The sequence below is a fragment of the Bombina bombina genome, chromosome 3 (genome assembly GCF_027579735.1).
Source record: "Bombina bombina isolate aBomBom1 chromosome 3, aBomBom1.pri, whole genome shotgun sequence".
In the NCBI taxonomy this organism is placed as follows: Eukaryota; Metazoa; Chordata; class Amphibia; order Anura; family Bombinatoridae; genus Bombina; species Bombina bombina.
The window spans coordinates 123,686,339-123,758,427 of record NC_069501.1 but is presented as its reverse complement, the minus strand read 5'-3'; positions in this window follow the sequence as shown (position 1 = coordinate 123,758,427).

Genomic DNA, 72,089 nt, shown 5'->3' with positions numbered 1-72,089 from the left:
AATTTAATTTATTTAATTGTTGTGTAATGTTAGGTGTTAGTGTAAGACAGGTTAGGTTTTATTTTACAGGTAAATGTGTAGTTATTTTAACTAGGTAGAAGTAAATAGTTAATAACTATTTAGTAACTATTCTACCTAGTTAAAATAAATACAAACTTTGCCTGTAAAATAAAAATAAACCCTAAGCTAGATACAATGTAAACTATTAGTTATATTGTAGTGCTATCTTAAGGTTTATTTTACAGGTAAGTATTTAGTTTTAATTAGGAATAATTTAGGTAATGAAAGTAATTTTTATTTAAATTTCTTTAATTATATTTAAGTTAGGGTGTGTTAGGGTTAGATTTTAGGTTTAGGGGTTAATAAATTTAGTATAGTGGCGGGCGTTGTTGTGGGGCGGCAGATTAGGGTTTAATAAATGTAGGTAGGTGGCGGTGATGTTAGGGCGGGAGATTAGGGTTAATAATATTTAACTAGTGTTTGTGAGGTGGGAGGTGCAGCGGTTTAGGGGTTAATATGTTTATTATAGTGGCGACGATGTCCGGAGCGGCAGATTAGGGTTAATAAGTGGTAGTTAGGTTGCAGCGACATTGAGGGTGGGAGAATAGGGGTTAATAAGTTAATGTAGGTTGCAGCGACATTGGGGGCGGGAAATTAGGGGTTAATAAGTATAATGTAGGTGTCGGCAATGTTCGGGATGGCAGATTAGGGGTTAATAAGTATAATGTAAGTGTCGGCGATGTCGGGGGCAGCAGATTAGGGGTTAATAATTGTAAGATTAGGGGTGTTTAGACTCGGGGTTATTGTTAGGATGTTAGGTGTAAACATAAATTTAGTTTCCCCATAGGAATCATGGGGCTGCGTTACGAAGCTTTACGCTGCTTTTTTGCAGGAGTTAGGCTTTTTTCAGCCAGCTCTTCCTATTGATGTCTATGGGAAAATCATGCACAAGATCGTAAAACCAGCTCACCGCTGACTTAAGCAGCGCTGGTATTGGAGTGCGGTATGGAGCACAATTTTGCTCTACGCTCACTTCTTGCCTAATAACGCTGGGTTTATGTAAACCTGTAATACCAGTGCTGTAGGTAAGTGAGCGGTGACAATAACGTGCAAGTTAGCACCGCACCCCTCATAACGCAAAACTTGTAATCTAGCCGATTGCTAATAGATACATATTTTCCTTGAACGCACTTAGGGACAGATTACGGGTCAGGGTTGTAAACGTTCTCAGGCAATCTCTAATAAACATTTGAATCAGTCTGTATTTGCATTATTTTTTGAATAACCACTGCTTGTTATTCTACAGCATAACATTTGCTGTATTACAAGATAATAATGCTAGTAAAACACATGCAATATAAAGGTATAAGATTGTAAGCTCTTCAAACGTATTTTGTTTAGTATTTTTTTTTTTTACCATTGTGTGTACCTATATTAATTTACCAGCACTTATAAAAATCTAAATTGATATTATATTAATAACTTCTATAAGGGACAGGCAACCCAAATGTTTTCTTTCATAATTCAGACAGAGCATACATTTTTTAACCCCTTAATGACCGAGGTTGTACAGCGTATGTCCTTGGTCTTGGGAAGCGGTGGAAGCGATCCTGATTGCTTCCAGCCGCTTTCCGGTTATTGCAGTGATGCCTCATATCAATACATTCTGCAATAACATTTTTTACCCCTCCGATGCAGAGAGAGTCACTCTGTGGCCCTCTCTGCACCGGACATCAATGGCTGGTGGGTGGGAGCCGATGTGGGGGACGGGTGGGCGTCCATTGATGGCTTCTTTCAGTAAGAGGGGGGCGGGATCAGAGGCGGGGTTTCCGGGGGTGTGCACGGACACGTGCGCATGTGCACGGGGCGGTGGGCGCGTGCACAGGGAGGGAGCGGGTGGGAACCGCTACACTACAAAAAAAGTTTATGTTAATAAGTGGGAGAAAGGGGGGAGGGAATGTATAAGAAAAGGATCTAAGGGATCTGGGAAAGGATGGGGGGTTGGTCTTTGGTGGGGGGAGCTACACTACAGATAAAAAATAAAGGGAAAAAAAATCTATTTTATTCTAAACTGGGTATGGGGTGGAAGAGAGTTGTTTTGGGAGGGATCAGGGGGTGTGATAAATCAGGTGGGAGGCTGATCTCTACACTAAAGCTAAAATTAACCCTGCAAGCTCCCTACAAGCTCCCCAATTACCCCCTTAACTGCTAGCCATAATACACGTGTGATGCGTAGCGGCATTTAGCGGCCTTCTACTTACCAAAAAGCAATGCCAAATCCAGATATGTCTGCTATTTCTGTACAAAGGGGATCCCAGAGAAGCATTTACAACCATTTGTGCCATAATTGCACAAGCTATTTGTAAATAATTTCAGTGAGAAACCTAAATTGTGAAAAATTTAACTTTTTTTTCATTTGATCGCATTTGGCGGAGAAATGGTGGCATGAAATATACCAAGATGAGCCTAGATCAATACTTGGGGTTGTCTACTACACTACATAAAAGCTAAAATTAACCCTAGAAGCTCCCTACATGCTCCCTAATTAACCCCTTAATGACAACTGACGTACCAGGTACGTCATGCATTAACAAGCAGTTAATGACAATGGACGTACCTGGTACGTCAGTTGTCTAACAGAGTGCTGGAAGTGATCACAATCACTTCCAGCAGCTCTGAGGGTATTGCAGTGATGCCTCGATATGGAGGCATCCTGCAATACCCCTTTACAAGACTCCGATGCAGAGAGAGCCACTCTGTGGCCCTCTCTGCACCGGTAGTGATAGTGCCGATGGTGCCTTTGTCCGGTGGGAGGAGGGAGCGTGTGCGCGCCGTGCACGATGCGCGTGCACGTGCACGGCTGTGCGTGTGCACGTGGGCGCGCATGCACGTGCACGTGCGCGCATTAGCCACACTGACACCAATGAAAAAGGAAGGGGAAAAAAAAATATATATATTTTTTTACATTTAAAAGGATCTGGGAGGGGGTGGGGGTATTGTGGGGGGGGGGGGGCTGCTACACTACAGAAATAAACATACAAATAAAAGATAAAAATAAAATTAAAATAGTTTGGTTTGTGGGGCCAAACTGGGTACTCGGCAGACAGCTGCCAGTACCCAAGATGGCGGTAATTAGGTAGGGGAGAGGGTTAGAGAGCTGGAGGGGGGATCAGGGAGGTTGGTGCTAAGGCAGGGGTCCATTACAACTAAAATATTTTATAATTTTTATTTAAAAAAAAAAAAAAAACTCTTTTATTTAGTACTGGCAGACTTTCTGCCAGTACTTAAGATGGCGGTAACAATTGTGGGGTGGGGGAGGGAAGAGAGCTGTTTGAGAGGGATCAGGGGGTGGGATGTGTCAGGTGGGAGGCTGATCTCTAAAATTAACCCTGCAAGCTCCCTACAAGCTACCTAATTTAACCCCTTCACTGCTGGGCATAATTCACGTGTGGTGCGCAGCAGCATTTAGCGGCCTTCTAATTACCAAAAAGCAACGCCAAAGCCATATAAATCTGCTATTTCTGAACAAAGGGGATCCCAGAGAAGCTTTTACAACAATTTCTGCCATAATAGCACAAGCTGTTTGTAAATAATTTCAGTGAGAAACCTAAAATTGTGAAAAATGTAAAGTTTTTTTTTTTTATTTGCTCGCATTTGGCGGTGAAATGGTGGCATAAAATATACCAAAATGGGCCTAGATCAATACTTGGGGTTGTCTACTACACTACACTAAAGCTAAAATTAACCCTACAAGCTCCCTACAAGCTCCCTAATTAACCCCTTCACTCCTGGGCAGGAAGCATGTGTGGTGCGCAGCGGCATTTAGCGGCCTTCTAATTACCAAAAAGCAACCACAAAGCCATATAAGTCTGTTATTTCTGAAAAAGGGGATCCCAGAGAAGCATTTACAACCATTTGTGCCATAATTGCAGAAGCTGTTTGTAAATAATTTCAGTGGGAAACCTAAAGTTTGTGACAAAATTTGTGAAAAAGTTAACTTTTTTTTTTTTATCGCATTGGCGGTGAAATGGTGGCATGAATATACCAAAATGGGCCTAGATCAATACTTTGGGATGTCTTCTAAAACAAAATATATACATGTCAAGGGATATTCAGGTATTCCTGACAGATATCAGGGTTCCAAAGTAACTAGCGCTAATTTTGAAAAAAAGTGGTTTGGAAATAGCAAAGTGCTACTTGTATTTATTGCCCCATAAATTGCAAAAAAGCAAAGAACATGTAAACATTGGGTATTTCTAAACTCAGGACAAAATTTATAAGCTATTTAGCATGGGTGTTTTTTGGTGATTGTAGATGTGTAACAGATTTTGGGGGTCAAAGTTAGAAAATGTGTGTTTTTTTTCGATTTTTTCCTCATATTTTATCTTTTTTTTTTTTAGTAAATTATAAGATATGATGAAAATAATGGTATCTTTAGAAAGTCCATTTAATGACGAGGAAAAACAGTATATAAATATGTGTGGGTACAGTAAACGAGTAAGAGGAAAATTACAGCTAAACGCAAACACTGCAGAAATGTAAAAATAGCCATTGTCATTAAGGGTAAGAAAATTGAAAAATGGTCCGGTCATTAAGGGTTAACCCCTTCACTGCTGGGCATAATACACGTGTGGTGCGCAGTGGCATTTAACGGCCTTCTAATTACCAAAAAGCAACGCCAAAGCCATATATGTCTACTATTTCTGAACAAAGGGGATCACAGAGAAGCATTTACAACCATTTATGCCATAATTGCACAAGTTGTTTGTAAATAATTTTGTGAAAAAATTTGTGAAAAAGTGAACGATTTTTTTTATTTGATCGCATTTGGCGGTGAAATGGTGGCATGAAATATACCAAAATTGGCCTAGATCAATACTTTGGGATGTCTTCTAAAAATAAATATATACATGTGAAGGGTTATTCAGGGATTCCTGAAAGATTTCAGTGTCCCAATGTAACTAGCGCTAATTTTGATAAAAAAAAAAAAAATGGTTTGGAAATAGCAAAGTGCTACTTGTATTTATTGCCCTATAACTTGCAAAAAAAGCAAAGAACATGTAAACATTGGGTATTTCTAAACTCAGGACAAAATTTAGAAACTATTTAGCATGGGTGTTTTTTGGTGTTTGTAGATGTGTAACAGATTTTGGGGGTTAAAGTCAGAAAAAGTGTGGGTTTTTTTTTTCATTTTTTCCTCATATTTTATAATTATTTTTATAGTAAATTATAAGATATGATGAAAATAATGGTATCTTTAGAAAGTCCATTTAATGGCGACAAAAACAGTATATAATATGTGTGGGTACAGAAAATGAGTAAGAGGAAAATTACAGCTAAACACAAACACCGCAAAAAATGTAAAAATAGCCTTGGTCCTAAACGGACAGAAAATGGAAAAGTGCTGTAGTCATTAAGGGGTTAAAAAGTTTCCACTTTATTTCTATTATCAAATTTAATTTTGTTCTCATGGTATAAAGAGTGAACCTAGGCCTAGTTTCCATTGCTGTGAACTGGTGTTAACAAGTATCTCCATTATAGGGATACTGCACCTAGATTTTTATTTGTATAAATGTTTTGTGTTTGATCCTAGGCAAGAGGAAGCCAGTGAAGGGGTTAGCAGAGAGGTGCAGCAGATGAAGAGCGACCAAGTTACATTTTCAAACAGTAAAATCTAATTATTTCATAGGGGCCGAATTATCAAGGGCCGAATGGCCCTTGATCCCCCTTTTTCCTCGCTAGCCTTGAGGCTTGCCGGAAACAGCAGTTTGCGCTGTGAGCGGCGGACAGCAATCAACCTGATCAGATACGATCGGGTTGACTGACACCCCCTGATAGCGGCTGATTGGCCGTGAATCTGCAGGGGGTGGCATTGCACAAGTAGTTCACCAGAACTGCTTGTACAATATTAAATGCCAACAGCATACGCTGTTGGCATTCAGCGATGTCGGGCGGACATGATTGCTACAACAAAACAAAATTAAAAGTGTCTTGTATTAGAAAATGTGATGTTATGAGAGTTAATTCATTGAACACAAATATTAGCAATCTCTATTTTATTTAGAAAACATAAACTGCAAACACATAATCACTGTTCTTTTATGAATAATTATGAATCATGTCACTTATTTCTTTATTGGATCTTCGTAATGTAAACACATTTTATTTAGGAATTTGTCATCTTTATATGATGGAAACATATAAAAAATAAAGTTGGTAATGCTGCAAATTAGTATGATTCAGAAATAATATTCATTACTGTCCAAAAATTCTATTTTGGTTCCTTGACATTACTTAGTGTTATTACCCTTATAATCATTTGCAAGTGCCACTGTAATTTCCGATGTAAGTCCAATCCTTCAAAATGATTTCCTTGAAACAGGAAGACAATCTTCTGACCTTATGGCTTACAATGTCTTTAGCAAAGTAATTACTTCAGACTTATAGTTTCCATGTTTTAAACAGCACATTATACTCATTTAATTTTCGTTACTGGAATTAGAGGCAGCTATATTAGCAATATTAGAGGCTTGTGTTTTTTTATAGCCCATGGGGGTATTTATTTTAGAGTATGCATATGCCACATTGGCCGAGATTCAATAAAAGCCATTTGTGAAACAAATTTCTCAGTGGAAAAAAAAAAATTGCTGCAACACTTCAACTTGAAGATTGAGATTTATACCAGTTTGCACCAGGGAGAGTGTTAAGGTAACTATTAGTACTGAATAAAGGTAGAACACAGGCAAAAATGAAAAATAGATTATCACCTTGGCAACTTATGCTAAACATAGCAATGATTTTACATTAGGCAATACTTAGCTTAGATAATTAATGACGTGTTAGTTGCTAAACATGGCAGGGAACATAATAACAGTCATCACATACACAGGAGGAACTCAATCTCATCAGGTGACAAACACTTTGTAGAAGATGTTCAGCCAAGTCTCATCTCAACAGTAATAGTCTAGGTTCAACACTGTGATGATACCCAAAAGACACACTGAACCAAACTTTAAAGAGACAGTCGACACCAGAATTTTTATTGTTTTAAAAGATAGATAATCCCTTTATTACCCATTCCCCAGTTTTGCATAGCCAACACAGTTATATTAATATACTTTTAACCTCTGTGATTATCTTGTATCTAAGCCTCTGCAAACTGCCCCTTTATTTCAGTTCTTTTGACAGACTTGCAGTTTAGCCAATCAGTGCCTGCTCCCAGATAACTTCATGTGCATGAGCACAGTGTTATCTATATGAAATACACAAACTAACACCCTCTAGTGGTGAAAAACTGTTAAAATGCATTCTGAAAAGAGGTGGCCTTCAAGGTCTAAGAAATTAGCATATGAACCTCCTAGGTTAAGCTTTCAACTAAGAATACCAAGAGAACAAAGAAAAATTGGTGATAAAAGTAAATTGGAAAATTGTTTAAAATTACATGCTCTATCTGAATCATGAAAGTTTATTTTGGCCTAGACTGTCCCTTTAAGTTTGCATCTATCCCTCTGCCTGCATTGTGTCAGAGAGACAGTTGTTTCAAGCCCACTGCGCTTTCCCCCCTCACACAGAAATAACTTTTTATTACAAGTCTGTGAACAATATATTAACAAGCAGTGGTATAGCTGCTTTCCTGCCAATTGTTTCAAAACATTTAATTATTAGTAAGTTTTTCATAGCACTTTGCAATGCTGAAAGTCTATATTGTTTATGCCGTGAGTGGAACAGGAATGTAAACAAAGTCTTATTTCCAAAGCCTTAGCTGGCCTGCAATTATATGTGTTCTCTAAAAGCAAAGTTTTAATATAACTTGCTAATACTGATTAATGATTTGTGCATGGAAATCATGAAACATTTTCAATCCCTTACAGTTCCTGGCTGCAAATTGCAACATCAGCTCCATTATGAGTAGTGGAGCAGACTCTATTTTGTAACCATTCACTTTTCAACGTATTAAACAGGTGCCATTGTCAAGGATTGCAGCATTATATAAACACCTAACAAAAGTAAAATATCTACAGCAAATATCACTTTATAAGACAGTCCATTCAAATGTATGCACAAAAGAAAATGCAAAAGCAAAATAATAAAGAAAACTAAAAATGACCAAACTAGTCTAATTTGCAACAGTGAGACAAAATACGTTATAGAGACACTAGAGTGTATATGAATTCTGTATGTTTGGATGAGATTTAGGTAAAAAAAATCCTGAACACCCTGAAATACCCACGAGCAGCGCCTCACTGTTAATGTAAGGTATCTTAGCTGTCTTTTCCTTTTCCTTTTCTGTAACAAAACAGACATGAAAATAGTATACACTTAAATAAATTCATATAAACTGTTTAACTTATATTAAATGTGTTTCTAAATTTGTTGTGGTTGTAGTTGTTTTAACCCGTTAGCAATAGGTTCTGGATTCATGTGAAAGATTTCATTTATTGAGCACTTAAAGGGCCAGTAACCCCACCAAATAAGGTTATATAATAATGCACACAGTGCAGAATGATATAGCATTAGCCTAGTGCCACGTTTCTAAAGCAGAGTATAGCTAAGATATTTACCTACGATAATCTATTTTTCAGAACGCCACTTCTGGCTCTACTGAGCGGGTCTGTTTTTTACCTAAGCGCATCGGGCACGCTGTCTAGTCACAGTACGCCCGATCGCGCCATTAAACTGAATGTAGCTCGCTCTCGCTACCATACCCGAGCGGGGAGCAAGCACATTCAGTTTAATGGCGCGATCGGGCGTGCTGTGACTAGACAGCGTGCCCGATGTTCTTAGGTAAAAAACAGACCCGCTCAGTAGAGCCAGGAGCGGCGTTCTGAAAAATAGATTATCGTAGGTAAATATCTTTGCTATACTCTGCTTTAGAAACGTGGCGCTAGGCTAATGTTATATAATTCTGCACTGTGTGCATTATTATATAACCTTATTTGGTGGGGTTACTGGCCCTTTAATAGGACATTCCAATCAAAATGGAAATGCACATAGATGAATTACTTCTTTGAATAGAAACACATATATGCAATATACATCTATTTGCAAAAATTGCTCCTAGTAAAAGTTATCACTGTTTTACTGTAAATAATTTTCTGTGCATGTTAAGCCTAGCTAGATATTCTCTGTGCACCAGCATTTTAAATACTGCAGCTGCTTAAAGCACTAGTAGAGTTTGTATCATGTCAGCAGTTAACAAATTGAGTCATTACGAGATGGTAGAAGTACCTTAGGCTCTCTGAGCAAGAGTCATGTTTAAAATGCTGGTGCACGGTGCATACTTAAATACACTTTTGAAACAGCTATAGCTTTCATTAGAAGCATTTTAGCTAATGCATGTATATTACAAAAAAATATTCTATTCAAAACTAAAATGTAGATTTCAATTTTGGTTGGAAAGTCGCTTTAATGCCACTACAGATGTTAAAGGGATTTGAAACCCAAAATAATTTAGAAAGAGAATACAATATTAATAAAGTTTAAAATTCACTTATATTACCAAATTTGATTAGTTTTCTTGGTAATTTTTGTTGAAGAGTGTATCTTGGTAGGTAGTGTGCATGTGTCTGGAATATTTAATGGCAGCAAATACAACTGCCACTTTGGGGTCTTACACATACCTAACATTGTTAAACATATTCAAGAAAAACTTCTGCCATATATTGACAGTTGCAGTCACCTGAGCCTACCTTCTTTTCAATAAATGATACTGAAAGAATAAAGTACATTTGATAATTGGGTCACACCCAAGGAGAGATCCCCCCAGTTTCCCCAATTCCTGGTCAATAACTGGATGCCTCGGCATCAGTAAGAAAATCCCACAGTATAGCTGTAGGCAGAAGGACCCAGGGGTGAGATGTAGCCACAAAGTACAGGGAAAACAAAACACAATCCAGAGACTGGCCAAAGGGTCAGTAACAGGTATCAGTCTAAACAGCAACAGGGCAAAAGAGAGATCCAAAAAACAAGTCCAGTATACAAGCCAAAGGTCAAATCTGGTATCAGTAGCAAAAGGGATCAGGCAGGTGAATAGTCAAAAGGCAAAATTAAGGAACAGGAAAACACAGACTAATATAGCACACTCAGGAAACAACCAACCTACAAACGTCCCTGAGTACAAGAAGTGCTGGCTATCTAAAGTCTGCAGATGAATGCTGATCTGCACAGCTGGCAGGCATGTGGAGCCAGTAAGTCAGAAAAATAAAATAAGCAGGTAGCTGAAGCCTACCTGTGGCTTAGTGGTAAAGTGTAAGCTCTTCAAAGCTGCAGACACGGGATCAATCAATACCTATGTCGGCCTAGATACGTGACAAGAAGTAAATTGGAAACTTTTTTTTTTAAATTGTATACACTATCTGAATTATGAAATAAAAAAATGTGGGTTTAATGTCTGTTTAGTGACAGAAACAGCTGGTAACAATATGCTGAGAAAGAAAGGTAGATAGAGATTCAATGAATTTTGAAAGTGAGCTTCATGATGAGGCCCTTCAATAACCATACAAGGTTCTATCAATCCAGACCATTATTTTTTCTAGTTTTTGGATCAAAGTTTTTTTGTAGCTATTTTCATGGCTTTTTTTTGTGTTTTCTCCCGGATACATTAATCTATATGAAATGTATTATAAATTGTACTGTTATTTCAGTAACAGAACAGTAGACTATGGTACAAGTACTTGACTCCCACAGTGGATGAGTAATGATGATGTGTCTGGTGTGAGATATTTGAACAGGCAGAAATAATTAATTGGCATATAGAGTACTATATAACTATGATATCATGCAGCAAAAGGATTTAATGCTGAGGATTGTATTTATTTCAGTGTTTCAGCATTAAAGGGACAGTCAAGAACAGAATTTTTGTTGTTTAAAAAGAAAGATAATCCCTTTATTACCCATTCCCCAGTTTTGCATAACCAACACAATTATATTAATTCACGTTTTACCTCTGTAATTACCTTGTATCTAAGCTTCTGCTGACTGCCCCATTATTTTAGTTCTTTTGACAGACTTGCATTTTAGCCAATCGGTGCTCACTCCTAGGTCACTTCAGGTGCATGAGCTCAATGTTATCTATATAAAACACATGAACTAATGCCCTCTAGTGGTCAAAAAGCATTCAGATTAGAGGCAGTCTTCAAGGTCTAAGAAATTAGCATATAAACCTCCTAGGTTTAGCTTTCAACTAAGAATACCAAGAGAACAAAGCAAAACCGGTGATCAAAGTCAATTTGGAAGTTGTTTAAAATGACATAACTTATTTAAATCATGAAAGTTTTTTTTTACTTGACTGCCCCTTTAAGTACTTGTTGGGCTACTGGTTTCTATCTACTGAATGTATTATTTGTCTTCTGAAATTGGGGTGTTATATTTCTACTCAAATCTTAAGGTTTCACATACAGCAAATATTTTCTAGTGACATCATTAATTATATTACCTTTGTCATAAGTAACAATTGTGTAATCTATTACTGATGATATCACTCAGTTTCAGGGTTTCTGAGGGCATAGCCATAACAGAACCTTGTGGCCAAGGAAACTTGTACTCCCAAACATCTCATCTCCAGGCTAGATTTAGGATTATGCCTAGAGCTATGGTTAGTGCTGGTATTAGAGATTACATTATAGGGTTAACTAGTGATATGCACTACTTGAGATTTACAGTATATATAACATTCTTGTCTATAGTACTAAGGAGCCTCTGGCTGATGCAAGGAGCATAACTGTGGCAATGTTGAGGTTTGTGACATCCCTGCTGTGATATTATGTTTGTAAACAATAACAGCATCAACAATGACATTTTTAATTAAACCAATTTATAACTTCATGATATAACCTTTTCAAAATTCTACTAGATATGATTCTAGAGAGGTGTCACACTTCAATGTGTATTATGAGCATTATTATCGTATGCTACCTATATTGACTATATATTAAACATTAAACTATAATTTAAAATAAATAGTAATTGTTAAACATGATAAAATATACTTTAAAGAATAAGAAGAAATTCAGTCAACTGAGAACTTATATCTGTAGCTAGCATATCAATGTTCAGATTAATGTCCCAGCATTTACGGCTTGAAATTATTTAAGGCATACCCAGCTATCAAATATTAATATCAAATATGATTTGATTAATGGAAATGTTTTTTTTATGCTTCATGCTTGAATTAGCCTCAAACCACTAAATTAACAGTGCTTTGGGGCATCAATTATCATTAATAAATCTGCAATATCTTAAATGTGAATTAATAAAATATAAAAAGTGCTACACACACTATTTTACAAAATTGAGTGTGTGTGGTTTTATATGCTGATGGCAGTATAGCTGACGTACTCAAGGCAAGTGTGGCCTTAAGAACCAGGACTCTAAGACTGAACGTCATTATAAACATCAAGTTGTGAGTACTATTTCAGACGCTTATTCCCTGACAAAGAACAGCTCTCAATAATAGTATGCATGTTGCTTGGAGATAACTCTCAGTGCAGATACTAAGACTTGCATGTCACACCTTACTAATGTGCATATCAACTTTATGCTGTACTAACTTGCATGGCTTGTGGGGAATGAAAGCATGGACTCTAGGATAATGGAACTGTTGTTTATCGACCCAACAGTTGAAATATGCATTGCTTTAAATCCGGCTGAGGAGGAGGCTAAAACACTATAAAGTGATCTAGTAGTTTACATATTTAAAAAAATATATATGCAATAGAAATGACATATTCCTGCAAGTGAAGAACATTGGAATATGAAATATGTACATTATATATACAGTAAAACATATAAATACATATATGTACAGACATATATACATATATAAATGCAGAATTACATTTAGACATGTATATGTATGTATAACAATATAGCCCTTTGCACTCTTTTAAAAACGGAAGAAAAAGGTTTGAACTCAGGTACTGTTTTTCTTCCATTTTTAAAATTATGAATTATTGTTAAATGATGTATAAATCATGTGTATTTGTATGGTGTTATGCAGTAAGAAGGAAGAAAATCAAGAAATTTATTTTCATTGGTGTACGTAACCAATTCCTTCTTGCTAAATAGTTCTGTGTATACTATGGTAATCAGCTCTGATGAAACGCCTTGTGGGAGTGAAACGCGTCAGCTGTGGATGCCAGGTATGCTGAGTACTCCCTGTGTGCTGTGCCCCACATAGTCCTACAGTGGATTAAACTTTTGGATTAAACTTTTTATGACAATAAAATATTTTCTTTTTTAATCAATAAGTGATGTCAGCACCTTCTATGACCACCAATGTGCTGCCCGTTTTTGGAGAAATTGTGAATTTGGCAAAGAGGGCTTGAGGGAGAGCCCAGGCAGTGAGAGTGGAGCCACAGCTGGTTGGAGTTAGACCGGCATAGGAGAAAGACGTGCGCTGTGGTATTTACATGCACAAGGTGTGCGTACACTGCAAACAGTGGGGACATTCGTTGTTAGCTGGAGAAATTTGGTCCACAGTCAGGGCCGGATTTCCCATTAGGCACAGTAGGCATGTGCCTACAGGCGCAATGCAGTGAGGGGCGCCTGCCTGTAGAAAGAGTTACTGACGGCATCTGCAAAAAACATTTAAAAAAAAAAAAAATGTTACTGCTGGAAATGCTCCAGTTCTTCAGCCCCCGGCATGTTCCTAAGAAGTCACAGCACCAGGAACATGACAGTGAAGGAAGAGGGAGGATAGCAAGTCATCAGCACTTGGCAGTGAGGGAGGAGCAAGTCAACGGTAGTGAGGGAGGAGCAAGTCATCGGCAGTGAAGGACAGTTAGAGGAAGAGAGCGGGAAGACTGATCAGCCCTGCAATAGTGTAAGGCAATCATTTATTATATGCCCAGTAAATATAACTTGTAAGATTATAGAAACTTGCATTTACAGCTACCAGAATAGTTACAGATGATGAAATGTGAAAAAAATAACTGTCACACCGGCAACAGTTAGTGACTTTCAAGTCCAGTGGGCCACAACAGCAGGGGATCAGACTCGCTACAAGGAGGTGGTAGACAGATGCTTCTAGCTTAAATTTTTGTGCAGCTGCCTATTATCACCTGCCTATTATTTTCCTTAAAGGGATACTAACCCCAAATTTTTCTTTCATGATTCAGATAGAGCATGCAATTTTAAGCAACTTTCTAATTTACTCTTAATATCAAATTTTCTTTGTTCTCTTGCTATCTTGATTTGAAAAAGCAGTAATGAAAGGTTAGGAGCCGGCCCATTTTTAGTTCAGCACCTTGGTAGCGCTTGCTGATTGGTTTGCTACATTTAGCCACAAATCAGCAAGTGCTACCCAGGTGCTGAACAAAATATGGTTCGGCTCTAAAGCTTACAGTACTGCTTTTTCAAATCAAGATAGCATGAGAACAAAGAAAAATTGATAGCAGGAGTGAATTAGAAAGGTGCTTAAAATCTCATGCTCTATCTGAATCATGAAAGAAAAAAAATTGGGTTTAGTGTCCCTTTAAGGCTGCTACATAGACTGGGAGCAAAATAGACAATGCCCTTTAGAACTTCTAATGGGTGCTCTCTAAAACAATTTTAATGCTTTTGAGCCTTTGTGGTTGGGGAAATCGAAGTGCAGCACAGCACAGCACAGATCATCTGCTGCAAAATTTAAAGAAGACAGGAACAGAACTACCACAGTCTGACTGACAGCACCGCTCCTTTAAACGAAATGCCTAACAAAAGACTTCCCCCTCCCCTTCTCTTTTCCCTCACGCGGTGCCATCAGTGAGGCAGCACACTCAGGACAGCTAATTTATAGGCAGGATGACTGACACTAAATGAGGTCCTGAAAGGGTGACAAATGCAGCTGAGATTTGCCAGGTCTGTTTATGTTATCTTAAAACTCTGATCTTCTGTGTGCTGCGTATATGATTGACCACAACAAATCTCCTATCCTTATCCCCAGCCTTAGACTACTCAGAGCAGGCTTGCGTTTTTGTATATGTTGTTCCCTGAGGAGAGACTGATTTTATAAGTGCTACTGTGTATGTTAAATGAGCAGCCAGACAGTTGTTTGTTGTTTTTTTTGGTGACCAAAAAATTATAAATATATGCGAACTCATTTAGGCAGCATTAGTTTGTGTAACCAATGTAGATAATATTAGAGAGCATGTTGAGTTATTAAAATGTGTATTTTTATTTATATTTCTTTTTTCTGTATATATATATACATACACTGTAATAAACGCGCTCAGCCAGTTTATTTGTGAAAGTGTTTGCTGATTGTAAAAATATGTCAAATAATTTACAGAGTTTTTATTTTTTTGCTCAGATTTAAAAGTAATACTGTGCTTTTTTTTGTGAGGGGAGCGCTTCAGGTTTTTGTGCCTACAGGTACCTGAGATGTAAATCCGGCCCTGCCCACAGTGTTTTCTCTAAACAGGAGCGAGTGAGTCCCTATATGGTGTGCAGAAGATACAAGCAGTAAGATGTCTTTACTCTATTACATACATTGTTACAACAATAATTTGTTACCAGTAAAGTGAGGTTCGCTATACAGTGGCTATATACTAGCATGAGAATAGCGTGAGCATACTTCATTACAGACAAATAACTGCAATACCTGAGGACACCAGTTAGCTTATGTAATTTTAAATGTATTTATGTTGTGTTTAGTGCAAAAATAAAATGTAAGCACTTCTTCCTATGTGAGGTTTTCAGTTGCGCTAACCCAACAAGGGTAAAATACGATTGTGTTTACTCGATCACATTTACTTTCAACTTGTAAAATGAACACTATTTCCGATGTGTGCAAAAACCTCAAAAGAAGATGGCGTGCAACAGTTAGAGTGCAACTTGTCATCTAGCCCAAAATGTGTAATTGTATAAGGTAAACTTGTATTATTTTTATTATTTATTTTGTCCTCTCTTCTAGTAATGTAACTCTTAAAAATGTGTGATTTTCAATGCCCCTTGAGTAATAAGAGCTGTAATGTGTGAAGTTTTAAAAAAAGTCACAAACTAGAACATCTAAATATGTTTCGTATTTGCTCAATTGCATATGTGGGGCAAAATATGTAGGACATACATTTAGAGCTATTAGATCTTGGTGGGAGAACACTATTGGAATATGAAAAATTATTTTAAAGCCATCAGTGTTCCCTAACATTGTAATGGAACACATCAGGGAGATCTCAGTATTTTTACCATTACCCTGATTTAAAATATAAGTCCAAATTATGGTCACAATAGGTATCTTAGCCTTGGCCAATGGGTAAGAATGCCTAAGTTGTTTTGGCAGCTTTTAGATGATTAATTTATTTTGGGTTCTTCATTTTTTTAGTTATTTTGCAGTTGTGACATGTTTGTATTACAGTAGGTATGTGGTTCAATTATATTGAGGGACCTAATTATGACACTCTATTTGGAGCACTATTGGACATATTGTATGTGGTTTGTCAATTTATACTTGGTGTAAGTCTTATCATTATTGCTAATAGTTCACTTCATGATACACTACTTGGGATACTGATAGACACATTGGTGTCTATTTAAGAACGTACAAGCGGACATGATACGATATTGCGGATCATGTCAGCTGCACATCGATATATGCCGACAGCATACGCTCTTGGCATTTATCATTGCACCAGCAATTCTGGTGAATTGCTAGTGCAATACCGCCTCCTGCAGATTTGTAGCCAATCCGCTGCTAGCAGAGGGTGTCAATCAACCCAATCGTATTGGATCGGGTTTATTTCCGGTGATGTCTGTCTGCTGCCTCAGAAAGGCTTGCCAGAAACATGGGGCATCAAGCTCCATACGGAGATTGATAAATAGGCCCCATTGCATGCAGTTTGGCCATTACTTTTTCAATATGCATTTGTGGATGATTACTATAATAATAGACTTTTATTTGCTATATGCCAAAATATATTATGATCTGAACATGTGTTATTTTCTTATTAGTAATTATATATTGGGATATATGTCTAACTTTTACACACTGGATATTTTACTGTACCAGTTATTATAATATGTATGATTTATATATTTTCAGAATTGTATTATCCATGAGTTTACATTAGACATTATAATATGATTCAATTGTTGCACATTGAAATGAGAACTATATTTAGAGGATATAAAAAGCCTACAAACCCTTATGAAAATACAGGTTTTTGAAACATAAAGACAGAAATAACAACAATGTAAATGTCAGATTTTTTCCATCTGTAATGTGATCATCCAACAAATAAAAGACCCAGAGGGGAAAAAAAATACTAGGATCATTTTAATTATTATTAATAATAATAATAATGAAAAAAACACACAACTTGATTGCATAAGTATGCACACCCCACTGAACTAATACTTTGATGAAGCACCCTTTCCATTTATTACAGCAGCAAATCTTTTTGAATAAGTCTCTTTTAATTTTGCATATCTACGCTTTGGAATTTTATCCCACTCTTCTTTGCCAAAAAGTTCAAATTTCTTCAAACTTTGAGGGGATTTCTTGTGTACAGCTCTCTTAGGTCATTCAACATATTTTTGATGGGATTGAGGTTAAAGCTCTGACTGGGCCATGCCAAGATTTTGAGTTTCCTGTTATGAACCCATGCCTTGGACAACTTCGGTGTGAGATTTTGGTCATTGTCATGTTGGATGTGAAATTCCTCTTCATCTTCAGCTTTCTTACAAAGGCCAGCAGGTTTTGAGCCAATTTTGATATCTGGATCTATTCAATATCCAATCTTTCTTGACAAGAGCCCCTGCCCTAGCTGAAAAGAAGCAGCCCCAAGCATGATTCTACCACCACCAGTCAGTATGGTGTTCTTTGGATAATGAGCTTTATTGGCTTTGCACTAAACATATATTTTAGAATTTAGGCTGAAAAGTTCAACCTTTGTCTTGTCAGACAATAGCACATTTTCCCACATGGTATTGTGGTGACTGAATGAAACTTATGGCATAATTTAGATGGGCTTGGATGCTCCTTTTTGTAAGAAAAAGTTTACGTCTTGCCACCCTACCACATAACGAAGACATGTGCAAGATATGACAGGTGGAGGTTGCATGCAAGGAATGACCAGTACCTGTCAGAAATTCCAGAGCTTCCCTGATAATCTTTCTCCTCATCCTCTCATCAACTTTGGAGGATCATCCTGATCTTTGCAGTGTCTCTGTGGTATCACATTTTCTCCACTTATTGATGATTGTTTTGACAGTGCTCCATAGTACATTCAGTAACTTTAATAATCCATGGTACACTGCCTTTGAATTCTTTTATATCCCTCTCCTGATTGGTATTTTTTTTAAAAATAGCTCTCTCAATTTCTTTGGCAATTCTTTGGAGACCATGGGGTAGATTTATTATGCAGTGGATGCTGCAATCTATGCCGATAGTTTCAGGTCTGCCTGAAACGTAAGTTAAGAAGCAGCGCTCATAAAACCACTGCTCCTTAACTTCTCTGCCACCATTCAGGTGGTGGACTGAAAATAATCTCAATCTGATCGGGATGATTGACACCCCTTGCTAGCGGGCAATTGGTCGCCAGTGAGTAGGGGGTGGCATTGCACAAGCATTTCACTAGAAATGCTTGTGCAATGATAAATGCCAACAGAGTATACTGTTGGCATTTACCAATGCCGAGCAGACATGATTCTCTATAGCCGCTAATGTTCGCTCGACATCGGTAAATGTTTACACCCATGGCTCTTCCAGTAGGTTCAAATCTAAATTCAAGCTTATCCTACAGCAACAATTGACTTTGATCTGGGTTTAATCAGAATAACTTTATTTGTTGGTAAGTGTATGCTATTTTTCTATAGACATGATTAGAATGTAATTGGTTAACTGTGAACATAGCTAGAGCAGACATATGCAATAAGGGTGTTCCTAATAATTATTAGTTTTTTTCTCTATATTTTGTTTGTTGGAAGATCAGATTACAGACAGAAAGTCTGACATTTATATTATTTTGGTATTTACATTTAAAAAAACAACACTTTCATAAGGGGGAGTAGACTTTTTATATCCACTGTATCATGTTTTATGGTTAATTCTATAGTTTGTTTTCCCCATTAGGTCATGGGGTAAGGGATATGCAGGTGCAAACCCATTGTTACACTATTGTTGCCATAGCCTTATAAACAGTTATCTGAGATACATGTTTTCATTATTTTAATAAATATAAAATTGTATTTTGATCCTGCTGTTTGCCCTTTTAATAAAATAATAACTTACTTAGGCAAAGACAACTTTTGCTTGCACTTGGTGTTTACTGCTGGGTCTTATTACTTTACTAAACAACAATTAGAATCTCACTCTACCAAACGTGTTTTAGTGGAGCCATGTTATATCCATTTGGGCCATATTTTAAATCCTGTCTGGGAGTCGGCAGTGTATATTTGCACTGCAGGATTACTCCTGCAGGTCTAGCAGCCTCACAAATAAATTTCCCCTTATATAGGGGTGAAAATATTGGGGTCGATCCGATAAAAATCGTCGCCCGCAAAAGCTGGCGACGCCAATATTTGCGCGGGTTTGGTATCCTATATACGGCGTAACCTAGAAGTTACGCGCGTATATTTCTGCCGTCGCCCGTAGTTTTTTGGGCCATAGGCAGGTATACCAAACCCGCGCAGTTTGGTATCCAATATACAGCGTAAGGACTTACGTGGCAAAAATGGAGAAATCTTACTCTTTCATCTCGCCACAAAAAGCAGCCGTAAGAAGCCTTATGCTGACTATTGGAGCCCCGTAACTCCCTAAACTGGCTGCTAAAATAAACCTAACACCGAACGCATGCGCAATGTCTATCTCCCTGTCAACCGCAATCCCCCGCCGCAATCCCTAATAAAGTATTTAACCCCTAAACCGCCGCCATCTACATAAACTAACCCCCTACTGTGAGCCCCTAAAACCGCCACCATCTAACTGATCTATCCCCTAATGTGAACCCCTTACACCGCCGCCATCTATATTAAAATTATTAACCCCTAATTTAATCTACCTACCCCGCCGCCAGCTATATTATCGATATTAACCCTAAGTATATTATAGTTAATATAGTTATTATATTATATATATTAACTATATTAACCCTAATTATATTAGGGTTAATATAGTTAATATAGTTACTATAGTATTTATATAAACTATATTAACTCTATCTAACCCTAACACCCCTAACTAAATTCTTATTAAATAAATCTAATTCATATTATAAACTAAAATATTCCTATTTAAATCTAAATACTTACCTATAAAATAAACTCTAAGATAGCTACAATGTAATTAATAATTACATTGTAGCTATGTTAGGGTTTATATTTATTTTACAGGTAAATTGTTAATTATTTTAACTAGGTATAATAGCTATTAAATAGTTATTAACTATTTAATAGCTACCTAGTTAAAATAATTACCCAATTACCTGTAAAATAAATCCTAACCTAAGTTACAAATACACCTACACTATGAATAAATTAAATAAACTACAAATATCTATCTAAAAATACAATTAAATAAACTAAACTAAATTACTAAAAAAAACAAACACTAAATTACAAAAAATAAAAAAAAGATTACAAGATTTTTAAGCTAATTACACCTATTCTAAGCCCCCTAATAAAATAATAAAGCCCCCCAAAATAAAAAAATTCCCTACCCTATTCTAAATTAAAAAAAGTTCAAAGCTCTTTTACCTTACCAGCCCTTAAAAGGGCCTTTTGTGGGGGCATGCCCCAAAGAAAACTGCTCTTTTGCCTGAAAAAAAAAAAACACAATACCACCCCCCAACATTACAACCCACCACCCACATACCCCTAATCTAACCCAAACCCCCCTTAAATAAACCTAACACTACCCCCCTGAAGATCTCCCTACCTTGTATTCACCCAGCCGGGCCGAACTCCTCATCCGATCCGGGCGATGTCTTCCAGCAAGCGGCAGTGAAGTCTTCTTCCATCCGGGCGATATCTTGAAGCAAGCGGCAGAGAGTCTTCTTCCATCGGCGATGTCTTCAAGCAAATCGGCATCTTCAATCTTCTTTCTTCGCTCCTCCGCAGCGGAGCATCCATCCGGCACGACGACTTCCCGACGAATGAGGTTCCTTTAAATGACATCATCCAAGATGGCGTCAGTCGAATTCCGATTGGCTGATAGGATTCTATCAGCCAATCGGAAATTAAGGTAGAAAAATCTGATTGGCTGATTGAATCAGCCAATCAGATGACAGACCTATACAGAAAACCTATAGCAGGTAATGCATTGCTACATGAAAAAAGTAACCATCCAAAGCATGTGATAAAAGGAATAATAAAAGGCCAGATGAGCCGCACAAAAAGAAATTGTTCCCAAAAAGAAGGCTATGAGAGAGCAAAGTCTGAGCTGACAGAAAGAATGATAGCAAGGGGATATAATCGCAATCAAGTCACTAATATGGGAGAGAAAATAAGTCAGATCGACAGAAAAGAGCTTTTACAGGTTAAACATATAAACAAAAGAGAAGATGAGAGACCTATCTTTATCACACAATATTCTAACCAGTACACAAAAATCTGTGATATAATCAAAAAATATCTACCGATAATATATGGTGATAATGCTCTAATATCTGAAATAGATAAAGACTGTAGATATGTATACAGAAAGGGTAAATCACTAGCCAATATGTTGTCTCCAAGTGAGTTAAAAAATGAAGAAAAAAACTTAGGAAGTGCCTGGTTACAAACTAATGGCACATATAAATGTGGAAGCAAAAGACGCAGAGCCTGTGGGTTCATTAAAACAACAAAAACATGTAAATCACATACTACAGGAATATAATATAATACAAAAGGCTGCATCAAATGCTCCACAGATCATGTAATTTATCTAATAGAATGCACAGAGCACAAAAAACAGTACATAGGAATGACCACTAGGGATGTGAGAACTCGAATTCGAGAGCATATTTCTTATATTGAAAATGACATCGCTTGCTCTGCTCTAGCAGTTCATTTTATAAAAGAGCATGATCAAAATCTACAAACATTCAGTTGGTCAACAATAGAACATATACAAAAATCACATAGAGGGGGTGATAGACTAAATGCCCTAAAAAAACAAGACGCATACTGGATCTTTATTTTTAAAACATTAGTTCCAGAAGGATTTAACTTAAAACATGACATCATAAATTGTTGGTTCTGAATATAGCCATAGGTTAAACACACAGCACCTTTTGTGCAGATATCTCACTTTATCTTACATTGTGTGATAAAAGTAATAATGGTAAAACTAAAAAAAATATATGTAAAAATGTAAATATTTTTGAATGTCTCGCAGATATCAATGTAATATAGAAACATAGAAACATAGAAACATAGAATTTGACGGTAGATAAGAACCAAAAAGGCCCATCAAGTCTACCCATATTACATGTTACTTTTTCCTTAGGATAGCCTTATGCATGTCCCAGGCATTTTTAAATTCCTTTACAGTCTTTGTGTTTACCACCTCAAATGGAAGTTTATTCCATGAATCCACCACCCTTTCTGTAAAAAAATGCTTCCTCAAATTTCTCCTGAATCTACTACCCTCTAACTTTAGATTGTGACCCCTTGTTTTGGCATTTATTTTTTTGTGAAAAATGCTTTCAGCTTCTATTTTATTAAGTCCCTTCATATATTTGAAGGTTTCTATCATGTCACCTCTTTCCCTTCTATCCTCTAAACTATACATATTTAGATCATAGAGTCTTTCTTTGTATGTTTTATATTTTAGACCATGTACCATTTTAGTAGCCCTCCTTTGGACAGCTTCTAGTTTATTTATATCTGTCTTAAGATATGGTCTCCAGAACTGTACACAGTATTCCATATTTGGTCTAACTAATGATCTGTAAAGTGGCATAAGAACCTTGCTATTTCTGCTAATAAAACCTCTTCCAATGCAACCAAGCATTTGACTGGCCTTGCTGGCTGCACTGCGGCATTGTGTACCAAATTTTAAATCATCTGAAATAATAATTCCCAAATCCCTTTCTTCTTTAATTACAGTCAGTAATGTACCATTGAGACTATAATTGGCCTTTGGGTTTTTGGATCCTGTATGCATAATTTTGCTCTTGGTAATATTAAATTTCAGATCCCATTTATTTGACCAGTCCTCTAGTTTATTAATATCACAGTTCATTTGATCAACTCCTCCTGGAACATCTACCCTGTTACAAATTTTTGTATCATCAGCAAACAAGCAAACCTTCCCCTTAAGCCCACTTCCAATATCACTTATGAACATGTTAAACAAAACAGGCCCAAGAACTGACCCTTGGGGAACACCACTAGTAACTGATGCCTCATTTGAATGTACTCCATTAATTGAAACTCTCTGTCGTCTATCTTTAAGCCAGCATTCTACCCACTTAACAATCTTAGCATCTATTCCAAGGCAATACATTTTGTGAATAAGTTTGTTGTGTGGGACGGTGTCAAATGCTTTGCTAAAGTCTAGATATGCAACATCTACGGCTCCTCCCTGGTCTATTATTTTAGTTACATGGTCAAAGAAATCAATTAGATTAGTCAGGCATGATCTTCCAGCAGTGAAACCATGCTGTCCTTTGTCTTCTAAGTTGTTTGTCTGAATGAAAGATACAAGTCTTTCCTTTAAAAGAGTTTCCATTAATTTCCCTGCAATTGAGGTCAAACTGACTGGCCTATAGTTAGCAGAATCTTCCCTACTACCCTTTTTATGAAGAGGGACTACATTGGCAATTTTCCAGTCTTTTGGAACAACTCCTGTTAGAAGTGACTGATTAAATAAATCAGCTAATGGAGTAGCTATTACGGATCGAAGTTCTTTTAGAACTCTTGGATGAATATTATCTGGACCCCACAGCCTTATTAACTTTTATTTTTGATAAAGCCCTTGAAACCTCTTCCTCTGTAAAAAGAAAAGTACTACTCACATTATTATTTACAGTAACATCCCTTAATAGAATCTCACTATCTTTACCATCTGTTGTAAAGACTGAACAAAAGTAATCATTTAAACAGTTTGCTATTTGTTTATCTTCTTCCAATACTCTATCCTCATTCTTGAGTCTAACTATCCCTCTGTTAGTTTTTCTCTTTTCACTAATATATCTAAAGAAGGTTTTGTCACCGTTTTTTACAGATTGTGCTATTTTCTCTTCTGCATCAGCTTTAGCCTTTCTGATTAACTGCTTTGTCATCTTTTGATGGGTTCTCCATTTTTCTTTATCCTCTTCTGAGCCAGTGAGTTTGAATTTTTTATAGACTGTCTTTTTTGTCTTAACTGCATGTGCTACTTCTCTTGAAAACCATATTGGTTTTCTTTTTCTTTTACTTTTACAAACAAGCCTAATATAAATATCACTGTTAGCCAGCTAAAAGACATATGTGAAACACTCAGTCTATGTAATTGAATAAAAATGTCACAGCCTAGAACCTCCCATTTAGAAGAAATTGATTGGAGTAGAACTAAATGGGAGTACACCTGTAAGAAGGTTTAAGCTACAGGTAAGAGAGGTTCCGGTATGGTCTATGAATAAGGCAGCTGACCTGCCGAAACGCATAAGACCGAATCTCTCTGCTATTTTCATTTATTTAGTATGTGTCTCTTGGAACCTACAATGGATACTTTGCTTTTATCCTAAATATGCTGTATTTGAATAAAACATTGGTTTCTTTGATGAACTGAGGTCCGCCACTTATTTCTTTGTTGGATACATACTAAAATAGATTTGTCTTCAACAAAAAGCGACTCTAGCATATCTGTACATGATGAAAATGTGCCCTCCCCAAGATCCTCTTTTCATGAAATGGTTCAGGCAGGAACTCTTAAAATCAAAGCCATGAGCCAACTCATGAACAGGCTTGATATTGGGGATGATGTATACACTTATATCAAGGGGTTTAAGGCTAAGGCCAAAGGTTTAGTTAAAGATATGTGGGTTGAAGATGGCAAATTATAACAAGTTTTAATGAAGCTTAGTAAATGCATGGAATTAAGAGGGCGTGATGAGATCATTTTCAAAACTTGGCCGATCCTAATGTATTTGTGCTGTGAGATGTCTAGCCAAATGGCAGGACAAAACATACAATTAGGACAGCTAAGGGGTGAAAATTATTAATTGCAAGAATTTGAAGAAGCCTTTATTAACAGAAAGTTAGATATTCTAGAAGCTAATAAAAAGATTTCTGCCTTAAATGAATATAATCAGAAATTAGTAGCTAAATTAAAAGCTTTAGAGGAAGATTTTGAAAAATGCCAAATGAAAATAAAACTTTAAAAGCTAGATATTGCGGGGCTGAAAAAGAACATGAACAGGAAATAAATGAATTAAAGAGACAAATCAGCAGCAATATGGAGCCTTTGAATAACACTAGTGCTGAAATTATTAACTCAATTAAGGACTGGGTCAGAAGTGAGTTTCAAAATATAAGGCAGGAGGATAAACAAAAATCCCCAAATTATGGCCCTAATTCAGACCCAGAGATAATTTTTTCCCTTAGGCAATTACCTAAATCTAAAGGGCAAGATAATTATTACACCTCAAATGAAGAAGGCAGTTACTATAGCGGGTCAGAAGGGGGGGGGGGGCTAGCTTCTCAGGCAGCCCATATCAAAATGCACGGGTGAAATTTCAGCATAGTAAAGATAGGACAGATAGAGGGCGCTCTAACCCAATTAATAAGATCCCAATGAAATCCGGTAATGTACTTAATAAAATGTATGACACCCCTACGATAATCAAGTTCCTAAGTAAAGCAGTACACCCATTTTCCAAAAGGGGGCCACTTTCACAATTGATCATTTAGAGGCTTATGAAAATGCCTTAGCTGTATTAAATATAAATGATGGGCAATCTAAAATTTAATTTCTGCCATGGGTATTTGAGGCTAAACATCATAAATACTTTGCTTCGCTAAAAGAATTGAATTTCCAATCTTGGAGTGAAATGAAATGTGGCGCCAATCAGAGTCCAATTGAATTCCTTTCTACACGGAAAGGAGCTTACAGTATGGCCAAAAATTATCCCAAATTTGAGAGCTCAGAATTTGTTAACTTATTTTATGAAGCCCTACCCCCTCATATCAAAGTAAATTTGGCTAGAAACTTTTATAAAAAAAACTGTTCATTAGATTGGCAGATTAGGGAAAGTGCAAAATTATATGCCATACAGCAAACCAATGACCATGGGGATAAAAGAGAGAAAAGCCCAACCCTAAATTAGTGGCCAAAACTAGGGTGTCACCTAGCCCCCTCAATTTAGAATCCAAAAAGAAGACTTATGCAGAAGTGGCCAGAGAAAACAGGCCTAGCCCACAAGGTTTTGAATCTGCCCCTTCCCCACCAAGGGTTGAGAAACAGAGGGAATATACACAAGATGGGGGCATGACCAGATAAATTGGTATTCCCAAAGAGAAGAACACCCACAAGGTAATAGATATCCCCGTAGAGGTAGATACAATAAGTGGCCCAGATATTCTCAGGATAACCAGTCGCCCCAGTTAAATAGTGCACCCCAAGAAAGTAACGCAAGACAAGCTGAACCGCAGGGGCAACCACGCCAGGATAGAAACATCGGCCCTGATTCTGAGGGACCCAATGGTCCAGGAATCACTACTATGGGGCATCAAGAGATAGGCCCAGGGGTAGAGGTAACTTGTACAATCAATTCAATCAGCTTAGTAGTAACCAGTTAAATCGGTTGAGCGAACAATTCGCTAATATGAGTCAAGCGTTTACGGCTCAGCAACAGAATAATACCTTTTGAGGGGTACAGCCAGTGGTCAACAGTGGGCCACAGGCACAGTCATAAATACTCAAATATTATCTGAGGGGAGAGAAATACCAAATGAGATAATGAATGTTAGAAGGCCTGAATGTCATGACAGGTGTCCCCAGTCTGGAAGTATTAATGACTTTTCTATTATTCCCACAGATGAACGCGCAGAACAATCCCTACAGGATGGAGTATCCCCTAACTTCAGTGCAGTATGCAGGAAACCCATTATCCCTATTACAGAGGAGGCGGTCTATAATGATTATGCCGTCAGGTGATGTAATAAATCCAAGTAAACCGTGGCGAAGTCCACCAATTTTTAAACATGATAACTTTATGTTTGAAATGGTAGAAACTGCAGGGAGATATTATGTATCATCTGAGATCTAGGATTCTGTTACTAACCCTATCATGGGATTAATTGATACTGGATCTCAGGCAACTATTCTATCCCACAGGTACTACACACAGCTAGATGAGCTAATACCCCACAAACCTAAGCTAAGGGAATTTGATGCTCCACTAATAGGTATTGGGGGTGATTCCCTCAAAAATTGGGGTACGTCATGGTTAAAGCTAAAGCTGGGGAACAGGGTCATAAGACACCCTGTCATTATAGTGGATCTGCCAACTGATCGCTTAATCATTTGTATTGATCTCCTGAAGTGATTAAGCACCGTAATTGATTGCATAAATAATGTAATATAGTCACAAGTAAAAAGATCTGTTAATTATGAGCGGTCCAGCATGTCTCACACCAGACATAACTGTCACGTGGTGGAAGAGAAGCCAAATGCTGTGGAGATTCATTTCAGGAATGACTCTATACCTGAAATCACTATCCTACAAATAGATGATCAGACTCATTTAAGTAGTTCTGATGGTAATACTTTTAAAATATCGCCTGGAAAGATATCAAATATTTCCTTAGATGGCTATGTATTAACAATATCTCTCCACAAAGGGGACACTTAATCCCCTAAAGGGGGAGAACAGTTAAAGAGGATCTATTTATCCCTATGCAAGTGCTAAATTGAGCTTAAAACAGGAAGCTAGCTATATAAGCAAAGGCGTATTAGCACAGATCGCTGAACCTAAGGTGATTAAATATCTTTCTCCCCAAAACCACTGTGTCCATGACCTGGATGACAAGTCTGAAAGCTATAATGTCACAGCTAAGTGTTTATTATCTATCTCTATAGGTAATAAATCAGCAAAGCACCTGTTTTTAGTTTTAAATACTCCCCATAATCAAATATACATTGGCAATGATCTCTTACATAGATATGCCATATAAATAGATTTGATTAACCTTTGCCTCTGGAGCAGGTTGAAGGGGGACCCTGAAGTATTTCAGGATGAAAATGCCGACCTGAAATCAAACCAGCAAATGCCATATGCTGTGAATATGCTGGTGCCTAACGATGTTATAATCCCTGCCGGGGCTGATAAATTCCTCTTATCCTTACAGGTAAAGAGAGGTCAGAAATTAAAAACTTCTGAAACACTAATTTGCCTCTCCAATAGAATGGAAGATCTGGGTATAAAAATGACCCATACTCCTATGGTAAATTTTGGAACTACTCCCAATACATGTTATTGTGCATAACATGACCCCACAGTATATAAGCTTATCCAAGGGAACTACAATAGGATATGCACTGGAATCAAGTTATTACACTTTTGGATTCCCGAATAATGTAATTGGGCTAATACCTGAAGGATACTTAACTGAAGAACAATTAATAGAACAATCCTTTGCATCTATGCCAGAGGGATTGTTTACAATATAAAATTGAAGAGGCCTCCCTAGTATTTGATCAGCCTATCAAAGAGCAATAATACCCCAATACCAAGAATCATGGGGGCAATGTAAAGTATAATCAAGGGGATCTCACCTCTTGGTTGGAAGAAGTCTATGAGATTGGACAACCTGAAATCTTTCCAGGATTTCAGCAAATAGTCAAAGAGCAAATCTCCTTAGCTAATGGCTGTTCCAATGATGGAGAACCCCATCAGCTACGAAAACTCCTGATGGGAAAACCAGGACATTTTTGCTAGGGATTCTTATGACTGTGGGACTACAGACCTGCACATTGCAAAAATCCAAATGGATCCCAATGCACCACCTGTATTTGTTTTGTTGTTGTTCATAAGGAACTTAGAAGAAAGGGGTATCATCAGACAGGTGCATAGCTCTTATAATAATCCTATTCTAGGTATTCTTAAACCCAATGGACAATGCTGTTTGTGTGCTGACTTAAGACATCTGAACAAACAAGTATATATGTCTGGCTGGCCTGTACCATACATTGACCAGTGCTTAGCGCAGCTGCAGGGATCTAAAATATTCACTGCCATTGATTGCGTGCAGGAATACTGGACCATAAAAGGTACATGAGGAAGACCAATATAAGCTCGAATTCTCCTTCCAAAAGGTCCAGTATGCTTTCCAAAGACTTCCGTTTGTATACATAAATTCAGGACATGAATTTAATGTATTCATGCATAAGGCTATGCCTGATGCACTGGAAAGGGGGACCTTATCTTATGTTGATGATCTGTTAATCAAAAGCACAGACTTTGAAAGACACATCACGGAGCTTAATCATGTCCTCAGCCAACTTAATGGGCAGGTATCAAATTATCCCAACAAAAAGCCCAATGGTGGAGTAACTGTGTGAACTTCTTGGGACATGAAATTACTTCTGAAGGGTTAAATCCTCAGAAGAAAACGGTGGAAGCTATAATAAATTCTAAGAACCCAACTAACTTAAAGGAATTAAGATCACACTATTCTCGCAAATTTATTTAAACTATGCAGAATTAGCTAAGCCACTGTGTCAGGTTTCACCATTCTACTCCACCTCTCCAGTACGCCCACTCTCTCCTGATTGGATAAGTCTCCTTTAAGACACCTGTGCACCACTCAACCTGTGCTTAGTATTGTTTGTTTATAGGATACTAGCTTTGAAGTTTCTCTCACGTTCCCAGAGGTTTCCAAAGAAGCTTAATTGTCTGTTTTGAGACTACTTTCTACTCTCACCGGACTCATCTAACAGCCGTGTTCAGGAGAATACCTTGCAACTCTAAAAGCCTCTCTCAGTGCGGTAATGTACTATCAACTACTTCATTGAAGTTCATTCACTTACCGTCTTGTTACAGCACTTCTGCTTCTCTCCCCTAACGCTGCCTGTCAGCACTACACAACTCCGCTGCAGCGTGACGTCACTTCCGGTTTCCCCGGCACCAGCTTCAGATCACTGACAAACAGCTCCGGACCAACTCGCACAAGCCAGCCACTAGGACAACTTTCAGGTACCTTTAACTGCTTTACAGTACCGGACAGTATACATTCTGTTCTCTTGCTTGCTACACTGCCTAAGCTGCTTCTTAATATGAACTGTGCCTGTGTTTAATCCACTTTGTGCGGCTGCTTCCTCCTACTGTGCTTCTATGAACTGTTGCTACTCAGGTTTATATATTTGGCTTGTTTTGCTATTTATCTTGGAACATCTGTGATAACTTCATCTAAAACTCTCCTGCAGATTATTCTGTGAGGTTTGTCATTTCTAACAATCTGAGCATAATCACTTTGACTGAGGAATATCCTTTTCACTCATAGAGGATTTTATCAGTTAAGTGAGACATTCCACATACTTTAGGTACTGCAGTTGCGTTCCAATCTCCATTCTAACAGATTCCTTATATAATACTAAGCCCTGCAAAATGGAACCAGCAGACCTACGCCAGATTGTTTACAACTTAACTCAAAAGTTGATCAATTAGCTCAGGGATTACATGACCTGCCAAATTGAAAATGCATCCTTAAGAAGTATTATAAAAGACTCTTTAGCATTAAATGCTACTCAGACTGAAGGGGATTATTGAACCACAGATTCCTTTCCCTGACTTATTTTCTGGAAACCGTAAAAATTATAGGCAGTTTAAAAATGCTGCTATCTCCTCTTCACTATGAGGCCTAAAACATACCCCACTGAGAGAGTGAAGGTTATGACTACTATCTCCTTCCTCAGGGGGGACCCCAGAACATGGGCTGACAAATTCCTAGAGACCCAAGATCCAATTTTAGGCTCCTTAGAAGATTCATTTCTGCTGATGGACGAGCTATTTCAAGACACTGATAACAGCTACTGCTGAAACAAGCCTGAGAAATCTCAAACAGGGTAAGAGACCGGTTGAAGAGTACATTCTCGGATTTTAAACAGTACTCCACTGATTCTCTATGGAATCCAGTTGCTCTCAGGAACCAATTCCGTTTGGGACTGTCTGAACAATTAAAAGACGAGTTTGCCCGAATTGAATTGCCAAAAACTCTTGATCTCTTCATGAAAACCGCTATAACAAATTGATCGTCGCCTACGCGAACGTAAGGCAGAAAAGTATGCCATGGATTCTAAGGCAAAGGTCTCCTATGTACCCTCAACCCTCTCCACCCACCCTCAAGTGCTAAGGTTCAAGCTGAACCCATGGAGATTGGTTTCTTGAGGGGTCCACTCACACCTGAAGAAAAAACAACGCAGAAGGCTTAAAAAACCTCTGTATGTACTGTGCAAGCTCCTCGCATTCCGTCCAGGAGTGCTCACTTTTGTCCAAAACAAGAATGTAAGTCTGATTCTTTAATGTCTTCCTTACAACAACAAATGAAACCTCCTCATTGCACTATCTCTCTCTCCCTACAGCTGGAGCGAAGCCTGCAGATGATTGATGATGCCATAATAGATTCTGGGGCTTCTGCGAATTATATGGATCAAGTATTCTGTGAAAAGAACAAAATCCCTTGATCCTGAAGAAGACTCCTATACCCATCAAAGTTATTGATGGCTCTTTTATGTTTTCTGGTCCCATAACACATGAGACCGTTCCTTTATTAGTTAATATTACTGTTCATATAGAAAATTTGTCCTTTTGATGTTTTTACCCTCCCCCCATTTTTCTGTTGTTTTGGGATTAAAAATGGTTACAAATCCATAACCCAAGTATTCTTTGGTTTCCTTTTCAAATAAAATTTGATTCTGTTTACTGCAAAGACACGTGTTTCCCTGCTTCTTTTTTGCTGCAATCAACCTCAGTGGTTGACACGTACCAACAGAGTACCATGATTTTACTGATGTTTTCAGTAAAACGGAGGCTGAAAACCTCCATCCACATAGGGCATACGATTGCCCTATCGACCTTCAACCAGGTGCTCGGATCCCTTATGGACACCTTTATCCGTTAAGCAATCCAGAACTCGAACACCTTAAACTCTATTTAGAAGAAAATCTAAAAAAGGGTTTCATTAGACCTTCCTCTTCCCCCGCAGGGGCAGGTTTCTTCTTTGTACGAAATAAAGACTCCACTCTTAGACCAATTATAGACTACCGTGAGCTCAATAAGTGCACTATCAAAAACCGTTATCCTCTGCCTTTGATCCCAGAAATGATTGAAAGACTCTCAGAGGGCTAGGATTTTTACTAAGCTTGATTTAAGAGGGGCGTATAATCTGATCAGAATTAAGCAGGGGCATGAGTGGCTGACGGCATTCAGGACCAGATACGGTCTCTTCGAGTATCTGGTAATGCCGTTCGGTCTCTGCAATGCCCCCTGCCACCTTTCAGTTTTTTATCAATGATGTATTCCGAGATTTATTAGACGTTTTGTCTAGTAATATACCTCGACGACATCCTAATATACTCAAAGACTCAACAAGAACATGTCAGACATGTTCGTCTAGTTCTTTCCAGACTTAGAGCACACAAGCTGTACGCAAAACTTGAAAAATGTAATTTCCATACTGACCAAGTTTCCTTTTCTCGGCTATGATATCTCACCCTCTGGTATAAAAATGCAAAAGGAAAAGGTGGATGCAGTTCTTCACTGGCCACAACCTAACTCTAGAAAGGATTTACAACGCTTTCTAGGATTTTCCAATTACTATAGGAAATTTATTAAAGACTTTTCTAAGATCGTGAGACCTCTAACAGCCCCTCACTGGTTCCACATCTTCATTCTCCTGGGGACCTGATGCCGATAAAGCTTTCCAGTACCTGAAATCCAGATTTACTACAGCTCCGATTTTACAATTTCCTAACCCTCTCTATCAATATACCTAGAAGTAGATTCTTCTGATTTTGCTATTGGCGCTGTGCTCTCACAACAAAAATCCCTCAACAGAACCATTACATCCAATATCTTTTTATTCTAAAGTTATGTCCTCCTGCGGAAAGGAATTATGCTATTGGGGATAAGGAGTTGCTGGCTATTCGTCGCTCTCTAGAACACTGGAGACACCCTCCTTGGAGGGAACCAACATACCCATTAACATATACACTGATCACAAAAACCTCCAATACCTTCAATCTAACAAAACTCTTTCTGCTAGACAGGTCCGTTGGAGCCTCTATTTTGACCGTTTTAAACTTTAACATTATTTACAGACCAGCTCACAAGAATGCTAAAGCGTTGCCTTATCCCGTTTGCCAGAGAGAACCGATTTCCTACCCTCTTAGGAAGGAAATTGTTTCCCCTGACTGTTTTATTGGCCTCACTACTCCCATGCTCACGGACTTACGAAACTACTGTAAACAACAAACAAGACCACCTTTACCTAACCTCATAAAATCTTCTGGAATTTTCTATCATGGCAAGAAGATTTTTCTACCACCTGAGATGAGAGTCCCCTTGATACAGAATTACCATGACTCTCCGTTGGCTGGTCACCCTGGGGTCCGTCGGACCTCTTGATTTGCTTAGCAGGACCTTCTGGTGACCAGGATGAAAACCTCAATATACGATTATATCACCCACTTGTAGAACCTGTGCCACTTGCAAACTGAGCGAAAACCACCTTTTGGCTTATTGATGTCTTTACCAGTACCTACCAAACCCTGGCACCACGTTTCAATGGATTTCATAGTTGACCTACCTCCATCTAATTCTCAAACTACTATTCTTGTTGTCATCGATCTTTTCACAAAAATGGCCCATTTTGTTCCGTTCCACAAATTGCCTACTTCCTCGGAAACAGCTACTCTCTTCATCGATCACATCATTAAGCTACATGGCATACCAACCCATGCTAACAACAGATAGAGGAACACAATTTACCTCTAAGTTTTTGGTCTAAACTCTGTGAACTAACCCAGATTGATCATCGCTTCTCCACTGCTTTTCACCCTCAAACCAATGGGCAAGCAGAAAGGTTGAATCAGTGGCTCGAACACTACTTGAGATGTTATTGCTCCTACCATCAGACTGACTGGGTCAAATACCTCTCCATGGCAGAGTACGCTTACAATAACTCTATCCATTCTTCCCCCAAGATGACACCATTTTTTGCAAACTATGCCTACCACCCAGATTTCATACTATCATCTCTTGGCACTGTGGGACTCCCCTACACTTGATGAGCTACATGATTCACTTCAACACAACTTCGATACAATTCGACAAAACATCCTGGATGCTCAAAAATCTCAGAAACACTACTACGATCTCAGACGAAGGAAAGCTCCTCAATACTCCATTGGTGATCTTGTATGGCTCTCCACTAAGAACTTGAGATTGCAGATTCCATCAAAAAAGATGGCCAGCCTTTTTATTGGACCTTTCCCAGTACAGGAAGGTCATAAATGATAATGCTGTCAGGCTACAACTCCCTCATACTCTCAAAATCCACCCAACGTTTCACGTTTCGTTTTGAAACCTATGTCCGCACGAGGAACGATCAGCTCCTGTTACCACCTCTTCCTGCTACCCTTGCGGACGATGAGTATGAGGTTGATTCAATCTTAGACTCTAGATACTCTAATGGTGTCTTACAGTATCTAGTTCGGTGGAAGAACTACTCCAGTGATGAGGATTCCTGGGAGCCTCTTTCTAATCTCAACTCTCCCCGACTCTTTGTCTTTGTTTCACCGACGCCATCCTGATCGTCCTGGTCCTGTCGCTGTGGGACAGCTCCCTTGTTGAGGGGGTACTGTCAGGTTTCACCATTCTACTCCACCTCTCCAGTACGCCCACTCTCTCCTGATTGGATAAGTCTCCTTTAAGACACCTGTGCACCACTCAACCTGTGCTTAGTATTGTTTGTTTATAGGATACTAGCTTTGAAGTTTCTCTCACGTTCCCCAGAGGGTTTCCAAAGAAGCTTAATTGTCTGTTTTGAGACTACTTTCTACTCTCACCGGACTCATCTAACAGCCGTGTTCAGGAGAATACCTTGCAACTCTAAAAGCCTCTCTCAGTGCGGTAATGTACTATCAACTACTTCATTGAAGTTCATTCACTTACCGTCTTGTTACAGCATTCTGCCTTCTCTCCCCTAACGCTGCCTGTCAGCACTACACAACTCCGCTGCAGCGTGACGTCACTTCCGGTTTCCCCGGCACCAGCTTCAGATCACTGACAAACAGCTCGGACCAACTCGCACAAGCCAGCCACTAGGACAACTTTCAGGTACCTTTAACTGCTTTACAGTACCGGACAGTATACATTCTGTTCTCTTGCTTGCTACACTGGCCTAAGCTGCTTCTTAATATGAACTGTGCCTGTGTTTAATCCACTTTGTGCGGCTGCTTCCTCCTACTGTGCTTCTATGAACTGTTGCTACTCAGGTTTATATATTTGGCTTGTTTTGCTATTTATCTTGGAACATCTGTGATCTCTCCTGCAGATTATTCTGTGAGGTTTGTCATTTCTAACAATCTGAGCATAATCACTTTGACTGAGGAATATCCTTTTCACTCATAGAGGATTTTATCAGTTAAGTGAGACATTCCACATACTTTAGGTACTGCAGTTGCGTTCCAATCTCCATTCTAACAGATTCCTTATACACTGCTACATCTTCCAAAGAAGGATGTATTATGGCACTGGAGTGAGGCTCAAGAGACACCCATAAGAGAGCTGAAGAGAAAAACTCACATCAAGCACCTTGCTTAGCTTACCCTGAAGGTGGTAAAACCTTTCTACTTAGAGACAGGTTACACAGATATAAGCATGAGTGCTGTTTTATACCAAAATCATGATAATTTAAGCAAAGTCATTGCTTATGCGAGCAAAACTTTAACCCCAGTAGAAATAAAATTTAGCGATTGTGAAAAAGCCCTATTATCTACTGTATGGGCTCTACAAAATTTCCGCAGCTATATACAGGGCGAGAAAATTATTGTAGAAACGGCCCACCAGCCTTTGCTTTATCTTGCAAAGTGAGAGAATAAGAGATGGGAACATCTCAAATAGTGCATGACAGCTTGGACCCTTTCCTTACAAGGCTGGCCTTTAGAAATTTGCTACAAGCAAAATAAAAAGAATCCAGTTGCAAAGGGGCTTGCTGAGCTCCATGTCTGTACTGCTAAGGACCATGGGGAAGAATTTTTAGAAGATGATTTCCTGTAGGAACAATTGCTTTCCCCATATAAAATATATAATGAGGACCAGTGTCAAACATTACCTTGGGTATATGTTGATGGTTGTTCTTACCATGCCACTATTGATAATGAGTGTAGATTAGTCACTGGCATTGGTATAATTTGGGCAAATAGATTCCTGTGGGGTTTCAACATTGGACTAAGGTCCAATCAAGTTGCAGAACTCACTGCTGTTCTAAAAAACATTGAAATGGCTATTGAACAAGGTATTCATGAATTTGTGATCAGTACTGACTCAAATTATGTGCATGACAGTTTTGTTGAATACCTGCCAGCTTGGAAAAGAAATGGCATGCAGAAAACTAACAACAAACCAGTCAAACATGGCAAGTTTTTTCTGTGAAATTGATAAGCTAGTGGTGTCCAATGGTTTAACCATACACTGGAAAAAGAACAAGGGTCATTCAAGAATTCAAGGTCCTGATAAGGAAGGCAATGATCTTGCAGATTCATTAGCAAAACAAGGAGCCATAATTGGAGAGCTCCTTAATATTGACCACTTAATGGGCGCAATTCAGGTAGAGGTCATTACCAGAAATCAGGCTAAACAACAGGATGAGCCTAACCTGGTACAATGGAGTCAGGATTTTCCTAGTAATGATCTGATCACTAGTCAAAGAGAAGACCCCATTATAGGTTATTTTCTATAAACATTTAGAAGACCCTGAAAACAACCCCATCTCAAAAGAGATTGTATCGGTAAGGAAGATCTTAGAATCTTAATGAAATCCAAATCACAGTTCAAGTTACAAGATGGTTTGTTAATTAGAACCTCCAAAGCAGGTATCCAACAATGGGTGGTATCTAGTCTGAGATCTCATGCTTCAACATGCCCATTGATGTATATATACATTATCTCCCTCCGTTAAAGCCCATGTACATATATTTTTAATAAGGCAATGCCTAAATGATAAGCCATAAAGACATGAATACTTATTTAAATATATTTGGTAAATTTATGAAGTCTAGCTCACTGATTAGATTTATGAATATGTGTATGTCCTGTGTGTATGTACTGTATGAATGTATATATATATATATATATATATATATGTGTGTGTGTGTGTGTGTGTGTGTATGTGTGATATATGAAAAATAAATTCTAAGGATAAATGTAAGAATTAGTTCACTTTTATAGCACAACTCACCATTTGCCATCTTGTGGCCAAACTAGTAAAAGTACAACAGCTATACTTAACATTGGGTGAATTATTCCCAAAAGTTAATTAGTATTCATCCAATCACAGTGTTGCAGGTCCCCACACATCTGTGAATGGCTGTTAGAGATTAGGGCGGAGTTATAGGTTCAGGATAAATTGGGTTACACAACATTCACAAAGGACTCTGGGTTGGAGAAAAGTGAGTGGATACTCTGTACAAAATTTTTCCCTGAAAAAGAACTTTTGAATCTTGGTGGTACCCATCTCATATTTTTGATACCCTTGGAAATTATTGTCGGTTTTTCCTGTGGACTAAGAGATTTTGTGGGACCGGATGCAGAGGAAACACACAGTTTTGACTAGTGATAACCCAGGGCTTGGGAAAATATAAAAAGTCTTTACTTATATTTAAGCAGGTTATTGCATTTAAGGTCCTAATTAAGATTTGTATTAGATAATAATAGGCCCCGTTTCTATATGTACTTACCCCTATAGTCTGGTTTATGTTGTCTAGGAATCTAATTTATCTAACAATACAAAAAATCTTGTTATAGATAGTGTTCATTTAATTCCGCTTATTGTAAGGAAATCTCTGGGTATTATTTTTAAATATATTTAATTTAGCTATATTATATTCCCTAAAGCTGAGACCTGTTGAGGCATCAGACAGGGTTTTAATTGTTTTACTGGTTAGCCATGCTTTCTGAATCTGATTAATTTCTATAAATTGCTAAATATCCAGATATAATTTTCATGGTAATATTTGGCTAAGATTGTATTAAATAACCGTTGTTAGTAACACATATTGCATAATTCGTTCATGCTGATTTATTTTTACCTTGTTATAGACTTCACTGTTAGATTTGTACCCATAGGATCAAAATGAAGTGTGGTAGCATATTTAATTTCATAGTGTATCAGAGAGTTTGTTTTGTCTATAATTAAATGGTATATCATTATTAGTATCTTGTTTAATGTTTAATAAATCTGTATATATGTTTCAAAACTGAATCCTCTTTACCCCACAATTATAATTTGCCGTGTTTAAAAAGATATCACCGGATTAGAACTACAGAAAAATAATACAAATATATTGGAGGTTACCGCTGAGATAGTCTTAATTATGTCTGTAACCTAATATACAGTATATATATAACACGTTGGAGGTTACTGCTGAGATAGTCATAATTAATATTTTAATCTAAAATATATAACACGTGGTTAATAGTTTTATTTAGGTGGCGCGATGTTAGGACGGCAGATTAAAGGTGAATACATTATGTAGGTGGCGGGGCAATGTCGGGGGCAGCAGATTAGGGGTGTTTTAGACATGGTTTTTATGTTAGGGTGTTAGGTTTAAACATACCTTTTTTTCCCTATAGATATCAATGGGACTGCATTACGGAGCTTTTGTTTCTGCGATCGCAGGTGTTAGGCTTATTTTTGCCGGCTCTCCCCATTGATGTCTATGAGGAAATTGTGCATGAGCACGTCAAGCAGCGCTTGTATTTGGGTGCAGTATGAGCTCAACGCCACCATATCGCCCGCACAAGCCAGCTTTTTGTATATCTGTATAGCTGCGCTATAGGAAGGTGAAATAAGCAGCTTTTGTTGCGGTCGTTAATTTCCCTATAGCGCTGAAAACTCTTAATCTAGCTGGTAGATCTTTAATGATATATCAACTGGGCAATGAACAAAGATGATTTGCAGTAGATGAACTGAAAGAAAAAGGGTTAGCCTTTTTACAAGATTGGTTTAAGTTACACCAATGTCACTCCTTTTTTTTTTTATTTTATATTTCTTTTTATTTGAATAAGCCAACAAACATAAAAAACATAGCTCAATAATATATGCCACGCAGGGCAAAAATGCAATTTTGACCAGAATAGTTTTTTATAGTACATAGATACGATCTGTACTTAACAAACTTAAATCTTATGTGCATAAAAAATTAGTATCTGAAACATATAGTTGACTTAAAAAAAATAAAAAAAAATTTTTTAACTGGTTATTTCACAATAGACATTCCAAAACATCTTCAAAGTACTATATGTTCCATATAACTCTGTAAACCGCACACAATAGGTTCTCCGGAAGACGCAGCTTCCTCATAATAATAATAATAGAATCACAGCTCCCCATATAGACTTTATACTTTAAATTTTAAATCTCAAAACAAATAATACATTTGTGTACACTCTGATTATTTCTTCCTTTTTGGAAGATATATGGAACAACCTAAAGTATCACCACAAATAACTAACAAACCAAGACAAAACTGAACACACACACAAACAACAAAAACAGAAGAAAAAAAAAAAAAAAAGACATAATTCCTCCCCTCCTCTCCTCACCCCTCCAGACATACCCCTCATGACTGTTTTATCAACTATGTGGAAAAACATTCAATAAAGTCAATTCCGCATAGATTACTGATGATAAAAAGGGGCAAGAATCAATTTTTGACTGGGAACTGGGGTAAGTTAAAATGGACTGGGGACCATCTCCATAAGAACTTTTTAATTCTATTCTCCGAGGCATCATATAGATGGAATGACTCAAAAACAATTTGATCTTGAAGTGTTTTAAACAACATAGCTAATCCTGGTGGAGACTTACTTTTCCAATTTCTAAGTATACAGTATCTAACTACTAATATGACTGTATTTATACTATTTATAGTATTACTATTGAAAGCGTCATTACGTGGAGATAACAAAATAATATCCTCCGCGGCTAACGCAATTTTAAACTTTGTATAGTTTGTTAAACCAATAAACAATTTTCAACCATAATTGTCTAACTTTAGGACATGTCAAAACATGTGAAGTGTATCTGCCTTGTAATGTGAGCAACGCGGGCATGGGTTAACCAAAGAAGGATAAAACTTATACACTCCTATATATCCAGACACCCGGAAAGGAGAAATATGATGAGACCCCTTACACAATTTTAACTCCTATGTAGTAATCATTTTCCAATCAAAACATTCTTTATCACTCATATACACTATATTGCAAACCCAAACTCTTGGACATACTCCATACTATATTGATAAATGGGAATTTGAACTGGGCATAGATATCACCCCATAAGACATGAAATGGATGTTTACAAACATTACTAAATCCACTTATATGGCTATTTAATTTGACCCCCCAAAAAACTAACCACTTGTCAAATTAAACTGCTTCATATCTTTATTAATAGCGCAAAAGCGTTTGATAGCCAGAAGTTGGAGAGCAACTACAATTCCCAACCTAGCACAATGGATAGATCAATGTAATACAGTTTTAAATCTAGAAGATTTCTACGATATAAAAACTAAACACAAGGAAATTTATATAGAAATTAAAAATGTGTGGGAAATATATTATCCCAAAAAGTTAAAGACCCGCTATTATTTTATATCTTACTCTACATCTCTAAATGTCCCTATAGGATGTAACAGACAACCTATAGAAACAAGGGTTATTGTAGCCGGTCTCGGTGCCCCAGACTGGGTATACCCGCTAAAGTCAGCTTTCTCCCACCAAACGCCAACCATGAACCTCCACTGGATACCTTCCGCTATTAGAATAATGGCCACTGCAAATTGTTATAGCTACCTCCAGAACATTAGCCAAGACTGAATGCTTGAGGGTCAAAATAGGAACTGCTTTATTGCACAGAAAACACAGCTTTTATACATTTCCAACAAATGGGGGTAGTTACTACATAATCAATAGAAACAAATATTATACAATGAGACAAACATCAGACAATGGTTAGTTAAACAAGATTCTAATCACATCCTGACTTACAAAAGGACAATTGATGACTCATACAATAACAGATAGACCACTTCACACCTAGACTAGATAACAACAGGGGGTCCCAGCATTAGAGCAGGAGGTTACAATTAGCTCAAACATTTCTGAGTCTCTGAGTCTAGGGGGGGGGGGGTTGCAGCAGACAATGCTGGATTGGGCTGTCACCTTATACTCCAACAAAACACAGGAATTTTCAAGGCCCTTCAGTTCTTAGAGTCTCTGGGAATTCATGGAAAACTGCGTAAACCTGAATTCAGGGTAAAAGTACTCCAAATGTACCCTGGGCACCCACCTCCCAAATCATAGAATCCCCTCAAGTTCCTGGGTACATAGTCGGTGGGGAGGAGGCTGGCATGCAGTCCTCTCCAAGTACAAAAGTAACGGAAGCTTCCGTTACAGGTATTAATAAGTATTTGTGATTTATTGACTGATAAAGATGTAATGGTGTCAAACTTCATAGTTTTCTTATATTTGTTGTAATCATTGTATTACAAAGCAGTACGGCAGCCTTTATTTCAATATTGTTATGCATTATACAAACATGTATGTACACTTTATGCATATGTTCAATAAAAACCTTTAAAGGGACAGTAAACTATAAATTATTTTTCCCTTAATGTGTTTCCAATTACTTTTTTTTACCCGCTGCAAAGTATAAAATGTATGAAATTTGCTTTTTTAAGGCTTATTTGTGTATATGACTTAGCTGATTTTGTGTTTTGAAGTCACAACCTAATAAAATGGGTTGAGCTTGTAGGTATAATCAGATCTCATTACTTTATCACATTGTGTAAATATACCTGCTTCTTTATCTTATATCTGTCATAAACCAATCACCAATACTTCTAGAGAACAATGGAATTAACATTTTATTACCTTATCTCTTCTATAACCCCCTGGAAGTGTAATTTCTTCTACTGGCTGTGTTAATACAGCTGGGCCTCGTGGCCAAAAACTTTCAGGATGGGTGTGGACACCACAAGGCTAAATAACTAATTCATATGCCAATATAAGGTTAATGGAAATGCTTGTAAACCAATTAATACACTCCAGCAGGTAAAGTGGAGCATTGGGAACAAATTAAAGGCGATAATTTTTTTGAGTAAACTGTCCCTTTAAAAAAAACTGTTAAAATATAAACTTATGGTAATAATAAAAAATATGTAAACTACATGTGTCATAAAGTACACGTAATTTGCATTGATCTCTTGGTATTCTTTGTTGTAAGACATACCTAGGGAGGCTTAGGAGCAGCTGTGCACTACTGGGAGCTAGCTGGCTATTGGTGACTTCACATAGATATCTCTTGTCATTGGCTCTGCAGGTGTGTCAGCTCCGAGTAGTGCATTGCTGCTCTGGAGCCTACTTTGACATTGAATTTAATCCTTTTGCAAGGTTTAACAATATGATTTTATGCCTTTTAAAGGAGGTCCAATAAAGTTAAAGTATTCTGTGAAGAAATCATATTGATGAATGGCTTCTACTTGTAAGTAGTTTTAGTTTTGTAGGAAACCTCAGTGAAAAATTTGATATAAGCTTTTTTTTTTGTTAGTTTTTTTGTGTATTTACTAAATCCTGTTCTAAGATAACTTTTTATATTTAGAAATGTGGTTGGTCAATTAACTCAAACTGTAGTGGTTCTAATGGATTTTAATGCAGTAGAAAAATAAGTTAAAAAATAGTTGAAAATAAACTTCTCACAGCAAGTTGTAATGGTTTGTAAGTGTTTTATTGATACCTAACCTTCCTTGAGAAAATGACAAAGAATATTTTATGTGAGAATTGAATGTTTCATTTTCCTGCTAAATATTTAGTAGAAATCATCTATAAAATACATTTTTAGCAGAAAGGGCAGGAAATACGAAACCTGTAATATTCAATATTTAACAATAGCTAACTATGAATAGTAGCATTCACGTGATATGTGTTACTAGTTAAAAAATATATATATAAATATAATTCTTAAATAGGATGCATTTGACAAATGAAATATATGGAATTGTAGCAATAGGTTAATGTATTCTATTTGACCTGGTACACTTTAATGCTATAAAAATGCATTTGCAGTGTAATGGAAGTATAATGGCCGGTATTACTTTACTTAAAATGAATACATTATGGGCATCAATTGCATTCTAAATCCATTTCAAGAAATGTTTAAAGGGGCTTTAAGACATTTCATGCATACACAGTGTGCATCATACATTTAGCCATACATTTAGCACTGGATTACAAAGTCTGCACATAAAATAAAAGCTTAAAGACATTGAGATCTTTTATTTTGTTATGATATTTCAGGAACATTAGTCCCTGAAAATCCTCCTATGTATGTTAATTGCTTTGGCTAGTTAAAGGGACACTGTACTTCATGTGTTCCCAATAACTTGTTATACTTAGTGCACATTATTAAATGTATGAGAAGTTGGTCTTTTAGATTAATTTTTGTAAAAGAATTAGCTGTTTTTGGTCATTGACATCTCAACCATATCTCTCCATACACAAGGGCCAATACTAAGGGCCCAATGATCTAAAGCTCTCCACTCTGGTGAGATGATGTAAGAGGTCTCATCAGTACTGTGAGGTCCCTTAAACAATTTTAGAAAGCAAAATTCTACCATTTAAATTGTTTATCTCGCTATATTGGGTTCTGAATGTGAAGGACAAATGCATACATTACAACAATATAATGCTAAAAAATGCCCCTCAAAGATTATGCATGATCGTTCACCATGCAGGCAAGTTGTCATCATCAGACCCTTAGAGAAGGCTATAGAAAGAGAACATTTTATTAACTATTTTCTAACCTCACTCAGGGTTAATTTCTGCTGCTGTCTCTTGTTTACGTAGCTTTTGTATAGAGAATACTGTGGTATTCACTATTTTCAGTATAGGTGGAGGTTTCTATAGGTAAATGCAATTGAGAAAGGATAGGGGCTAGTTGTATTTTGTAACAAGTTAATACACTGTAGCAGGTCAAATAGATCATTGGGAAGACATTAAAGGGGATACATTTTGTAGTATAATGTACCTGTTCATGGTTTGTTTTTCTACACTTTTTTTTTTTCAAATGTTACATTAAAATGAGGGTTAATTAACATTCAAGTGATAGAGCAATAGAGAAAACTCTGATCTACCTTTTTAATATCAAAACAGACATTTGCCCCTTTCATACCTTGAAATTTACGGCTAGATTACGAGTTTTGCGTTAGAAGCTGTGCGGTGCTAACGAGCAGTTTATGCTCACCGCTCACTTACATACAGTGCTGGTATTACGGGATTTTACAACACGGCGTTAACTGCAAAAAAGTGATCGTAGAGCAAAATTTTGCTCCACATCTCACCTCAATACCAGCGCTGCTTACATTAGCGGTGAGCTGGCTGAACGTGCTTGTGCCCGATTTCCCTAGGAAAAAATGCAGCGTTAAAGCTCCAAACGCAGCCCATTGATTCCTATGGGGAAAATACATTTATGTCTACACCTAACACCCTAACATGAACCCTGAGTCTAAACACCCCTAATCTTACACTTATTACCCCCTAATCTGTCCGCCCCAGACATCGCTGACACCTACTATTATATTATTAACCCCTAATCTGCCACTCCGGACACCGCCGCCACCTACTTATACTTATGAACCCCTAATCTGCTGCCCCCAACATCGCTGACACCCTAAATTATATGTATTAACCCCTAATTTGCCGCCCCAACCTACCTACACTTATTAACCACTAATCTGCCGCCCCCAACGTCGCCGCCACTATATTAAAGTTATTAACCTCTAAACCTAAGTCTAACCCTAACAACCCCTAACTTAAATATAATTTAAATAAATCTAAATAAAATTACTATCATTAACTAAATTTTTTCCTATTTAAAACTAAATACTTACCTGTAAAATAAACCCTAAGACAGCTACAATATAACTAATAGTTACATTGTATCTAGCTTAGGGTTTATTTTTATTTTACAGGCAAGTTTGTATTTATTTTAACTAGGTAGAATAGTTATTAAACAGTTATTAACTATTTAATAACTACCTAGCTAAAATAAAGACAAATGTACCTGTAAAATAAAACCTAACCTAAGTTACAATTACACCTAACACTACCTCTATAATTAAATTAATTCCCTAAATTAAATAAAATTATCTAAAATACCAACAAAAAAAAACACTAAATTACAGAAAATAATAAACAAATTACAAGATGTTTAAATTAATTACACCTTATCTAATCCCCCTAACAAAATAAATAAGCCCCCCCCCTTAAAAATCCCTACCCTACACTAATTTACAAATAGCCCTTAAAAGGGCCTTTTGCGGGGCATTGCCCCAAAGTAATCAGCTCTTTTACCTGTAAAAAAAATTACAAATCCCCCCCCAACATTAAAACCCACCACCCACACAACCAACCCTACTCTGAAACCCACCCAATCCCCCCTTAAAAAAAATAACACTAACCCCCTGAAGATCACCCTACCAGGGAGATGTCTTCATCCAACCAGGCAGAAGTGGTCCTCCAGACGAGCAGAAGTCTTCATCCAAGCCGGGCAGAAGTGGTCCCTCCAGACGGGGCAGAAGTCTTCATCCAGATGGCATCTTCTATCTTCATCCATCCGGCGCGGAGCGTGTCATCTTCAAGACAATCCGACATCCGGGGGATTGCGTGGGTTTTTAGAGTAGGGTTGGTTGTGTGGGTGATGGGTTTTAATGTGGGGGCAATTTGTAATTTTTTTTACAGGTAAAGAGCTGATTACTTTGGGCAATGCCCGCAAAAGGCCCTTTTAAGGGTTATTTGTAATTTAGTGTAGGGTAGGGTTTTTTTTATTTTGGGGGGGCTTTTTATTTTGTTAGGGGGATTAGATTAGGTGTAATTAGTTTAAAAATCTTGTAATTTGTCTTATTATTTTCTGTAATTTAGTGTTTGTTTTTGTACTTTAGATAATTTTATTTAATTTAGGGAATTAATTTAATTATAGTGTAGTGTTAGGTGTAATTGTAACTTAGGTTAGGTTTTATTTTACAGGTACTGTTGTATTTATTTGAGCTAGGTGGTTATTAAATAGTTAATAACTATTTAATAAACTATTCTACCTAGTTAAAATAAATACAAACTTGCCTGTAAAATAAAATAAACCCTAAACTAGCTACAATGTAATTATTTGTTATCTTGTAGCTAGCTTAGGGTTTATTTTAAAGGTAAGTATTTAGTTTTAAATAGGAATATATTTAGTTAATGATAGGAATTTTATTTATATTTATTTAAATTATATTTAAGTTAGGGGGGTTAGGGTTAAGGTTAGACTTAGATTTAGGGGTTAATAACTTTAATATAGTGCGGCGACATTGGGGGCAGCAGATTAGGGGTTAATAAATGTAGGTAGGTGTCAGCGATGTTAGGGATGGCAGATTAGAGGTTAATAAATTTAACTAGTGTTTGCGAGGCAGCAGTGCGGCGGGTTTAGGGTTATATATTTATTATAGTGGCGACTATGTCCGGTTTGGCAGATAATGGGTTAATGTTTTTTTAATAGATAGTTTATGGGTGTTAGTGTACTTTTTAACACTTTAGTTAAGAGTTTATATGCTACGGCGTTGTAGTGTAAAACTCTTAACTACTGACTTTTAAATGCGGTACCCAGGCTGACAGGAGAGGGTCTACCCGCTCACTTTTTGGCAGACTTGTAATACTGACACAATGCAAGTCCCATTGAAAAAAGAGAATACGCAATTGACGTAAGTGGATTTGCGATATTTCCGAGTTTTGGCCCAAAAAGTGAGCGGTACACCTGTACCTGCAAAACTTGTAATACCAACGCAAGCTTTTTAAGCCTAATGCAAGGACTCGTAATCTAGCAGTTAGTTTGTATGGCTTGTATCTAAAAAGCTTACCCCTCTTTGAAGTAAATAGAGACATGTAGATTGCAAAATATCAATTTATGCATATGAGAGCCATATTAAAAGTAACTCTTTTTTATCTGGAAATTCTCCCACAGCTTAATTTGTAGGTGCTTAAAAAATGTGGGCCTTAGAGGGAACACCTGAAAGGCAGCATCACTGAGAGGTTTTTTACTATACATCGCAATAGGTGGCGATGCTGGCGAAATATTCTAAGCAGAATTGGCGCTGATATTAGTGATGTAAAGTAAAGGATCCCTTTTTAATATATTGCACAAACTAATAAAACAATAACTATTGAACCACTACACTGCCAATACCCCCACCGCATTATCCCCCTAAACCTACTTAACCCCTAAACTACCAAAACTGAAGTCCCATAAATAAAGCCCAGCCCAAAATAAAAAGTCCTTTACTAACAATAAGGCCTGCCTACTCTAAAAATTGCCCTTTAGAAGGGCATTTTGAGGACACCAGCCCTCATGTGATTTAGTTTTCTTGTTTCAAAAAGAATATCCTATTCTAAAAGCCAAAATAACCCCCACCTATCTAAAAAAAACAAACTTATCCTAAAAAAAACATCCACCCAAAAAATCCTAACACTACAGCCCCATAAACTCCCAAAGATGGTACTTACCCATTTTGAATTCCAGCTCCTAGGTGGGCAGCTACTTTTCCAAAGCAGTGCTTCTATCTTCAGCCTTGGTGGCACTCTGCTGGGGATGCCCCTTGTATTTCTATCGACTGATTTTTGAACTCTTAGTAAAATAGCCAATAGATTATTATATATTTTTTGCAAAAGAGCTTAATCGCTTTATGCCCATGCCCTTCCAAATGCCCTCCTCAGGGGCAACTTTTTGAGGATAGTTTTTTTTTAGAATGGGGCTTTTTTCAGAGCGTAAGAGCTATAATCTCTTTAGGGCAATGCCCTACCAAATAATCCTTCTAAGGGCAATGTCTTACCTAATGCCCCTTCTCAGATGCAATCTTTTTTATGATAGGATTTTACTTTAATAGGGCATTTCTTTTTCTTTCAGGGTAAAACAGTTATAATCACTTAAGGGACACTGCCCTACCAAATGCCATTCTAAGGGTAATGCCATAGCAAATGCTCTTTTTATGGCAATCTTTTTTTTAGGATAGGGATTTTTTTAGGGTAGGTTTTTATAATATGATTTTATTTGTTAAAGTAAAATAGCTATAATCAATTTAGGGTAATACCCTACCAAATGCCCTTAACAGGGCAATTTTTATTTTAGTTTTTAAGATAGGCTTTTTATTTGGGGGCTGGGGGTTACTTTGATTTTAGAAACCTACATTTAGCCACCAATCAGCGAGCGTTACCCAGGTGCTGAACCAAAAGTGTACTGTCTCCTAAGCTTAGACTGCTGCTTTTCAAATAAAGATTCCAAGAGAACAAAGACAAAATGACAATAGAAGTAATTAGAAAGTTGCTTAAAATTGCATGCTCTATCTGAATCATGAAAGACAAAAAAAATGGGTTTTATATCCCTTTAACCCCTTAATGACCAACGACGTGCAGAGTACGTCCTCCAAAAAAATGTCCTTAACGACCAAGGACATAACCTGTACGTTGTTGGTCTTTGAAAGCGGTGGAAGCAATCCTGATCGCTTCCAGACGCTTTCTTGTTATTGCAGTGATGCCTCGATATTCGAGGCATCCTGCAATAACTGTTTTTAAGCAGTCCGATGCAGAGAGAGCCACTCTGTGGCCCTCTCTGCATCGGCTATTGATGGCAATGGTCGTTGGTGGGGTGGGAGCATGCCCAAGCAGGGAGTGTGGCGGCTATCAGTAGAGGAGGGGGGCGGGATTTGTTTGTGGTTTGCGTGCACGTGCATTGGAGCGTTCATGCGCGTGTCGGGTGTTGAGGGGGAGCAGCTACACTACAGAAAAACTTTTTTTTTTTTTAAATAAAAAAATAAACATTTGATTTCAAACTGGGTACTGGCAGCCAGCAGCCAGTACCCAATATGGTGCACAATAAGGCAGAGGGGGGGGGGGGGTTTAGAAAGCTGATTGGGGGGTATCAGGGAGGTTGGGGCTAAGGGGGGATCCTACACAGCAGAATTATTATTAAAAAAAATTAATTTAAAAAAACCCTTTTATTTTAGTACTGGCAGACTTTTTGCCAGTACTTCAGATGGGGGACAATTGTGGGGTGGGGGAGGGAAGGAGAGCTGTTTGGGAGGGATCATGGGGTGTAATGTGTCAGGTGGAGGCTGATCTCTACACTAAAGCTAAAATTAAACCTGCAAGCTCCCTTAAGCAACTAATTAACCCTTCACTGCTAGCTGGTTTGTAAATAATTTCTGTGGAAAGAACCTTAAATTGTGAAAAAAATTACCTTTTTTTTTTTTTTTATTTGATCGCATTTGGAGGTGAAATGGTGGCATGAAATTTACCAAATGGCCCTAGATCTATACTTGGGGTTGTCTACTACACTAAGCTAAAATTAACCTACACGCTCACTACATGCTCCCTAATTAACCCCTTACTGCTGGGCATAATACACGGTGTGTGGTGCGCAGTAGGCACTTTAGCGGCCTTCTAATTACCAAAAAGCAACATCAAAGCCATATATGTCTGCTATTTCTGAACAAAGGGGATCCCAGATAAGCATTTACAACCATTTGTGCCATAATTGCACAAGCTGTTTGTAAATAATTTCAGTGAGAAACCTAAAGTTTGTGAAAAAAAATTGTGAAAATAATACATGTCAAGGGATATTCAGGGATTCCTCAAAGATATCAGTGTCCCAATGTAACTAGCGCTAATTTTGAAAAAAAGTGGTTTGGAAATAGCAAAGTGCTACTTGTATTTATGGCCCTATAACTTGCAAAAAAAGCATAAGAACATGTAAACATTGGGTATTTCTAAACTCAGAACAAAATTTATAAACTATTTAGCATGGGAGTTTTTTGGTGGACTGTAGATGTGTAACAGATTTTGGGTGTTAAAGTTAGAAAAAGTGTGTTTTTTTTCCATTTTTTCCTTCATATATTATATAATTTCTTTATAGTAAATTATAAGATATGATGAAAATAATGGTATCTTTTGAAATTCCATTTAATGGCGAGAAAAACAGTATATAATATGTGTGGGTTACAGTAAATGAGTAAGAGGAAAATTACAGCTAAACACAAACACTGCAAAAATGTAAAAATAGCCTTGGTCCCAAACGCACAGAAATGGAAAAGTGCTGTGGTCATTAAGGGGTTAAAGTTCCATACTTAACTAAAGAAGTTGATAATGTGGAAAATTACATATATGTGATATTTTTGGGGCAATAGCACCTCTTTCCTTAGACCTCCTTTTATTGTACAATAACAGACAAAATACAAAACAACAGAATTAATACCTAAATAGCCGAATAAGAGTGCTTTGATTCATTATCTTACTGGAATGCATACAGCAGGTCCTTGGAATGGAATAACATAGAAAACATGTTTCAGTTACCTTCAGATATCACAAGGTTTGCACGCAATAACCTTTGCAGTCAAGCATTCCATTTACAAGAGGTTGGGAAAAAAGCAATGAACAAAATAAATGAAAAGCAGAATTGCTTTGCCTGGACTCCCTTCGAAAACAAAAACTGTGATTAAAAGGTTTAAACGAATGTAGGTTTTAATTTTGGTATAAAATACCTTTTACATTATGTTTAGAATAAAGCTGTATGATATAAAGTTATTTTGCTATTTTTCCATAAAGTACAATATTGTTTATACATGTGTGTTTATGATGTATTTATTTCTTTTTAAAATGAGAAAACAATCTATATTTCTAAAGGCAACTTACTTTTTAATATAGATATTAAATTTAAATTCTCCACGCTCCACCGCCTACTTCAAAAGTACATTTTTCTGTGAGTTAAAATTTGGTTGTCCAATCAGCGCTCTCCCCTATGGCACTTTTGTTGTAGCTAGAGCGCTGATTGGAGAACAATTCAAACCTTTAGCTCACAGAAAAAATTTACTTTGAAGCAGGCGGCAGAACATGGGTATTTGAATTTCATATCTACAGTATATAAAAAAAGTTACTTATAGCGCATCTTTGTTACAGCTGATGAATTCAACTCTATCTAAATATCACTAATATTCCGGATATGATTTTAAAAAAGGGAGAGATTACCATCACTTTTATTAACACAATGGGGGCCGAATTAATTAAGCACCGTATCACCAGAACTGCTTGTGCAATGCTAAATGCGACATCGTATGCTGAGTGGATCATGTCAGACAGATATATGATAAATCTGCCCCAATATGTTTTTTTCTAGGAGCTTGTGAGAATATTAGTCTGCTGTCTTTGTGTCATATGTGTTTCCTTCTCCTCCTTCTACTATACAGATGGCTGTTTCATTTTCTTTTTTTGTGTGTGTTCTATGCGGTATACCAATAATGGGCCAGATTATGAGTGGAGCGCTAATTACCACCCCTGCTTGAGCATTAATTGCGCTAGAAGCAAGCTTTTTCAGCACGTCAGGTTGTGCTCGTATTAGGTGTTGAAAGTAAATATATACAGTATAGGTATAGATTAAAACAGATATATAGGAATATCTATTTTGAAATACTTTGAACATATTCTGCTATGTGCAGAACATTAGAATGTGAATATTTACAGTACATACACAGTATAACACTTTATTAAATATAAATATTGCATAAATATCGGCTAGATTACGAGTCTTGCGTTACGAGTAAAATAAAAAAAGCAGCTGTTAAGTCTCTAACGCTGCTTTTTTTCTACCGCTGATATTACGAGTCTTGCAGATTTAGGGGCACTGCACACCTTTTTTGGCCTTACCGACAAATCAACTTACGCAAATTGCGTATAGTCTATTTTCAATGGGACTTCCATAGCACCGGTATTATGAGCTTGTCCTGGGAGGCCAAAAAGTGAGTGGTACACCCTAACCGTCAAGATTCGGTACCGCATTTTAAAGTCAGTAGTTATGAGTTTTGCACTACAAAGCCTGTAGCATAAAACTCATAACCTAAAGTACTAAAAAGTACACTAAACCCCATAAATTACCTATTAAACCCCACTAACCGAGGCCCTCCCGCATCGCAAACACTAAAATAAAATTATTAACCCCTAATCTGCCGCTCTGGACATTACCACACTAGAATAAGGCATATTAACCCCTAAACAGCCGTACTCCTGCCTCGCAAACATTAGTTAAATACTTAATAACCCCTAATCTGCTGTCCCTAACATCGCCGCCACCTACCAACATTTATTAAGCCCTAATCTGCCGTCCCCAATGTTGCCGCCGCTATACTAAATTTATTAACCCCCTAAAGCTTAAGTCTAACCCTAACCCTAACACCCCTAACTTAATAAACATAAATAGAGACATATATTAGAGATGTATATGTATGTATCTCAATGTTAAAGCCATTTTGCCTGCAAGCGAGACCTCATATCTTTGAGCATTTATAACTTTGTTTTGCAATATTTTTGTGAATATTTTTATTAGATGTGTTATTATAGTGTAACTATAGTATTATTATTATTATTATTATTATTATCAGGTATTTGTTAGAGCGCCATCAGATTCCACGCGCGGTAAACATAGTCGGTATACAGGATAGCTTTTGTAGGGATCAAGTGGGTAGAGGGCCCTGCCGAGAGTTTCACTGTTGTAGTCAGCTCTTATGAAGGTGATCTGCAAACAGCTGGGCTCAAAGGTTTACATTCTAAGGGGTTCAAGGGGAAAGCAATGGAGTTAGGAAAGGTAGTGTTGGTTGTAAGCATCCCCTGAATAGTAGAGTTTTTAGGGAGCGCTTTGAAGCTGTTAAATCTAGGGGAGAGTCTTGTGGAGTGAGGCAGGGAGTTCCACAAGATGGGGGCCAGTCTAGAGAAGTCCTGTAAACGGGGAATGTGATGACAGTAACAAGAGAGGATATTTGTAAAATTGTAATTAATTTTTTTTATGTGTTTTGTGCTAGATTTTAGTTATGCAAAACAGTTCCCCACTGTGTCTACTTTGACTTCTGTTGGTAATATTCTTTTGTCCCACTATGACTCCCTCCTTGTTTTCCCCTGTGACTCTCCCTTGGACTTGTCCTGTGACTCCCACTTGGATTGACCCTTGCCTTTGGACTAGCATGTTGAACCCCCTGTGGACTCTCCCTTTGAGTAAACCTTGGACTTTTACTGTGCCTACCCCTTGGACTGTCCTGGCTCCCTCTACTGTCCATTTGTCTCACTTTCACTGCAGCACACAATATGTTATTTGTGGCAAGTCTTCAACAAAATTGTGTGCTATAAAGTTTTATTTACATGTATTTCAAATTCTATGCATAACAAGTGACCTAGTATATAATACAAAAAAGTGTTAGTGTTAAAAGCGAATATAATTGGAAAACAAATTAATGTATAACAGTGTTTTTAAGGATCTAGATCCTGTGGTTATGGGACTTCACAAAGAGTTGCAGGACCAAATGTCCAATTTGACATAGGTATGGGACTTCACAAGCAGCTGCAGGACCAGGGGTATGGGACTTCAAAACAGTTTCAGGATCAGGTGTCTAATTTGTTGTGGGTATGGGACTTCAAAAACACTGCAGGACCTGGCAGCAGGGTCAGTTGTCTAATTTGGTATGGGTAGTTGACCATACAATCAGCTGCATGGCCAGGTGCCTAGTCTGATGTGGACATGGGACTTCACAGGTAGGTACAGGGCATGGTGTTTTATATGAGAGGAGTATGGACTTCACAAGCATGTGCATGACCTGGTGTGTAATCTGATATGGATATGGGACTTCTCAGGGGGCTGCAGGGCCAGGAGCCTAATTTGATGTGGTTACAAGTATGGGACTTCACAAGGGGCTGCAGGGCCAAGTGTCTAATCTGATGTGGTTACAGCATGGGATTTCACAGGTGGACTGCAGGGCCAGGTGTCTAATCTGATGTGGTTACAGGTATGGGACTTCAGAGGGGGCTGCAGGGCCAGGTGTCTAATCTGATGTGGGTATGGACTGAACAGGGGGCTGCAGGGCCAGATGTCTAATCTGATATGGTTACAGGCATGGGATTTCACAGGGGGCTGCAGGGCCAGGTGTCTAATCTGATGTGGTTACAGCATGGGATTTCACGGGGGATGCAGGGCCAGGTGTCTAATTCTGATGTGGTTACAGTATGGGACGTCAGAGGGGGCTGCAGGGCCAGGTGTCTAATCTGATGTGGGTATGGACTGAACAGGGGGCTGCAGGGACCAGATGTCTAATTGATGTGGTTATGGGACTTCACAAGCATCTGCAAGACATGGGCCCCCTACTTATCAAGCCGTCGACTTTCTTGCAATCAACGGCACCAATACGCTCGCCTAAGTTCGCCTAACATCGCTGCCGCGGACCTGAATACGTTCACCAAATTTATCAAGAAAGCTGTCAAAAAGCCGCGCACCAAGTATGGTGAGCAGTCATCGATCTCACTGCTCTTCGGCTTATTCGCAGCTTTCTTGATACCCTGTCACTAAGCACCCACACTAAAACTAAAACTGTTTACCCCCTATACCGCCGCTCCAGACCCCCCGCAATTAAATAAAGTTAATAACCCCTAAACCGCGCTCCAGAGTCCACCACAACTCTAATAAAGTGTTTAACCCCTAAACCTCTGCTCTCAGAGCCCACCGCCTCCTACATTATATGTATTAACCCCTAAACCGCCACTCCCGGAGCCCACCGCAACTCTAATAAATTGTTTAACCCCTAAACCTCCACTCCCGGAGCCCACCGCCACCTACATTATATGTATTAACCCCCTAAACTGCCGCTCCCGGACCCTGCCGCAAATAAATAAAATGTTTAACCCCTAAACCGCCGCTCACAGACCCCACCGCCACCTACATTAAATTTATTAACCCCTAATCTGACCCCCCTACACCGCCGCCACCTACATTAAATTTATTAACCCCTTATCTGACCCCCTTACACCGCCGCCACCTACATTAAATTTATTTCCCCTAATCTGACCTTCCTACACCGCCGCCACCTACATTAAATTTATTAACCCATAATCTGACCCCCCAACACCGCCGCCAACTACATTAAATTAATTAACCCCTAATCTGACCCCCCTACACCGCCCCACCTACATTAAATTTATTAACCCCTAATCCCCCCAATCTCCCGTGCACCAACGTTGCCGCCACTATATTAAATGTATTAACCCCTAAACCTAAGTCTAACCCTAACCCTAACACCCCCTAACTTAAATATAATTTAAATTAATCTAAATAAATATTCCTATCATGAAATAAATTATTCCTATTTAAAACTAAAGACTTACCTATAAAATAAACCCCAAGATAGCTACAATGTAACTAATAGTTACATTGTAGCTATCTTAGGGTTTATTTTTATTTGACAGGCAAGTTTGTATTTATTTTAACTAGGTACAATAGTTATTAAATAGTTAATAACTATTTAATAACTACCTAGTTAAAATAAAGACAAATGTACCTGTAAAATAAAACCTAACCTAAGTTACAATTACACCTAACACTACAATATCATTAAATTAATTCCCTAAATTAAAATAAATTAATTACAATTAAATAAAATTAACTAATTTACCAACCCCCCCCACATAAATTACAGAAACACAATAAAAATAATTACAAGAATTTTAAACTAATTACACCTAATCTAATCCCCCTAATAAAATACCCCCCCCCAAAATAAAAAAAATCCCTACCCTACACTAAATTACAAATAGCCCTTAAAAGGGCCTTTTGCGGGCATTTGCCCCAAAGTAATCAGCTCTTTTACCTGTAAAAAAATAAATAATACACTCACCCCCAACATTACAACCACCCACACCCACACAACCAACCCCTACCCTCCCCCTAAAAACACCACCCAATCCCCCCATTAAAAAAAACCTAACTACTACCCCCCTTGTGAAGATCAACCCTACCGTGAGGCGTCCTTCACCAGCTGGGCACAAGTGGTCCTCCAGAGGGGCAGAAGTCAATAGGATTTTTTCCCTACCTTAATTCCCGATTGGCTGATAGAATTCCTATCAGCCAATCAGAATACAAGGGATGCCATCTTGGATGACATCACTTTAAAGGAATATTCATTCGTCGGGTAGTCGTCGGTCTGGATGGACTGCTCCCGCGTCGGATGTCTTCAAGATGGAGCCGCTCCTCGCCGGATGGATGAAGATAGAAGATGCCGCTGGATGAAGACTTCTGCCCGTTCCTGGAGGTCCTCTTATGCTCGGATAGGTTGAAGACTTTGGACCGTCTGGAGGACCACTTCTTGCCCGGTTGGTGAAGACGTCTCAAGGTAGGGGTGATCTTCAAGGGGGTAGTGATAGGTTTTTATTAAGGGGGGATTGGGTGGGTTTAGAGTAGGGTTGGGTGTGTGGGTGGTGGGTTTTATGTTGGGGGTATTGTATTTTTTTTTACAGGTAAAAGAGCTGATTACTTTAGGGCAATACCCGGAAAAAGGCCCTTTTAAGGGATATTTGTAATTTATGTGTAGGGTAGTTGTTTTTTATTACTTTGGGGGGCTTTTTATTTTATTTAGGGGGATTAGATTAGGTGTAATTAGTTTAAAATTCTTGTAAATTATTTTATTATTTCTGTAATTTAGTGGGGGGTTTTGTTACTTTAGTTAATTTTATTTAATTGTAATTAATTTATTTTAATTTAGGGAATTAATTTAATGATCAGTGTAGTGTTAGGTGTAATTGTAACTTAGGTAAGGTTTATTTTACAGGTATATTTGTATTTATTTTAGCTAGGTAGTTTATTAAATAGTTAATAACTATTTAGTAAACTATTCTACCTAGTTAAAATAAATACAAAGTATGCCTGTAAAATAAAAATAAATCCTACGCTAGCTACAATGTAACTATTAGTTATATTGCTAGCTAGCTTAGGGTTTATTTTTATAGGTAAGAATTTAGTATTTAAATAGGAATGATTTTAGTTAATTGATAGTTATTTTAATTTAGATTTATTTAAATTATATTTAAGTTAGGGGGTGTTAGGGTTAGACTTAGATTTAGGGGGTTAAAAATTTAATATAGTGGCGGCGACGCTTGGGGCGGGAAATTAGGGGTTATATAAGTATCAATGTAGGTGGCTGGGGTGTAGGGGGGGCAAAATTAGGGGTTAAACATTTTATTAGAGTTGCGGCGGGCTCCAGGAGCGGCGGTTTAGGGGTTAAACACTTTATTTAGTTGAGGCGGTGTAGAGGGGGGCAGAATAGCGAACATGAGCTTTCGCTGCTGTCAGACTCCCATTGATTCCTATGGCATCCGCCGCCTCCAGGGCAGCGGATTGAAAACCAGGTACACTGGGCTTGAAAAGTGCAGAGTTTACCTGCTAGTTTTTTTGATAATTAGCAAAAGTAGTCAGATTGTGCCGAACTTGCGTTCGGAACATCTGTAGTGACTAGTGATTTCGCAAACAGTTCGCCGGAGAACAGTTCCCGGCAATCTTAGCTTGTTCACGTTCGCCGCGGGGGCGAACATATGCGATGTTCGATCCGCCCCCTATTCGTCATCATTGAGTAAACTTTGACCCTGTATCTCACAGTCTGCAGACACATTTCAGCCAATCAGCAGCAGACACTCCCTCCCAGACCCTCCCAGCTCCTGGGCAACAGCCATTTTAGATTCATTCTGATCCTGCAATCTTAGTGAGAGGAGTGATAGTGCTGCTGCTGTTGATTTTATAGGGAAATTGATAGCTAGGCTAGTGTATACAGTGTCCATTACAGTCCTGAAGGACTCATCTGATCTCTGCTAGAACTTCAGCCCAAAAAGCCCTTTTTAGGGCTAGAACTTCAGTCGTTTTTTTTTTTTTTTTTTTTTTTTTTGTAATCTAATTGCGTTTGCCTGCCTGTCAGCCTGTGTGTCTGGCTCACAGCATATACTGTGCCTACTTGCTCACTGCCACCACTCATATCTAGTGTAATCTAATTTCAGTTGCCAGCAGGCCTGTGTGTCAGGCTCACAGCATATACTGTGATTAATTGCTCTGTGCCACTACTCATATCTGGTGTAACATTAGTGTAATTTAAAAAAAAAAAAACTTTTACATCAGTCTGCTAGTGTAATCTAATTTCAGTTGCCAGGCCAGCCTGCCACTGCCAGCTTCAGTGCCACCACTCATATTGGTGTAACATTAGTGTAATTTAAAAAAAAAAAAAAACTTTTACATCAGTCTGCTAGTGTTATTTAATTATAGTTGCCAGGCCAGCCCTGCCACTAGTGCCAGGCTGTGTGTCAGGCTCACAGCATATACTGTGCCTACTTCCATCCTCAGTGCCACCACTCCCTATCTGTTGTACATTAGTGTAAATTTTTTTTAAAAAAAAACTTTTACATCAGTCTGCTAGTGTTATTAATTTTAGTTGCAGGCCAGCTGCCACTACTGCCAGCCTGTGTGTCAGGCCTCCCAGATATGCTGTGCTTACTTCCCATCCTCAGTGCCACCACCTCTTATCTGTTGTAACATTATTGTCCTATCAATCGTATCTATCAAATATATATTGCCATCTATTTGATCTATGTAATTCGTATCTATCAAATGTATATTGCATCTATTGATCTATGTAAATCGTATCTATCAAATGTATATTGCATCTATTGCCTCTATTGATCTATGTAATTTGTATCTATCAAATGTATAATTGCAATCTATGATCTATGTAAATCGTTATCTATCAAATGTATATTGCATCTATCTGCATCTATTGAACTTATGTAATTTGTATCTATCCAAATGTATATTGCATCTATTGATCTATGTAAATTCGTATCTCTCAAATGTATATTGCATCTATTGATCTATGTAATTTTGTATCTTCATATGAATATTGCATCTATTGATCTATGTAATCTATGTACTTATCTATCAAATCTGTGGCTTTATGTAAATGGACTGTTTGCGGTTGTTTGCGGTGCGTTACATGGGGAGTTTGGTTTGTCACTGTGAAGCGGGCGTAACCCTTACACTACCTGATCGAATAACAACATCATACCTGATGGTTTTAAAAGCACTTTATTCCAAAACAATTTAGGAAAGTTAGGTGATTTATGCCCTTTATGGCTTGAAACCAGACTCCGCATCAACTATGTAATTCTTCCGTGGGAGTTTTGCCATGGATCCCCACTCGGCATGCCACAGTCCAGGTGTTAGTCCCCCTGAAACAACTTTTCCATCACTATTGTGGCCAGAAAGAGTCCCTGTTGGTTTTAAAGTTCGCCCTGCCTATTGAAGTCAATGGCGGTTCTGCGAACAAAATTTTTAGGTTCACAACATCACTAGTAGTGACGTAGGCATCGACCTGTGTCCGGCGGATCGTATGTTACGTCCACTATATTCTACTTTTTGCCAGTCTGTAGGGTTTGATAAACTAACTGCGAATCAAGCTCGCCAGAAATACGCACGGAATTCCAGCGTATTTGCGGTTGACAGCTTGATAAATAGAGGCCACTGGTGTAATCTGATGTGAGTAAGAAGATTCCAAGATGGGCTGTAGAAGGGGAGTCTTCATCTGAGGTCTGATGTTTGGGTGTGGCTAGCAGAATGGGCTGAAGGTTGGTATATTGCTGACAGAAGGGCTATAGGACCAAACACTGAAGGGGAGGATTTAAATCACCCTATGATTTGTAAACCTTATAAAATTATTTAAATTATCATTTTTAGTAATTGTCAGGGATATCTTAGTCTATGTTGTGATACAGTTGCTATGCAGAGCAGGCTTGCATTAATGTGAGCCTGCAGCGATATATTTATGAAACAGAAACTTCTTATTTTGCCTCTCCGCCAACTCAAAAGTGTCAAGATCAATCACACTGACACTCACTCATTTGGGGTGATTGACATGCCCTGCAACAATAACACATTTTGCTCTATATATGAGAGAGCATCAGTCAAACAAAATAAAAATATATAAAAAGGCTTCAGCAAAAGTTGATTAAGAGTGCATTGAACATCCATTCTTGAGACACAAAACTGCTTTATTCAATGTAAAAGCCAAAAATAATTGTACTACATTTTGAAAATACTCTCTTCTAGATGGAACATAAAACATATTTTAGTAGTATGTCCCTTTAAGGGAAAGAGACAAGACAACATGACACTTTATCTTTGAGATAATATGAACAACACATTTAAAAGATTTTTTATATTTCTAAATTGATCAATGCTGGTAACTTGTTCCCCTCTTTCTCTCCTTCACAAGTCTACGCTAGAATTCAGATTGATAATAAAGACATTATGACAACAGTTTTGCCTTTGCAAATCCATTTTGTCATCTGGCAAAGAAGTCTTCTATTCTTAATGAACTACCAAACTCCATGAGTGTAGTTCAAGAGAGGAACAATATTTGAACATGAAACTTTAGAGTTGCTGTGTCACAGAAACTGAATCAGATAAAACAGGACATGTATTTTGCAAGTTCATAAAAAGTGCATGGGCTAAGTAACAAGTCATGTGACTTGTTTTTCACAAGACCAGACACTCCTAAAGACATCTGATGAAGCTCTCTGGAGAAATCATATACAGCATTATAGTCATACTGACTTGATGCTGTGTGCAAAATGATAAGTGATTAAAGTATTTTTTAAAGTCAGCAGATCTCCAAACTGTCCAAGATGGTCACAGGTTTGGTGGCTGTCATGCCCGCTGTGTCAGGCTAGGGCAAATGCCCTTGTTTCCATGTCCTTAGCTCCTACCATGATTTGCCAGACCTCTGCTTAGACTCGTTGACATGACATACAACAGTCCCAGCCCAGGAAAAACCTGTGGGGCCCCTCCTCATGGCCCTACCCAATAAAACACTGACCACTAATTCAAATAGGACATGTTGGGAGATATACTATTGGTTTGGAGCCAAAATAGTTGCTAACCCAAATCAAGGGAGCATAATGTATAGCTACCAATCAATGGCTGTGTTCAGCTCAGAATAAACAAGTGCATTGCTTCCAATGGATGGAGTAACTTTAGCTACGTGTTTTAACACCCTTTGTGGACTCATTTATACAGGACATTTTCTTTACAGAACAAACAACTGGTCCATTTTGTATAATTTGTCCACCTGTAAAAACTCCTTTAGAGCAAACAGATACTGAAATACATGATACAGCCATTATCCTAGGAAATGAAAACTGCATTCTCTCTTCAAAAACAACTTTTAACTAATATGGTTAAGTTGAAATGGATTTCAAAACTGGACGCCTGCTAAACTGAGTTTTTAATTCAATGGCTTCAGGGCTTTTGCAGCAATCAAAATGTCACTCAAAAGCAATTTCTGTTTCCAGAATTCACAGTGCTGTAACTGTTTGCCAGACTGTGACATGGTATGCTTGCAGTGACATGAGATTATAAATACAGTAAATCAAGATAAGGGCACTATGATCACAGTTTCTTTTTTATGTGTTTCCTTCTTAAGTACATGAGCCCAAAACTTTTCTGTCATAATTCAAATACCTTTTTAAACAATTTTCTAATTTACTTATTTGATCAATTTGCTTCCTCTTCTTTGCATCCTTTGTTGAAAGAGCTTCAATGCACTATTAGGAGATTATTATTGTTTTATTCTATGTGAAAGAAGGGGCACCCTTTAGACAGTTGTTAGCCCATAACATGAATGTAGTATCCCCAATATACGGTAGTTGAATCTTTGAGGAATATTTCCTGCAGCAGTGGCATTATCTCCTTCCAACTACTTCCTGTTGATTAACAGAAAAGTCAATTACTCGCTACTAATTAACCCCTAATGTTTGTAGCATTAGAAAAATGTTGGTCTAGGCTATACCTTTTCTTTGTCGCTCTTGAGCTCTTCTCATGTCTACTCAAAAGTTGAGAGTTGTTTGTTGTCTGGGCTCCATTATCAACCTCTGCTCTCTGCACACATGATTGTGTAGATTGGAAATTCTTAAAACTCATTCGGCTAGACTTTGGAGTTTTGTCGGTAAAACACCGAAAAACTAACACCGGGCTTTTTTCTGGCCGCACCATAAAATAACTCTGGTATTGAGAGTCCACATAAAGGCTGCGTTTAGGCTCAAAAAAGGAGCGGTTAGAGCATTTTTAACGCAGCTTCAACTCTCAATACCAGAGTTGCTTACGCAAGCAGCCCAGCCTAAAAAACGTGCTCGTGCACGATTCCCCCATAGGAAACAATGGGGCTGTTTGAGCTGAAAAAAAAACTAACACCTGCAAAAAAGCCGCGTTCAGCTCCTAACGCAGCCCCATTGTTTGCTATGGGGAAACACTTCATACGTCTGCACCTAACACTCTAACATGTACCCCGAATCTAAACACCCCTAACCTTACACTTATTAACCCTTAATCTGCCGCCCCCGCTATCGCTGACACCTGCATTTTATTTTTAACCCCTAATCTGCCGCTCCGTAAACCGCCGCTACTTACATTATCCCTATGTACCCCTAATCTGCTGCCCCTAACACCGCCGACCCCTATATTATATTTATTAACCCCTAATCTGCCCCCCTCAACGTCGCCTCCACCTGCCTACACTTATTAACCCCTAATCTGCCGAGTGGACCGCACCGCTATTATAATAAAGTTATTAACCCCTAATCCGCCTAACTAACCCTATAATAAATAGTATTAACCCCTAATCTGCCCTCCCTAACATCGCTGACACCTAACTTCAATTATTAACCCCTAATCTGCCGACCGGAGCTCACCGCTATTCTAATAAATGGATTAACCCCTAAAGCTAAATCTAACCCTAACACTAACACCCCCCTAAATTAAATATAATTTTAATCTAACGAAATTAATTAACTCTTATTAAATAAATTATTCCTATTTAAAGCTAAATACTTACCTGTAAAATAAACCCTAATATAGCTACAATATAAATTATAATTATATTGTAGCTATTTTAGGATTAATATTTATTTTACAGGCAACTTTGTAATTATTTTAACCAGGTACTGCTATTTAATAGTTACCTAGTTAAAATAATAACAAAATTACCTGTAAAATAAATCCTAACCTAAGTTACAATTAAACCTAACACTATACTACCATTAAATTAATTAAATTAAATACCTACAATTACCTACAATTAAACCTAACACTACACTATCAATACATTAATTAAATACAATATCTACAAATAACTACAATGAAATAAACTAACTAAAGTACAAAAAATAAAAAAGAACTAAGTTACAAAAAATAAAAAAATATCTACAAACATAAGAAAAATATTACAACAATTTTAAACTAATTACACCTACTCCTAAGCCCCCTAATAAAATAACAAAGACCCCCCAAAATAAAAAAAGCCCTACCCTATTCTAATATTAATAAAGTCAAAGCTCTTTTACCTTACCAGCCCTGAAACAGGGCCATTTGCGGGGCATGCCCAAATAAGTTCAGCTCTTTTGCCTGTAAAAAAAAACATACAATACCCCCCCAACATTACAACCCACCACCCACATACCCCTAATCTAACCCAAACCCCCCTTAAATAAACCTTAACACTAAGCCCCTGAAGATCATCCTACCTTATCTTCACCATGCCAGGTTCACCGATCTGTCTGCACGAAAGTCTTCATCCAAGCCCAAGCGGGGGCTGGCGATCCATAATCCGGGCTGAGTCTCTATAAAGGGGCGCTGAAGAGGTCCAGAAGAGGCCTCCAAAGTCTTCATCCTATCCGGGAAGAAGAGGAGATCCGACCGGCAACCCATCTTGATCCAAGCGGCCTCTTCTATCTTCATCCGATGACGAGCGGCTCCATCTTGAAGACCTCCAGCGCGGATCCATCCTGTTCTTCCGGGACGTCCAACTGAAGAATGACGGTTCCTTTAAGGGACGTCATCCAAGATGGCGTCCCTCGAATTCCGATTGGCTGATAGGATTCTATCAGGCCAATCGGGAATTTAGGTAGGAAAATTCTGATTGGCTGATGGAATCAGCCAATCAGATTCAATTCAATCCGATTGGCTGATGATCAGCCAATCAGATTGAGCTCGCATTCTATTGGCTGTTCCGATCAGCCAATAGAAATGCAAGCTGCAATCTGATTGGCTGATCCGAATCAGCCAATCGTATTGAACTTGAATCTGAATTGGCTGATTCCATCAGCCAATCAGAATTTTCCTACCTTAATTCCGATTGGCTGATAGTATCCTATCAGCCAATCGGAATTTGAGGGACGCCATCTTGGATGACGTCCCTTAAAGGAACCGTCATTCTTCAGTTGCACGTCGCCGGAAGAAGATGGGTCCGCGGTGGAGGTCTTCAGGATGGAGCCGGTCGTCATCGGATGAAGATAGAAGATGCCGCTTGGATCAAGATGGTTGCCGGTCTGGATCGCCTCTTCTTCCCGGATAGGATGAAGACTTTGGAGCCTCTTCTGGACCTCTTCAGCCACCGGATGATGGATCGCCAACCCCCGCTTGGGTTGGATGAAGATTTTGGAGCCAGGACGGATCGGTGATACCTGGTGAGGCAAAAGAGCTGAACTTCTTGGGGCATGCCCCGCAAAGGGCCCTGTTCAGGGCTGGTAAGGTAAAAGAGCTTTGAACTTTAGTAATTTAGAATAGGGTAGGGCATTTTTATTTTGGGGGGCTTTGTTGTTTTATTAGGGGGCTTAGAGTAGGTGTAATTAGTTTAAAATTGTTGTAATATTTTTCTTATGTTTGTAAATATTTTTTTTTTTTGTAACTTAGTTCTTTTGTATTTTTTGTACTTTAGCTAGTTTATTTAATTGTATTTATTTGTAGGAATTGTATTTAATTAATTTATTGATAGTGTAGTGTTAGGTTAATTGTAGGTAATTGTAGGTAGTTTATTTAATTAATTTATTGATAGTGTAGTAATTTTGTAATTATTTTAACTATTTTAGCTATTAAATAGTTCTTAACTATTTAATAGCTATTGTACCTGGTTAAAATAAATACAAAGTTACCTGTAAAATAAATATAAATCCTAAAATAGCTATAATATAATTATAATTTATATTGTAGCTATATTAGGATTTATTTTACAGGTAAGTATTTATCTTTAAATAGGAATAATTTATTTAATAAGAGTTAATTAATTTCGTTAGATGTAAATTATATTTAATTTAGGGGGGTGTTAGTGTTAGGGTTAGACTTAGCTTTAGGGGTTAATACATTTATTAGAGTAGCGGTGAGCTCCAGTCGGCAGATTAGGGGTTAATAATTGAAGTTAGGTGTCGGCGATGTTAGGGAGGGCAGATTAGGGGTTAATACTATTTATTATAGGGTTAGTGAGGCGGATTAGGGGTTAATAACTTTATTATAGTAGCGGTGCGGTCCGCTCGGCAGATTAGGGGTTAATAAGTGTAGGCAGATGGAGGCAACGTTGAGGGGGGCAGATTAGGGGTTAATAAATATAATATAGGGGTCGGCGGTATTAGGGGCAGCAGATTAGGGGTACATAAGGATAAGGTAGGTGGCGGCGCTTTGCGGTCGGCAGATTAGGGGTTAATAAGTGTAGGCAGATGGAGGCGACGTTGAGGGGGGCAGATTAGGGGTTAATAAATATAAACAGAAATTATTTCAACACCTCTGAGTGAAACAGAAATAGAACCCAATAATCGAAAAAACAGTAAGGCTGATGAAATAAGTGTTAAAACTTCACCTTTTATTGAAATTCCGTGAGTAAAAAACAAAGGCACAGCACACAGACCTGACTACCGCTGACGCGTTTCCTGCCCTAAATATAATACAGGGGTCGGCGGTGTTAGGGGGAGCAGATTAGGGGTACATAAGGATAACGTAGGTGGCGGTCGGCAGATTAGGGGTTAAAAAAATTTATTTGAGTGTCGGCGATGTGGGGGGACCTCGGTTTAGGCGTACATAGGTAGTTTATGGGTGTTAGTGTACTTTAGAGTACAGTAGTTAAGAGCTTTAGAAACCGGCGTTAGCCCAGAAAGCTCTTAACTACTGACTTTTTTCTGTGGCTGGAATTTTGTCGTTAGATGTCTAACGCTCACTTCAGAAACGACTCTAAATACCGGAGTTAGAAAAATCCCATTGAAAAGATAGGATACGCAATTGACGTAAGGGGATCTGCGGTATGGAAAAGTCGCAGCTGAAAAGTGAGCGTTAGACTCTATTTTGAGTGACTCCAAGGGCTCCATGTACTAAGCAGTCAATTCATCCGTCATTGTAGACGCGGATAAACTCGCCGTTACTCGCCGCGGGCGAAATGGTGTCCGCTGTCGCTATGTACTAATATTCCCCCAATAAATAGACAAGTCTAGCCCGCCGCGAGCAGTTGCGGATTGTTGATAAATTTGACGCCTCGCTCGCCGCGACTAAGCTGATGTACTTAACTTTCAGTTGAATTGTCTGGCCAATTATTAACACGTGACATGCAAGGTGTCACAAACATCATAGTAGTCGCGGGAATAGAATTTTGCTCCTATAAAAGTTCAACTTATCTAAACAACTTTATTATTGTTCAAAATTTTTTGAAGAGTGATAACAGAGCGTTATTTTTGTAATATTTATTTACAATTTGGATATGGCTTCATCTGGATCTGATAATATATAAATATTAATATAAAAATAATTATAAAGATTGACAACTATACAATACAAATTTAAATAGATTACTCTTTAATTACAGTCGACAAATTGGGCGCAATTTATGTACATGGAAATGAGAGACAAATTAGACGCCAGTTATGCTGTAAGTACAATGCTGATATTACTGCCTTTTATATATGTCTAGACTGGCGTCTAGATTGACTTTCCTATTGTTTTGTACCTTGCCCGCCACCTAAAAGGTGGCGAGGCAAAAATAACGAGGTGGGAGCGGAAATTGTAGCGAGCGGACAAATAGATTTTTTAGTACATTCGTTTTTGGCGAGTTGGTGGTCAAATGTGTCTAATTACAGTGAAAAATGGAGCGGTAGCGAGGTTTGGCGGATAAGTACGCTCGCAATTTTAAAGATGCGAGTTTTAACATAATTGACGGCTTTGTACATATCAGTTTGCGAATTTTGACGCGAGATTTGTTGCGGGTAGCTCGCTGACTGCTTAGTACATGGAGCCCCAAATACCGGCGGTAGCCTAAAACCAGCGTTAGGAGCCTCTAACGCTGGTTTTCACGGCTAACGCCAAACTCCAAATCTAAGTCATTGTGTCCATGCAGGTAATAAACAGTTTTAATTATTCAGGTAGATTGAGTATTCTAAAAAAAAAAAAAAAACACCCCAAAAAAAAAAAAAAAAAAAATCATTACACAAATTATTCAAAATAATAAAAATTATTCATATTCTAAACCATTTTACCCCCCTACTAAAAGAACCCTAATCTATAATAAACTACCAATAGCCCTACACCAGAATTGTTATTGTTTTAAAAGATAGATAATCCCTTGTTTACCCATTCCCTAGTTTTGCATAACCAACACAGTTATATATTTATATATTTTTTACCTCTGTGATTATCTTGTATCTAAGCCTCTGCAGACTGCCCCTTTATTTCAGTTCTTTTAACAGACTTGCAGTTTAGCCAATCAGTGATGGCTCCCAGGTAACTTCACGTGCACGAGCAAAGTGTTATCTATATGAAAAACATGAACTAACACCCTCTAGTGGTGAAAAACCTGTTAAAATGCATTCTTAAAGGCGGCCTTCAAGGTCTAAGAAATTAGCATATGAACCTCCTAGGTTAAGCTTTCAACTAAGAATACCAAGAGAACAAAGAAAAATTGGTGATAAAAGTAAATTGGAAAAATTACATCCCCTATCTGAATCATGAAAGTTTTTTTGGACTAGACTGTCCCTTTTAAAAGGGCCTTTTGTAGAGCATTGCCCTAAATAAATCAGCTCTTTTGCTGCAAAATAAAAAAAAAAACCCTAACCCTTCCCCCCAACCCACAAAATAAAAAAACCTAACTAAAGAAACCTAATCTACCTATTGCCCTGAAATGGGCATTTTTATGGGCAATCCCAAACCCTAATCTAAAAAAAAAAAAACACCTCAAAAAAACTTAAAAAAACCTAACGCCAACCCTCTTTAGTACTCACAGTCTCTGAAGTCCGGCTTGAACGATCTTCATCCCAGCAGCTCCATCTTCGTCCATCGAGGGACCGGCATCTTCTTTATCCCTGTGGAGGCGGAGCAGTCGATGTGCGGAGGTGGAGGTCCAGACAGAGGTCCATCTTCATCTAGGTGGCTCCATCTTCATCCATCAAGGGACTGGCATCTTCTTCATCCCTGCAGAGGCGGAGGTCCAGGCGGAGGTCCATCAATCCGATGCGGAGGTCCTCTTCATTCAATCGTCCACTGCATACTGAGGATTCAAAGGAAGGTACCCCTTTTATACTAGGGTTACCATTGCATTCCTATTGGCTGAAAAATTTAAATCAGCCAATAGGAATTAGAGCTGCTTAAATCCTATTGGCTGTTCAAATCAGCCAATAGGATTTAAGCAGCTCTCATTCCTATTGGCTGATTCAAATCAGCCAATAGGAATGAGTGCTGCTTAAATCATATTGGCTGATTTGAACAGGGATGAAGAAGATGCCGGTCCCTCAATGGATGAAGAAGGAGATGCCTGGATGAAGAGGGACCTCTGCCTGGACCTCCGTCTCCGTGGATCGACCGCTCCACCTCCTGCAGGGATGAAGAAGATGCTGGTCCCTTGAAGATGGAGCCATCTGGATGAAGATGGAGCAGCTGGGATGAAGATAGTTCAAGCCGGACTTTAGCAAATGTGAGTATCTAAAGAGTGGTTAGTGTTAGGTCTTTTTAAGGTTTTTTGGGGGTGTTTTTTTTTTTTAGATTAGGGCTATCGGGCAATCTTAAAAGAGCTGAATGCCCTTTTAAGGGCAGTGAAAGGGCTGAATGCCCTTTTAAGGGCAATGCCCATACAAATGCCCTTTTCAGGGCAATGGGTAGATTATTAGTTAGTTTTTTTTATTTTGTGGGTTTGGAGTGGGTGGTTGTTTGTAATGTTTGGGGGGGTTTGTTTTTATTTTGTAGCAAAAGAGCTGATTTCTTTAGGGCAATGCCCTACAAAAGGCCCATTTAAGGGCTATTGGTAGTTTATTATAGATTAGGGTTCTTTTATCTGAGAGTGTTTTTTTTTAAACGGTTTTGAATAGGAATAATTTTTATTATTTTGAGTAATTTGTTTGTTATTTTGTGTAATGTTTTTATTTTATTTTTGGGGTGTTTTTTTTAATGGGCAGTAAAAGAGCTGAATGCCCATACAAATGCCCTTTTCAGGGCAAAGGGTAGATTAGGTTTAACAACTTTATTTTTTATTTTGTGGGTTTGGGGCATGGGGTTTGTATACTGTTAGGAGTGTTTGTTTTTCTTTTTTAGAAAAGAGCTGATTTCTTTAGGGCAATGCCCTACTAAAGGCCCTTTTAAGGGCCTACAAAAGGCCCTTTTAAGGGCCCTTGGTAGTTTATTATAGATTAGGGTTTTTTTTTATTTTGGGGTGTTTTTTTATTTTAAACAGGGTATTAGAATAGGAATACGTTTATTATTTTGGAAAATGTTGTTTGTTATTTTTTATTATGGTAGTGTTTTTTTAATTTTTTGTAATTTTAGTTTTTTTTGTAATGTTAGGTTTTAGCGTAAGGCAGCTTAGGCTTTATTTCACAGGTAAGTTTGTATTTAGGTAGTTAGTAAATAGTTAATAACTATTTACTAACTAGTCTACCTAGTTAAAATAAATACAAACTTACCTGTGAAATAAAAACCTAAGCTAGCTACAATATAACTATTAGTTATATTATAGCTAGCTTCGGTTTCATTTTTATTTCACAGGTAAATTTGTATTTAGTTTTAAATAGGTATTATTTAGTTAATAATTGTAACTTTAATTTAGCTCTATTTTATTTATGTTAAAGTTAGGAGGTGTTAGGTTAAGGGTTAGGGTTAGGTTTAGGGTTAGGGGTTAATATAGTATAGATACACACAGAGAGAAATGCACTCACAGGTAACGAACAACCAGCTCAATACCATTGTTAGCCTGTTCTATGGCGATTTACCACCTCGGTGCAACTTCTTTTAGCCCAGCAATGCTTTTCACAGAGTAGAACTTTCCTGTAGTATATCAGTCTGATCCCGCCTATTACGGTCAGTCCAGCACCGAAATACCAGGCAATTCCTCTCTGAACAAGGAACAAAGCAACCCCAGACGATCGTTTCGGCCTTCATTGGGCCTCGTCAGTAGGTGTAGCAGTATTCCTCTAAGCACACTGAGCAAGGAGTCCACGTCTGGTTTCCCCTTTTTCCCATAGGGAGACTAAATACACACAGAGAAATGCACTCACAGGAACGAACAACCAGCTCAATACCATTGTTAGCCTGTTCTATGGCGATTTACCACCTGGGTGCAACTTCTTTTAGCCCAGCAATGCTTTTCACAGAGTAGAACTTTCCTGTAGTATATCAGTCTGATCCCGCCTATTACGGTTAGTCCAGCACCAAAATACCAGGCAATTCCTCTCTGAACAAGGAACAAAGCAACCCCAGACGATCGTTTCGGCCTTCATTGGGCCTCGTCAGTGAGGTGTAGCAGTATTCCTCTAAGCACACTGAGCAAGGAGTCCACGTCTGGTTTCCCCTTTTTCCCATAGGGAGACTAAATACAACAGAGAGAAATGCACTCACAGGAACGAACAACCAGCTCAATACCATTGTTAGCCTGTTCTATGGCGATTTACCACCTGGGTGCAACTTTTTAGCCCAGTAATGCTTTTCACAGAGTAGAACTTTCCTGTAGTATATCAGTCTGATCCCGCCTATTACGGTCAGTCCAGCACCGAAATACCAGGCAATTCCTCTCTGAACAAGGAACAAAGCAACCCCAGACGATCGTTTCGGCCTTCATTGGGCCTCGTCAGTGAGGTGTAGCAGTATTCCTCTAAGCACACTGAGCAAGGAGTCCACGTCTGGTTTCCCCTTTTTCCCATAGGGAGACTAAATACACACAGAGAGAAATGCACTCACAGGAACGAACAACCAGCTCAATACCATTGTTAGCCTGTTCTATGGCGATTTACCACCTGGGTGCAACTTCTTTTAGCCCAGCAATGCTTTTCACAGAGTAGAACTTTCCTGTAGTATATCAGTCTGATCCCGCCTATTACGTCAGTCCAGCACCGAAATACCAGGCAATTCCTCTCTGAACAAGGAACAAAGCAACCCCAGACGATCGTTTCGGCCTTCATTGGGCCTCGTCAGTGAGGTGTAGCAGTATTCCTCTAAGCACACTGAGCAAGGAGTCCACGTCTGGTTTCCCCTTTTTCCCATAGGGAGACTAAATACACACAGAGAGAAATGCACTCACAGGAACGAACAACCAGCTCAATACCATTGTTAGCCTGTTCTATGGCATTTACCACCTGGGTGCAACTTCTTTTAGCCCAGCAATGCTTTTCACAGAGTAGAACTTTCCTGTAGTATATCAGTCTGATCCCCCTATTACGGTCAGTCCAGCACCGAAATACCAGGCAATTCCTCTCTGAACAAGGAACAAAGCAACTCCCAGACGATCGTTTCGGCCTTCATTGGGCCTCGTCAGTGAGGTGTAGCAGTATTCCTCTAAGCACACTGAGCAAGGAGTCCACGTCTGGTTTCCCCTTTTTCCCATAGGGAGACTAAATACACACAGAGAGAAATGCACTCACAGGAACGAACAACCAGCTCAATACCATTGTTAGCCTGTTCTATGGCGATTTACCACCTGGGTGCAACTTCTTTAGCCCAGCAATGCTTTTCACAGAGTAGAACTTTCTGTAGTATATCAGTCTGATCCCGCCTATTACGGTCAGTCCAGCACCGAAATACCAGGCAATTCCTCTCTGAACAAGGAAGAAAGCAACCCCAGACGATCTTCGGCCCAGTGTGCTTAGAGTATCTGCACCTCACGAGGCCCATACCGAAACGACGATCGTCTGGGGTTGTCATGTTCCTTGTTCAGAGGAGAATTGCCTGGCATTTCGGGGCTGGACTGACCTTACTTGGCAGGATCAGACTGATATACT